At 40.6% G+C, this 71,246-nt stretch overlaps 4 protein-coding genes across 5 annotated transcripts; 3 read left to right on the top strand and 1 right to left on the bottom strand.

Annotated features, from left to right (window-relative positions):
- The first annotated feature begins 9,399 nt into the window (after positions 1-9,399).
- On the top strand, positions 9,400-21,406 carry ncaph (non-SMC condensin I complex, subunit H). 2 transcript variants are annotated; one of them, XM_074670403.1, is made up of 18 exons: positions 9,400-9,561; positions 10,574-10,796; positions 10,975-11,065; positions 11,305-11,397; positions 11,831-11,948; positions 13,449-13,597; positions 14,115-14,304; positions 14,422-14,504; positions 14,820-15,013; positions 15,101-15,246; positions 15,659-15,765; positions 16,028-16,147; positions 17,062-17,169; positions 18,780-18,923; positions 19,021-19,131; positions 19,304-19,383; positions 19,697-19,772; positions 21,101-21,406. In XM_074670403.1, exons 2-18 carry the CDS (start codon positions 10,579-10,581, stop codon positions 21,158-21,160), a joined length of 2,088 nt encoding a protein of 695 aa, XP_074526504.1. In that variant the 5' UTR covers positions 9,400-9,561; positions 10,574-10,578; the 3' UTR covers positions 21,161-21,406. The 2 variants fall into 2 exon arrangements, with proteins under 2 accessions (XP_074526504.1, XP_074526505.1); XM_074670404.1 differs by having other exon boundaries at positions 19,307-19,383; positions 21,101-21,405.
- A 2,980-nt stretch (positions 21,407-24,386) lies between these two features.
- Positions 24,387-33,170, top strand: vamp8 (vesicle-associated membrane protein 8 (endobrevin)). The gene is made up of 3 exons (XM_074669312.1): positions 24,387-24,594; positions 27,669-27,836; positions 31,071-33,170. The coding sequence occupies exons 1-3, from the start codon at positions 24,580-24,582 to the stop codon at positions 31,254-31,256; spliced, it is 369 nt and encodes a 122-aa protein (XP_074525413.1). The 5' UTR covers positions 24,387-24,579; the 3' UTR covers positions 31,257-33,170.
- A 2,001-nt stretch (positions 33,171-35,171) lies between these two features.
- Positions 35,172-54,433, bottom strand: top3b (DNA topoisomerase III beta). The gene is made up of 18 exons (XM_074670152.1): positions 54,158-54,433; positions 49,427-49,558; positions 49,090-49,196; positions 48,920-48,994; positions 47,476-47,672; positions 47,105-47,261; positions 46,911-47,024; positions 46,248-46,338; positions 45,060-45,214; positions 44,827-44,932; positions 43,211-43,357; positions 41,390-41,563; positions 40,704-40,832; positions 40,356-40,505; positions 39,481-39,581; positions 37,232-37,433; positions 35,667-35,854; positions 35,172-35,493 (listed from the first exon to the last, which is right to left on the bottom strand). Exons 1-18 carry the CDS (start codon positions 54,225-54,227, stop codon positions 35,215-35,217), a joined length of 2,574 nt encoding a protein of 857 aa, XP_074526253.1. The 5' UTR covers positions 54,228-54,433; the 3' UTR covers positions 35,172-35,214.
- LOC141790879 (interleukin-25) lies at positions 50,365-53,464 on the top strand. The gene is made up of 3 exons (XM_074671025.1): positions 50,365-50,414; positions 51,958-52,133; positions 53,024-53,464. The coding sequence occupies exons 1-3, from the start codon at positions 50,400-50,402 to the stop codon at positions 53,250-53,252; spliced, it is 420 nt and encodes a 139-aa protein (XP_074527126.1). The 5' UTR covers positions 50,365-50,399; the 3' UTR covers positions 53,253-53,464.
- Positions 54,434-71,246: the final 16,813 nt, after the last annotated feature.

Raw genomic sequence — 71,246 nt, 5'->3', positions numbered from 1 at the left:
AAACAGGAAAAGAAGCACAAATTACGTCATTAACGCCTCCCAGGCAGCACTTGGCAGAAGATTTCCCATGCAGAGAAGTGACACCAGTTTAAACTTCCTGCCTGGTTATCACAAATACCTCAGGGTGCTTCAGTCCCGCGTGTTATCTTTCATGAAGCATTCAGAGATTTTATGGAGCAGAATTCCAAACTAGACCCTAGATAAGCTAACATAAGTCGCGCTAATGGCATTTCACCTCACGATCAAGTAACTGCATCAATATTTAGACAGCCGCCACCTGCTATCTTGTCATGCACCATCAGTATTCATGGCTTCACTCAAAGGTTATTGAGGTGTAGATGGTGCCATTACACAATGTGGACAATTTATCTTCAACTTTCCATTTGGTGTACAGCAAATATTTGATATTTCAGTGCAATGAAAGTCTGCTATTGGTTTTATAGTTCAGGGCTGTAGACATCATTTGGAAACACACACATCAGACGCTTTATTTTCAGACCCACCTGTTCAACTGATTGTTAATGGAAATAACTCATCAGCCAATCACATGACAGCAGCTCAATGTATTTACTCATGTAGACAAACACAGAGGCAAACGGAGCACCAGAATGAGGAAGAAATGTGATTTTAGGGACTTTGAACATGTCGTGGTTGTTGGTCTGAGTAATTGTCAAACTGCTGAGCTACTCTAGACTCACTCTAGGGTTTACAGAGAATGGGCCCAAACAGAGAAAATATCCAGTGAGCAGCAGTTCTGTGGGACAAAATGTCTTGTTGATGCCAGAGGTCAGAGGAGAATGGACAGACTGGTTGGAGCTGATAGAAAGACAACAGTAACTCAAATAACCACTGGTTACAACCGAGGTCTGCAGAAGAGCATCTCTGAACACACAACACGTCCAACCTTGAGGCAGATGGGCTACAGCAGCAGAAGACCACACCGGGTGACCCTCCTGTCAGCTAAGAACAGGAAACTGAGGCTACAATTCACACAGCAACACCAAAACTGGACAATAGAAGATTGGAAAAATGTTGCCTGGTCTGATGAGTCTGGATTTCTGCTCCACATTCAGATGGTAGGGTCAGAATTTGACGTCAGCAACATGAAAGCATGGATCCATCCTGCCTTGTATCAACAGTTCAGGCTGCTGCTGCTGGTGTAATGGTGTGGGGGATATTTTCTTGGCTCACTTTGGGCCCCTTAGTACCAACTGAGCATGGTTTAAAGTCCACAGCCTACCTGAGTATTGTTGCTGACCATGTCCATCCCTTTATGAGCACAGTTTACCCATCTTCTGATGGCTACTTCCAGCAGGATAACGCTCCGTGACATAAAGCTTGAATCATCTCAGACTGGTTTCTTCAACATGACAATGAGTTCCCTGTACTCAAATGTCCTCCACAGTCCCCAGATCTCAATCCAATAGAGCACCTTTGGGATGTGGTGGAACGGGAGATTCTCATCATGGATGTTCAGCCCACAAATCTGCAGCAACTGTGTGATGCTATCATGTTAATATGGACCAAACTCTCTGAGGAATGTTTCCAGTACCTTGTTGAATCTATGCCACCAAGGATTAAAGTGATACTCCGAGATGGAACAAGTTGGGTCCTATCACAAGGTTTAGGGCAGAAATTACCCCTACAGCAGTGTTTTTGTGCAGCAGAAGCCCAGAGCTCTCGCACCAAACACCCCCTCCCTGCTCCTCTGCCGGTTTCCTCTGCACTCAGACGGGGCCATATTTTACTTGACTAAAAACACAAATAAACGGACTCCCACCGAAAAAATCTGATATCGGTCTACATTCACGCTTTATTTAGAGAATTTTCAGCGTGTTACTTTCACACAAAACACAGCTAAATAAGGCTCTGATGATTTACATCTCAGACAAAGGTCTGGAATAGGGTCGTTTGTCACTCCCCAGCTACTGTCATTACGAGCACAACCAGGGTCCTGTTCCTGTTTTGTCTTCATGTTTCAGGTTTTAATTTCTGTCAAAGCCAGAATATTATTAAATGTTAAGAATAATTAGCCCGTAGTTTATCTGATATTTACAGTAATCTGTCATTTTGGGAGAATAGTTTTGACACCTGAGTGTGTGCTCCCATCTGTCCCTTATATGTTTATGCTCATGTCCGTGTTTTTGGGATAGGCAGACATGCTGACACAGACTGTCTAAAAAATGAATTATCTCTACCGTATGTTTCCATTTCTGTAAGTCAACAAACCTCTCACCCAGCTGTTCAACAATCCGGGGCATGTTTTCAATAAAAAGTGGACTAAATGTAAAACGTAGACTCAGCGGTGACCAGGAAATGACTGTAGCATCTCTCTGACAAAGAGCCTCCGGTGCCTCCTGGGAATTGGCAGAATCAGGCAAGTTAAATACACTGCAAGGCTCACCTCAGAAGGGGTGTACCTTTAAATATACTACCTGAAATATCTCTGTATGTCAACTGTTTAAGATGCACAGATTTCGTGTGACAACCTGTATCTGAAATTGATCTTTTTCTTGTGTCGATACATGTCGTGCATAGCAAATGTTTTACTTCATTCAGATTCTACGAGCTGCAGAGGAATGTGTCACCCTTCAGCCCATAATCCTACTAGGGATGAGCTTTCAAGCCAGAATACTGCTGGACAGTCACTGGCTTCTATTTGCGGATTATTCATGGCTGGACCCTCCACTCGCCTCCAATCGAGTGTCCTCTGTGCTGTCTGGAGCTGAGCAGTTAGGTGCCAGCGACTGCAAAAATGTCCAAACTGCCCAGGGAGTGGGTAAATTGTTGTATTTATTACAGCCCATTGTGGTTTGAATGTTGGTCCTGGCAGAGCTGACTATCACTGTTTACTTCCTTGGTGGGATAATCAGCATCACTCATAAAACTGAAATGATCTCAATCAGCCGGTGCTCAGCTCAGTAAAGGGAATTACTCCTCTATAAAACAATGCCAGATGAACCACCTGTTGATCCTGCAGAAAAAAAACACAGTTAGATGGAACGAGCACGTTTTATTTACAATTAAAAGGCATAATCAAAGCTGAGGCCCACAAAGGGCAGTTAACCCTGACTGATAAGCCCTGTTCCCACCAAGTGGTTCGGTTCGTTTTGTCTTGGAACAGCACGCATGTTGGGGTGTTTCCACTTACTAATCCTGGGACAGAGGGAGAAACTGTGGTAAGTGCAACAAAGTGCTTTAAGTTTGATTGGCTGAAGGTGCTGCCATCTAGTGCCAGAGTAAGTGCCATTTCTTTCCTTTAAAACACTGTAGCCACAGCAAACCTCAACTAATAATTCAGTGTCAACAAAATCATCAGCAATATTGTTCAACATTCAACAGCATTCACTATCCAGCTTTGTCAATGCTAAACAATCACTAAGATCTGGGTGTAAGACCTTCTGATTAAGGACAAAGAGGAGGTGGGTCAGTTTAAAGGCCTTAAAGGGATAGTTCAGTTTTTTGAAGTGGGGTTGGATGAGCTCTATGTGACCACTAAGGACATTAGATAAAGTAGAAAGTTGTCTCCTCTCCCTCAGTAAGACACAGACTGTAATCGATGGTGACCAGGAAATAGACGCTAACAGGGACAGACGGTACCAAATCCAAAGGCTATTTTCTCTGCCTACAAGAACTAAAATCAAAAAGTAATACCACAGTTTAAGAGTACGCTACATAAAATATTTTTTAAGTGCATTAAATCTTCGGAAATATAAACATTTAGCCGGACCTAACTAACTGGTCATGCATCCTTACGCTACGCTAGTGCGCTCCGTCCCCCCTCCTCCTTTCAGCTGTAGGGAATGTAAACAAGCTATGCTTCGGGGGCTGGTTTTAGCCTCGTGTAAGTTTGATCAAGTATCGTAATTCTTTTGTTTGTACTCTAAGGATTGTGAGGCAGCGTAGGAAATTCAAAATGAGTGACTATGACAGTGACGGTGAAGTTCCGTTCTCTTTGGAACCAAAAGGATACCTGCATGAACCGGAGCACACAGAAGAGGAGCTGCTACAGATGGCGACTGAAAGGAATACAGAGGAGACATCCACGAACACTGGACATCAAGACAGAGTCGGAAATACTCTGTGGTGTAAATGCTTGAGCTGTGACTCAATGCTGAGTGTTACTGCTGTCACGAGTGGAACTTTGTTGCTGACACTCTTCAGGATTTGTCTGAGGACACTGCTGACTCTCAAGCCGTCTGTATAACTCATCACACAGATTTCCCTGCTCTTCTGAATTCTGGAGTGTCCTGTAACAGCAACAACAACAACAGGCGTGGCAGCAGTAACACTCAGCATCTTGATGTCCAGTGACCGTGGATGTTTCCTCTGTATTCCTTTCGGTCTCCATCTGTTGAAGCTCTGTGTGCTCTTGACGGCTTGAGAGCCAGCAGTGTCCTCTAACTCAGACAAATCCTGAAGAGAGTCTGAGTGTCTACGCTGCCTCACAATCCTTAGAGTACAAACAAAAGAATTACGATACTTGATCAAACTTACACGAGGCTACAACTGGCGCCCGAAGCATAGCTTGTTTACATTCCCTACAGCTGAAAGGAGGATGGGGACGGAGCGCACTAGTGCTGCGTGGAAGGACGCATGACCAGTTAGTTAGGTCCGGATAAATGTTTATTTTTCCGAAGACTTAATGCTCTTAAAAAATATTTTATGTAGCATACTCTTAAACTGTGGTATTGCTTTTTGATTTTAGTTCTTGTAGGCAGAGAAAATAGCCTTTGAATTTGGTACCGTCTGTCCCTGTTGGCGCCTATTTCCTCGTCACCATCGATTACAGTCTGTGTCTTACTGAGGGAGAGGAGACAACTTTCTACTGTATCTAATGTCCTTAGTGGTCACATAGAGCTCATACAACCCCACTTCAAAAAAACTGAACTATCCCTTTAAGCTGTTTCCACCAAGTTTAGTTTGGTTCGTCATGGCACAGCACTTATTTTATGGTGTTTTCATTGACTAATCCCGGGACAGATCCCCAGATAACCGAGACGAGCTGTCCCACTTTTTAGGATCCTTACGTAGAGGTACCAGACTAAACTGATCTGATCCCAGAAGGTGGAGCTCCAACACTGCAGTCTGTTGATTGGTTGAAAGAATCGTCACTTGCAGTGCAACAGTGGCTGCATTTCTCCTTGGGGCACACAGCCGTCTCTGAAACAAAGCTTGATTGCACTTTGTATCAAAGAGCTACATGTCAAACAAGAAGAAGACAAACTGCTGGATGTCTCCCACTGCTGCTGGAAACACAAACAGGATCTGTCTTAACCAAAGAGTGGATGAAACATGGACGAAGCCCAGACGACGTCACCCATTTGTTCCCGACACTTGAAATGAAGCCAATCCACGAACACATTTTCATTTTGAACTGCTACAGGGCACTCGTCAGTCACATGACCTGAGCTGTGTCTCCGATTGGACAATCCAATGATCCAAATAACTTCTAAACTGCTGAGTTAGAAAAAAAATACAGTACAGTTGGTGCCGATAGTTAATCAGTGTTTTAGACCCAAGACGATTTTGAACCAGGCTGTAAAAGTCTGTTTTTATGGCTGGATGTGTATGTGACTTCCAGTCTTTCTGCAGCCAGCCTCAAGCGGGTTCTTGATGAATAGCAACATTTGGCACTTCCACATAGGCTTCATTTTAACTAACCAGATGTTGCCCCTTGATCTAAACCGGACTGCATGGTGGAAACAGGGCGTTGGAGTCATTTGAAACTTGAGCAAACTGCTATCGACTCAAAGAGTAGAGCTACAAAAATAAAAAGAAAGAAGGAGTATAACACAAATAACTTGAGAAAAGGGTCGTGAACACAGAAAGGTTTTATGAAAAAGGAGAGAGCGGAGAAAGAGTGAGTCTCTGAATCCTCCTCATCATCGGCCATCAATGATCAGACGAGAAGCATCAATCAAACAGCTGATTAAAAACATTCAGAGCTCTCTGCTCCAGAGATGGATGCTTTCCATTTGTTAGGCACTGCTGCATTTTTATATTAATGTCTGTGTGTGTGTGTGTGTGTGTGTGTGTGTGTGTGTGTGTGTGTGTGTGTGTGTGTGTGTGTGTGTGTGTGTGTGTGCGCCTTATATGTTTATGTGGTTACATAAGGTTTAATATAGTGCATTCACATGTTACTTACACAGTGAGTCATTTTAGTTTTAATGCCACAATCATAAATCACACAAAGAGCTTTTTCTGAGATGTATAAGAGATTCCCTCTCTCTGACACACACACACACACACACACACACACACACACACACACACACACACACACACACACACACACACACACACACACACACACACACACTGTGTTCAACCGGCGGCAAAAGAGAAGAATCCTAGTTGAGTCTGATTTCAGGGCTCATTATTATGATTATTTACAACAAAGGGAGAAATTTCTGCTCCAAACTACTGAGTATGAACCTGGAACATGTAGCAAACCCCTGGTCTAAAAATATGAAGCCTTTGTGGAAGTACTAGATCTGCCGTTCTTCAATGTTCCACTTGAGGCTGATTGCAGAAACATGGGGAACCAAACACACACCAAGCAATAAAAGCAGATTTTTTTCCAGTAAAAACATTTTTACGACCCTTTACAACTATTGCTGTGTGGAAAACACATTTCTTGTATCAACAATACACTGTAACAAGAGGTTTTGCATGTCTGGAGATTTGAGTTTTGAATGAATTCACAGCCCAGTGTGTTGTGCATTAACAATGTATTCCTCTTAATGCTGAGATGCACTCATCAATTCTGCTACGCACGGATCATTGAAGGTGTCAAATAAACTCAAAAATACCTGCTGCTCGGCAGCTACTAATCTGAATTTAAACCAAAGAACTAAGACCCAGTGCTTAAAAAGGTTTATGCTAATCTCACCAGTGTGTGAATGCTCTCTGAATTGTGTGATAAAGCAGCCACAAATATCCACTCTTGGACTAACAACAAAGAAACCACGGGATCTTGCACATAGCATGCTAAAATACAGACATAAAGCATACAGGTGCAGTGTTAGTTAGCAAGCTAAACCACAGAAAACAATAGCAAACACAAGGTTTTAGTGAACTCAAAGTGCTTCTCAACAAATCGATGTCAATAGCTCAGAAAAATGTGTCTATTAATTAACCATGATAGACAGACTTCTTTACATGTTTCAGCAGAGCTTATCACAAGGCTATCTGAAAAGAAGCCAGGTAGAGCAGATGGCATTTGTGTACAGGGTATTACCCGCAAGTATGCAGGGCTTCAACAGAGGGCACTATAATGCCATTCATACATCACACTCAATACAAAACTTATTCCAAGAAAAAGAAAAACATGGCGAAATTTCTCCATAAAATATCAAAATCCAAATCAGAAACAACATGTGAAAATACAAAGAACATTTTTTTACACATAAATCATGGTTAGCCTGCAAACATCTGAACTTTTCACTTTCTGGACTAAGTCTTCTGGTGAGATGTCTGTTTAGGCTTGAGTTTGGCTCCATCTTTGCACCGATGCTCATTTTACATTATCCAGCATGTTGCTCTGCTAATCAATGTAAAAGTTTGTATCCTCCACTTCCAAGTTCTAATACAGTCAATGTTTCATTCTGAGTACAACTTTGAGTCAAGGGTTATCCAGATCCTGAACTCTGGTTGTACATAACTGCTACCAAACACAGAGGGGGGTTGTTGATTTGTTGCAGATGACCCAAAACAAAAGAGTGTATTTGGAAATGTAATGAACAGTGTTTCAGTCACACAGGTCATGTAGCAAATGTAGACCTTGAGTTTGCATGAAGTAGACCTTTATATTTTACTGCCATCTAGTGACCCCCTTAACTTTTCTGTTTCATCCCTGAGACATTTTCCACTTGCCTTGGCAGTTACTCTAAAATGTCTAAAAGATCCTCATTGTTCTGTAGACCACATTTTCACTTATCTTTTTTCTCACATGAGCAAACACTTTAGGGCCTACCACTGGTATTTTGCAGTGGTAATCATAATCATAGAAATCGAATTATAATGATGGTGCTTGTTGTTATGTGTGTGCTGTGTTTGGTGGTGGGTGACAATGACTTTAAGTTGACTCATGTAATACAATAGTAGCTTTTTCCAGTTTATACTGTTATTTAACTTCCTTTACTTATACAATAAAAGTGGCCTTCAGAATCCAAGGAATTGACATCTACATTACAAAGTAAATGGTGGAGTATCAGTGTATATAGGAGGACTGACAGCAGAACGGTGAGTTGAATTACCAAACCACACAGTAAAATAAAAACCATTATCAAGTACACAATAAGGGAAAAGTGGAATAAGATGTGACAAGAGGAAAGACTTTGATACACAAGATTAAATTATTGCTTAATCAAAATAAGGAAACATTCTGAGATAAGATCAACAAATCAGTAAGCCCACTTTTATTTATACAGCACCTATTGAACAAAGAAGATGCAGTTCAATATGCTTCACGGTGATTTAAAAAAAAATAAAAAAGATATACTGCAAAATAGTGGTAGGGCATACTGGAAAAAAAGTATTCAATTAGAGACTAATGCATATGATGAAAGAGTTTGATTAAAACAGCTTGATAGTTTAAAACAAAAAAACAAACAAACAAAAAAACCAAGACTGAAATTCCAATTAGGTTTTAAGTAGTTAAATAGATTAAATTTATAAATAAATATGTCAGGACAAAAGTAAAATATTGATGAGGGCACTAGAATATAATATAACATAACATAACATAACATAACAGAATAGAATAGAATAGAATAGAAAAGAATGGAAAACTCTTTATTGTTCCCCCAATTTTATTTTATTATTATTATTATTATTATTATTATTATTATTATTATTATTATTATTATTATTAATTTTATTCTTTTATTATTGTGGTCACTGCAGCTCACAGACAAAGTGCAATAAGAAATTGAAAGTAGATATTTGAATAAATATAGAAACATAGAAAATATGACTATTTACATAAGAAGTTATTATTTATACAAGAAATTACTGTTTGCACAGGAACAAAATAGTACAGGAAAAAAAAATCAGCAATGAACTGTAAACAATGAGTACTGAGATGCCAATGAGCACTGAAGTGCTAACATAGCCTAAAATACCAAAGATGTGTACATTATTCATTGTGCAAGATATATGGCTGGAAGATGGAGAAAACAGACCACGATACTGAGAGATAAATAAAATGTCTTTCTTTCTTTCTTTCTTTCTTTCTTTCTTTCTTTCTTTCTTTCTTTCTTTCTTTCTTTCTTTCTTTCTTTCTTTCTTTCTTTCTTTCACCAACGACATGGAGTCACACTCCATACCGTCAGGTGGCAGTAATGCTCCTCCCTCCTCCTTATCCGCACACCACCAAAAACACCAACGATTATCATGCAACGTCATGACGTAGGTTGTGCTACGTAAACCGTCCGGCGCTAAATTCAAACGCAGCACAGGAGTAAAGCTTACGGCTGCCAGTGTTTATACGACACATTACAGGTTATAACGAGAAGAACGATATTTTGAACGGCACATCGGATTTTTTACGGCAAGGTATGTTTTTCTCAACACACTTGCTCTTTGTTTGTCTCATTTGGGCCATTGAGTAAGACAGTGGAACAATGAAAACACAGGCTGATGCTAACAGTGGTGTTATGCTAACATGAAGTTTAATGTAATGCCAACGACGGCAACCACTATTTTTAAGGAGGGTGGCATGTCTTCGGTTGTTTGCTTGAGACATTTTTATAATGACGCCACGTTTTAACTATTCCAAAACGTTTTTTTTCCGCGACCTTAACCACTCTCTGACGTTCTTAAACTTTCACAAAGTGTGTAAGCTGAACCGTCAATGCAAATAATGCTTGAAAGAACAGATGCTACATCAAAACGCACATTGTTTACTGTGTAAAAAGACAATGTTCTTTTGAGGTTTTTCACAATACTTTGCAATTCCTGCGGTCTGACGTTAGGTGCATACATATTAATACACAGTTAACCGTGTGCAGCAGAGAAAAGAAACAATCATGTAATTAGCACAGAATATATTTTTGAAGTATTATGTATATATTATATTTTGGGAGGGGGTCTAAGCCACTCCTTGAGTTATTCCTACTTTACCGTTGGGAGCAAGTTGCTCAGTCTACTTAGCAACCTTGCCTAAGTCCCAGTATTGGAGGTCTGGAAGCTGGAGCATTGCCGAGGTGCCCTTAAGCGAGGCATTGCGCCCCTAACCACTCAGGAGCTTGATACCAGTCTAGCTTCCTCACTCGGCACACTCCATCAGCCATGTTTTTGCATATGTAGCAGAAGTCAGAGTGGAAAAATTTAAACTTTCACATTTCTGATTGGGCTTTTGTATCCCAAATCTATATCATTGTCATATGTGTGAGGAGTAAATCTCCAACAGTAACAGCAGTGGATTAGTACAAAATTAAACTTGCACATTTATAAGTTACTCCTAACAGGTGGTTGGTGAAACAAGTGTGAAATACTCTCAAACTGCCTGAAAAAAAAACACAACATGACATGAAGCCTCTCTGGTTGTACGTTTGTCCGTCTACAGCAAAGATGAGTGCAGCATCAACACCCGTCTCCCGAATACAAGCTGGATGGAGTTCATCAGCTTTTAAAAACAAGGGCCTCTCCCCTGCATCCTGCAGCACCCCACTGCTGGCAGCCTTCCCTGGTAATGATGACGAGCAGGAGCGACGTCAGCGCAGAAGGTCAAGGGTCATTGACCTCCAAGCTGCAACTGACTCCTCCTTCAATGACTCTGCAACACACAGGTAAACTTAAGAGCCTAATATGTGGAAAACATCTTTAGTGAAAGCCTGTCAAGCTAATTTACATATCAGCTGGTTTAGATGTATGAGCACATTTTAAATCACAGCGTCAACAGGAGGTTCTGTGTGTTTCAAAACAAACATCCTGTAGAATTGAAGTTTCTCTCTTTGTCGTATGCAGTGCTGCAGGGACTCCTGCGGCTGTGCCCAAGTTGTCAAATGCTCAGATCTCAGAGCATTACTCCACCTGCATTAAACTATCTACAGAAAATGTAAGTCTGTGTGTGTGTGTGTGCAGTGTGTGTCTATGCATTTATTGTGCCTGCTTCACTGAAGAATCACTTGGTTTCTCCCTCTGAATGTATAATGCTAAAGAAAACACGTTTTTGTCCGTATCTAACATTTTCATTTGTTGTAGATTTTCGAAGGTTTATGTTCGTTGCTCTCCTAACTATAAGTTTTGCTCTGATGCTTGGAGATGAATCGCTGAAACTATTTTTCCCTTTTGCAGAAAATCACGACTAAAAATGCCTTTGGTCTGCATCTGATTGATTACATGGCTGATATTCTCAAACAGAAGGACTCTGAACTCACAAATTTCAAGGTCTGAGCTTTTTCTTGAGTTGACTGAAGACAAATCATACCCTGTGATATTTCTCTGCTCTAGCTCTGTCTCGTATTAGGGTTAAGGAATACCTTGAACTCACACATATTAGCATCTGTGTGTGTGTGTGTGTGTGTTGTTTGCATTTGTTTTTCTGTTCAAGTCATATGAGTTCTGATTATCAGGTTAAATTACACTGATCAAAAGAATTACACAGGTCATTGGCAGGTTTGGTGTCAAATCCTGAAGATGTTTGACATTCAGATTTAAAATCCCCTAAGGTTTCATGTAAATCTTTTTCCAGTTCTGTTGATACATTAACAAAAAAAGACATCAGGAGTTTAGGATTTGTTTAGTAATCCCAGATCATTCCTCATGTTTTTCAAATAAGCAGTTTGCATGATTGATGTGTTTCTTGTCTGCCTTACTTAAGGTGGCAGCCGGGACTTTGGATGCCAGTACAAAGATCTACGCTGTGAGGGTGGATGCTGTTCATGCTGATGCTTACAGGGTGCTGGGAGGCCTTGGAGCTGAGACCAAACCTGGGGAAGGTTATTGCCTCATGTTTTTTTAATATAGACATATTTTCCTGTTTGGCTGTTTAACATGATTATAAAGAGATGTGTATCATAATGAGTTGTTTCTGTATCAGTTCCCTTTATTGATAGTGTGCTGATATTGTTAGATATTACTCTCCACCATTGGTTTTACAAATAATTGTTCTAAAGTATTAGAGGACATCAGTGATTAAACTTGTTTGTTAATTTATTGAACAAAACAACTGCACAGTCTCTGGATACAAAATGCTACATCCTGCATGCAACAAACATTTCAAGGAGGGAGTATTGAGCTTTTTTTAAGATTCATACTAAGGCTGTCCAATTTGGGGCCACTGGGCCAAATTTGGCCCACCAGGGATTTTTTTCGGCCCGCTGCCCATGTTAGAATTGTTATTTTATATATTATATTTCAAATAACATTATTATTTACCACTATCAGCAGCCTGAATTTCGTATTCATTGTTCATTTATTGTTGCACTTCCTCTCATGACCACATATTAACACCGTGTTACATTGGGAGTAGGGTGCCACTAGTCCTGTCAGTCCATGATGCAGAGAGTGGAAAGATGCAGGGTCATGGCTGGGATGGAGTGTATGAAACAGTGGCACTTTTACAAGATAAAATTTAAAAATAGTTGAGAACATGAGTTTTTTTTTTTACAGAAATTGATTCCACAGTGGTATGCCTAATATGTGAGCAGAAAGTTGATGTTTTAAAATCATCTAATCTTCCTACATTAATGCAGCACAGTAGTCATTTATAGGGAAAAAAATTCTAAAGCAGGAGTACAGTTTTATAACTATTCCATATTTTAAAGGGATTGAAAATGCACAATTTTGGTTTCATAGGAGCATGCTGTGTCCCATGTTGTTTAGATTATACTGCACTAAATGTCTTTGAAGACAGAGGCCTATTATTTGTGCTATATGGATATTCAGTAATCTCATGCTGTGAAATGCAGTAAAGAAAAGTGTAATGTCATGAACTGCAGCATAAATGTTTAGTTTTGGCCTGCGACCCCCACCCTGATCTGTTTTTGGCCCTTCAATGAAAATGATTTGAGCACCCCTGGTTTATATTGTACCTCTGTTACCCCTTGAGTATCTTTACATGGTTTACAGCTCAAAAAAAATTCCTATTTTTCTCACCCTGCTGTTTTAGAAAACCCCCATTTCAGTCTCTGCCTTAAAAACTTCTTTTCTGAAAATCTGCATACCTTTAGTATGAACATTCAGCATCGTTACTCTATATCTATGTAAAAAATGACAAAGCAGAAAACTCCTGAAACTGTAGTTTTGATACTGACTAAACGAAAGAAATGTCAGTTCACGGCACCTAACCCCAGCAATCTACTGAGTTACACCAGAAAGGAATGTAGCGCCTTATTCCATAAGTAAATCTTGACCCATCCATGATTTAATGATGGCTTGTTCTTTTTACAACAGGTTCACTGCTTTATGTTTCCCTGACATTTGTTGTGATTTTATAGATCCTGGACCTCAGGAAGAGGATGGAGGTGAAGGAGTTTCAGGAAGTGAAGCAACTGCCAAGCAGCCAAAGAAAAAGAGGCCTCCTAAGAAGACGGTGGAGCAGAACCTGAGCAACATCAACAGTGCGGAGTCTGAGAGGAGGTGTGAGGTACAGTACCCGTTCAGGAGAACGACGGTTTAAAGGCTTGATCAGATGAAACTACTGTTCACTATTGGTGCCATTGAGTCAGTGGTTCTATGAAACAGATGTAGGCCTTCAAAAGATGCTTTAATCACTGAAACAATTTGGACCAAGAAATAGATTTAATTCCTGTACATTACACTGAAGGAGTACCAGTCGGGACAGGGTGACATTGTCTGTTGATCAGTTTTACGTTACATATCTTGCTTGATGAGAAAAAATCTTGAGAAAACATCACCTTAGCTTAGCTGATAAGTGCTGCATGCATTTAGATACAATGCCAATTAAGTTGTTGGTTGCTCTGGCTTGACTGAAACCTCCCAGCATGCTTCAGTGAATTTACGTCCACCCAAACACCTCCTAATGGGCCATTTCAAATGAATGATGAAAAGTTACCACTTCATACTGAATCATAAATTTTTATTTTTTATTGCTGTGTCCAAATACTTGTCAACACGATCACCTGCCTTTCCTACCTGTCCAGGTGGACCCAATGTTTCACAGAATGGCGGCATCATTTGATGAGAGCAGCACAGCGGGCGTCTTCCTGTCAGTCCTCTTCAGTGAGAACAACCGCTGCGAACTTCTGTTTCCCTCCTACATGACCCTCCTGCAGTCCAAACCCACTTATTCTCCTCCGTCTCCTCAGGGAGTCTCTGCGTCTCCATTCACGGGTAAAACTTAAGAGCATTATCTCAGGGTTAGTTTTTAGAGCTGTTGTGTTCCTCATCTTGTGAGCTGCTCCTCAGAGGAAAAGTCAAACCACCATTTCTCTCCTGTGTTTATGAAAGCTGGACTCCAGCGTTCCCAGGAGAAAAGCTCCATCTGCCCGTCCCTGCAGGACTTCTCCTTCACAAGCTGGAACCCTGAGCAGGTCAGGAGTCCTTCGCATGTTATCAGCTCACAGTTCAGTCAGCTGTGTAAATGGTGCAGTGACCATAAAATAGTTAGCTACACACCTGGAAAGGCTGCTTTAATCCTGAACAATAGTTACCGGCCTAGGATCAACACATGCTGCCATGGTAGACTTTTCACATTTCAGCAAACATTTGGTGCATCATGACACAGAGAAGATGTCAAAATAGAATGGAGTGTTCCAACTAGTTTAGAACTTGAATTTATTGTTATTTACATATTGATTTGTGTGTGTTTGTTTGTGTGTAACGCCTGACTGTCCGTCTTCTTTCAGACCATGAATCAGCTCTTGGAGAAGATGAAACAGGGTGAACATGTGTTTGATGTGAACGCTGAGCCCGAGCCTGAGCCCGAAGAGGAAGACTGCCCAGATTTTGATGCAGACTATGAGGACGGACAAGGCGACTATGAGGAGGGATCTAAGGAGCACAAGGAGGGCTGTGAAGCCTCTGGCTCCGGCAAAGGACGGTAAGACTGGTTGGTTGAGTAAATATCTGTTTCCAGCAGCTGAGTCACTCGGTCATCAGAACAAACTGAATTATTCAAACTCTACAGGGATGTGATTCCCATCGGAGAGGGGGACATCGCCACCATGTGTCTGCAGCTGTCCTCAGAGCCCAGGGAGTATTCATACTTCAGCCCCAGGACCATGGCCACATGGGCTGGACCAGGCTACTGGCAGTTCAAGCCAAAGCACAAGTGTAAGACAAATCTTGGTTAATTCATGAACAGAAAAATGTTTATTGTCAGAGAGGGGATTGGAGCTATAAAGTTCCTTCTGGGGGATTGATTTTTCCATTTGTTACTGTGGCTCCAGGCTCTGTTTCACATTTTCATGCGCTCCTTGTTTGGAGTTAGCCTGGGAGTTTCAAGCTCTGGTCGATAGTCAGATCATCAAATGGATAGCCATTAGGGTTTTTAAGCTCACTACTTTTTTGATGTTTTTATACCATCACATTATTCACAGACTTTCATATTTAGAGGGATGTTGTGAGAAATGAGCCCTGACATTTTCTCTATCAGCACAGCACAGTTTGATTTATTGATGTTCTGGACCACTCTGCTTAATGTGTGCAGACAAACAATCACACATTGGAAATTTTTTTTCCACAGTGGACCATTTACCTGACAAGGAGCCGCGTAAACGAAAGCCCAAGAAGATCTTTGAAATAGACTTTAATGATGACGTCAACTTTGATACTTACTTCCGTACCACCAGAGTAAGAACTGCATCCTTTTTTTCTTCCACATTGTATTAAACTCAGCCTGTTTTAATGTCTGTGGGTTTGTTTAACCTTGTTTCCATTTATCTCTCTTTTTGAAAGTTTTAAGATAATATCCTCAGTTGTCACTATAACTATTTTACGTCATCCATCTCTAACACTATCAAAGTAACAGGTTTTTTACAGGGTCTTAATGAGAACATAAAAACATAGTAATAACGATGTGAACTGAGTCAGATTGTCTTCTTGTTCTTCACAGGCTGCCACTACCAACAGCAAGTCTGCCCTCAGTGCCAGCAACAAGAAAACAACTCTACCTGCTGACTTCCAGTTTCCCCCAGAAACACTTTCACAGCTCAACTTCAAACCTTCTAGCTCGGTTAGTTTTCCCTTCTCCTTCAAACAGCCCTGCCGGTTAAAGAAGTGTAAGGCAGAGACCCACAAACACCAGCATACTTAAAGAGAGGGTGTTATGCTTTCCTAAATTTAAATCTGGATGTAAAGCAGCAGTGCCAGATGTTCGAACCTCTGCATATTCATATGTCATTAAAATCCCTGGATCTATTTGTAAACTGATTCAAATGCTCTATTCTAAAAGTAGCCAAGTCGTCTCAATAATGAAATTAAAAACAAAACAAAACACGAAATACCGTTCAAAACTTAGACTTCATGAAACTGAAACTATCCCCAAACAACCCTCTAAAGAAAACCACACTTTCCCAGAAGACTGTCTGTGTTAAAGAGTCCTTTTTATTTTTAACAAATGAGAAGTCCCCCTTCGCCTCCCCGCACTTCCTGCCCCTACAGTTTGGGCTCTCAAAAATCCACAAAAATAAAGAAAAAATAGTCCACAATAAAAAAATATCGATCAAATTTAAAACACTGGTATACCAGGAAAAAACTAGGTGGGAACAAAAAAAATAAAGACCGATCTCACCCAGGTCCTGGAAGGAATATCCACAGCCACGCTGCTCCTTTGTCCCCTCCCCCACTTGTACATCCACAAATTGGTCAGAGGAGAGGAAACAGCCTCCACAGGAATAGCCACAGCTTGACTTACATGAATACCAATGAGAACCAAGCCTAACCATAATTTTTGTCACTCAGTTCTTTTATTTTTTCTCATTATTTCCTTTTCATTTCCCCTGATTTTTTTTTTTTTTTAGCAAGGTGACCCTGTCACAGCCTTTCCCCTTAAAACAGATCTGAGCTGGTCTACAGCCATAATGTCATGTGCCATAAACAAAGGTAAAGTGTGTTAAAATGAGATGTTTCTGTTTGATTTTCTTCCAGCTGAGTAAAGAAGGCCAGAAGAGGCTATCTGCAGAGCTCGGGGAAGGAATTGGAGACTACGACTACAACAACCCCAATGACACGGCCAACTTCTGTCCAGGTCTTCAGGTCTGAACTCCTTTCTTTTGTTTGTATTTCATTTGACCATGAAACATAATTTTATTTAATCTGAATCACTTTTGTTATCTCTGTTTTTCTATGCACAAGAATGCAGTCATTAGTTTTTCTCAGTTATAAGGTGCGTTCAAACTCCATAAAATCCTCAAAAACTGCCTAAAGAACTGGCTGGTCTGTTTATGCGCTACCTAAATCGTTCTCATTACTCCGCGCGACACATAAGCTTCTGGTCACGCACTCTGTATTTCAGGCGGTAGGGCTTAGAATAAACAAATTTAATTAGTGAGCAAACTTTTCATGCTGTCATTTTGCTTTAAACGCTTTAAAAATAAATGGTGACCACTCATTATTTATTTCAACTCATTGATTTAGATTTAATGAGAGGCCGGCTGTTGTAAACTTTCTGTGGCTCCAGAGAAACAAATTTTAATTTACATTTAACTTTATGTCTCTGCACTTTGAATGGGTGAAAAGCTAGCGGGGTATCCAAAGATTGTTATAGTAGAGAGAGACTGATACTTTGGAAGTTATTTTTCCCATTGATGGCTTTGAAGCAGAAAGAACTCACTGTACTTCTTTCCTGTCGCTTTGGTGTTAAAATTGTCTGCTCTCAAAGACACTTCTTTAAGAGAACTTTAGATGAAGACATTGTGTGTAGAGACTGCTGTTATGTGCTGATTGTGGAGACAGGAAGGCCTATCATGAAATCATTTCATCCTGGCTGATCAGAATGATTGGTCTGACTTTTTCTTTGGCAGCCGATGAATCAGACAGTTTTACGCTTCATGTCAACAAGGTTACAATCGAGCACTGTTCTCCTGTCTAAAAATATAAAGCCTGTGCAGAAGTGTTAAACACTGCAGATTTCACTTGAGGCTAGCTGCAGAGACACCACAAACCACCAAGCCAGAAAAACTGTTTTACAGCAACAGAAAAATGTTTACTGCCTCGTTCAAAAACGCAGTTTGGGTCTGAATGAAAGCACACACTGTACAGGCCTTGATGTTTTTTTTTCCTCTTTATTTTTCCAAGTTATTAAGCTTACGAGATTTGTTTTTTTCAAGGGCATAGTTGACTGAACTGACAGGTGGGCACCATGTAGCTGTCTGTAAAGAGACTAAAGGCCCATCTCTGTACCTCCTAGAGCAGAGCTAGTTTGAGTTCAGCGTTTCTAATATGGCCCCTGTGGATGATAGGCTGTCATATTTAATGGATGACGTCATGGGCATCACATCAATGTAATGTTCAGCCTGTGAGACCCTAATGTAGCAAACATAGTAAACTGCCTTCCCAAACTTTCATGCCACTAAATAAAGGTAGTCAATTGTTTTTAAATGCCTCTGAAACAGGCAGAGATCCTAAGAATCTAAATTTTGGCAAACAATCAAGATACCTTTTCTGTTTTTTGTTTTTTTTTCTGAAATACATTTAATCAGCTTCTCTTTTCACAGAGACAATAAATGTGCCCATAAATGGATGTGAAATTATAAGCTTTGTCTTTTTCAGTAGTTTTTCCAGCTTTAATTGGGTTTGTCGAGTTAACACTCAGGGATCAAAGATATGAATCCTTTTGACAGCTGTCTGTGACTCCTCTTCTTTAGGGTGGTGACAGTGATGACGATGTTGAAGGGTTTCCCAGTTCAGATGATACACAGGCTTCAGGTGACCCTGGACTCCCACCTTCACAAGAGCTCGAAGGTATTTCTACCTATGGGGAGGATGACCTGGTACCTGAACCATTCAGGGTGAGTTTTGAGAGATTTGGATGATACTAGTTTATAATGTCTGAAACTTACAAGTTCATCCTATTAATGAAATGCTGATGCCTGACTGTTTGTGAAGGTCAACAAGATTGAGATCAACTACGCTAAGACAGCAAAGAAAATGGACATGAAGAAACTGAAGAACAGCATGTGGACTCTTCTGACTGAAAGTCCAGAGAAACCCACAGAGGTGAAACAGACTGATGGATCATAAACATATCTGCCTCGTGACTGCAGTTTGTTACGATAATAATCTAATAAGTTTTACATTGAACTCTTGTTTGCCACATAGATGCTCACAGAATTAAATATGTTCATGTTTGTATTTCTGCTTTTAATGATTCATTATCAAATGTGCCCAGCAGGAGGCGCCAACCGCTGAGAAGCCAGACGTGTGTGGGGAGAAAGTGTTCAGTCAGACCACAAAGACATTGCTACAGAGGTACCAGCAGACCTCCTACCAGCCCCGCTAATGGCTGCAGCGTTATGAGGAATAATAATGACTGAATTCTACCCACTGCAGTGTTCTTCTTTATATCTTTATTAAATCTTTGGCTGTGAGCTTATGTAACAACTCTGTGATCCATGTGATCTCTGAACCAAAGGGAATGTGTGGGTAGGCATATTTTTGCCAGTTAGCCAGGCTCAAAGGAGTCATTTTAAAACATGTTCAACACTGGAAATGGCAGGATGGTGGGAGTTAAAGAAAAATTTCAAGTCTTTGATCCTCTCTTTGTGTTTTCATGGTGTTTCAGGTTGCCCAACACGATGGCTCAGAACCTCTCAGTGCCCCTGGCTTTTGTTGCTCTGCTTCATCTTGCCAATGAAAAGGTGAGCTGAGGTTTTTGAAGCATTATGATCTTGAAAGGGTTGAGTGAAAAATTACATAGAAACGCAGAGGGTTAAAAACATTAACCAAGAGCTTTAAATTTTTGAGGATGGCTACTTCTTCAGTCTGTTATTGCCTCTTGCCTTCCATGAATGTTTGAAAAAAAAATGGTCTGGGTTAGTTTTTTTCCTGTACATTGACATATTTTTTCTTTCAACATGTAAAATCCTATTTAAAAAACAAATGAGTAAAGTACATCAAACCTTATGGAGCCTGGCGTAGTACCAGCGCTATGATTTGCATATCAAGTTTCAATTGGCAGTAGATTTGAAACCAGAAAGGAAAGATTGCTCAATCTTTTTTCATGTAAATGTGGGAAGTTAACTTTCTTATTGTATTTTCAATGTGTCCCAGAGCCATTGACTCTATATAGAGTGGACAGCGTGGCACCGCCATTTACCATTGCACAATTTTGAAGCCAAAATACCCGTCGTAGGCACCACCATTGGCAGCTGTTGAGCAGCCAGAGTCTGCGCAGTAGAGGTTATGAGAGACTCAGAGAGAATCTGAGTGGAGCCCAGTGACAAAAATAATATATTTTTTTTCTTTCCAGAGTCTAATCACTTCTTGGCTCTCCCTCCCAATATATTTTACAATCCCTGAAAAAAATACACAAGAACAGCAGCTGTCAATCATCATTAAATGTGCTGTAAAGCCCCATTTTTAACCTCTCAAAACTAATAAAAGCTGAAGAGCACTTGAATACAAGGCAGACAAATAATATCTCCAAATCACCACAAGTAGATGTGAGAAACATTACTACGAGGTGTGTTAATTTTTTAAAGTTTGACTACAGCCCATCTGGAGTGACTGGGGAGCTGGATTTTTTTTACTTATGCTGCAGCCAGCCACCAGGGGGAGCAGTTTTTGTGGAGACCTCACTTAAAGCCGAGCAAGATGACGTCCATGTTTTTTTTTTTTCTTTGCCTCGAGCTCTGTTTCCATTCGATCATTTGTGTTTGTAGATATCAAGTGTAAAGTGTAAACAACAAAAACATTAATATCAACATCCATATTTACATTTTTTAAGGATACAGTCTTGCCACAAGAGTTGTTTTGATGTAGAGCAAATGTTTTATGCACAAAATGACACCAGAGCATCTAAAAATGTAAAGATATGAGTTGGCAGACTTTTTATGGTAGGTCTTAAAGGGTTAAACTGGAAAATGTCCTCATATGTTTAACTACAGATACATAAAGCAGTTAAAACGTTTGTTTTTTCCATTCCTGTTCATTGTCTGTATTTGTAATTATGTTTTGTGCTCAACAGAACCTGGAGCTGGTGAAGGTTGACGACATGTCAGACATCATCATCAAACAGGGCCACTGAGGGGAAGCAGAGCTGTTTTATGGAGAGTCACTCATTTCCCTCTCTTTGTACAATATTTGATTTTTGTCTCTGCAACCAGCTTTTTTATTCTGTTATCTTTTCTTTGTAAATGCATACTCAAGAACTGTTTTAAAGACCTTTACCTTTTGAATATAGGCAGAAGATGTGTCCTTTTAATATCCTCTTCTAGCTTGTCTTGCTTACTTTGTATGTATGTGTGTGTGTGTGTGTGGGTACGCGCGTTGATAATTTAACCGTTCTGCTGCTGAAAAGAAAAGTTGTACATTGTCAAATTGTTGAGACAAATAAAAGCCTTTTTTCTAAAACATGCTGAACAGGTTATTTAAGGATTAGGACGTTTTTCTGTCACTTTCTGGACTGAACTATTTAAACACACTTAATGGCTTCAGTTACATCTTGTACCTCATGAATCATAGCTGCCTGCAGCAGCAGTAATCTGACTTGACGGGAAGTAAAGATCAGCATTGAGGTTTCATCGCCCTCACACCAAACAGAGGTGGAACCGGTTGGTCAGGGCTAAAGGTGCTGGCTGTCTGGGTGGGACCAAAGTGACATCAGACCTTAAGGAGCAGGGAGGAGTCACACTGAGCTTAGACACCACAGCTTTTAGCAGGCTCACATTTCTTAATCATTATTCACTCCTCAACTGCGACAACGTCACACCATGACCAGCCCCTAGTTTTATGTTTTTGTGACCTGGAGGACATTTCTGTCCTAACAAGGGGCTTCTCTGTGATGAGGATCATTGTTATCAATGGAAAAATACTTAGTAAACTAAGTGACACATGTGGCCACATGACTTTTTCGACAGCTGTAATGAATAAAGTTTACTGTCATGTGCTCATTATGTCATACATAGCATACTGTTCTGAAGTCTGGGGTAAACAAACATAGATCATATGTTCAAACTCCATATAAATAAACTACTGGAATAACAAATCTTATTTTTAGAAATTAAATCCATAATTTGTCAGATCATTTACTTTGAAAGTTTTAGACCAAGTGTCTAACAATAGAAAAACTTTGACTTGCTAGAAACAACCGAGTCCCTGTCCGTCTTAAAAGTTAAACTTGATTAACAAAAGGATATTATTGAAAGAAACGTGTTTTTAACATGTAAAGCTGAGAAAAATTAAACACAGATTGTTTTTACTTTAAGGATCTAAGTGACAGCTTCAGTGATGAGCTGAACCTATGCTGGTCTTTCCAGAGTTTCATGAATTACAACATGTAAAATAATTAATGAATGCAACATCAAATAATTAAAAACCAGGGCATGTAATACACTGAAAATCTGATTTTGTTTTTATCTTTCTTTTTCTGTACAGTTTATGTTCTGGGTAATCTAACATGGCCTGTACATGATAGAAATAACATTGTTCCTTTTTCATCTTAATTTTTTAATTTTTTAAAATTCTTTTTAGTGTGAAAAGAACCTTTTTGAATGTGTTAGATGTATTGCGCAAGGTTTAGTTTAAAAAACTTGAAAGTCCTTGAAGAGGTAATGTGTGGTTCAGCACAGCAGTCAAACATTAGAAGCTCATCAGACACACACAACAAAGATTCAAATGATATTTTGTAGCTGTTATCAGTATTGCCTCACAACCAAATGGACAGAAATGATAATTAACACAGTAAACCATGCCAGCTTTTGTCTGTGTACGGTTATATATCAAGAAAAATATACCTACCACCAAAGTATCAATAAATAAACAAAACTTAGTGTACTGAATATAACCTCATGCCCATAGTTTGCAGCCTCAGTCCATGTATTTCCCTAACTCCATACAGCTGATGCACCTAATTGAATTGGGTTTTCACAATGAGGAATAGATGAGTTCATTGTGATTTGTTCTGGTCTCAGGACACATGAACCTCCGACCAGAGGTGACTGAAACTCTTCTGAATGTGGATGAGATTGGTCCATTCTGACTTTTTCTGCCCTCACACTGAGCCAGCTGGTACAGCTCCACTTCCTGCTGCCCTACAATGTTCACAAACGTCTTCACAAATCTTCCCAATTTTTTTCTCATAATAATGAGTTTTCAGCGTGACCATACCAGCTCACAAAACAATATAACTATACTTTAAATACATGATTTATAAAACAAATTTAGAATGTTCTACTTAAACATCAAAAAGTTCACTGTCTTGTGTAAGAAACGCTGCAGACCTCTGTTCTTTTTAAATTAATGAACAAAATAAAATTAAATTATTCAACGCCTGACATCTATGTGGAGCTGAAATAAGCTGGACAAGAAAACAGTGAAGCTGGTTAAGGAGCCGAAATAGGGCATTTCAGGGCAGACACACTCAGGCAAGAAAAAAATCAAGCTGTCTTTGAGAAAATACTGGATTAAAACAGATACACAATGCTGTATGTGTGTGTTGTTTTCCTTGCTGTCGTGCATCAGGCCTCCCGAACCTTTGCCGTTTAGTCTAAAACTTTATGCTTAGAAAAATCTGACTCCGAGCTCCAGACTCAGGAGTGAAACAACATGATACAAAACTGTAGTTTTTATCTTTGAGGATCATTTTAAAACCTGAAGTCATATCGACATAGGATCGGAACACCTTGGTGTGACGTCATCGCTTGGGTGAACAGGTAGCGCTTATCATGTAGCTCTGAATTACATCACAAGATAAAAAAAAAACAGGAAACTGGCTTCAAAATAAAAGCAAACACTCAGAGAACATCAAAAAACTAGACAAAAAATTAATAATAATAATCAGCGACTAAAAAGTGTAAGTAAGACTTTCAGTTAGCACAGCGAAAAATTAAACAGCTTTAATAAAAAAGAAAAAGTAGTTTTTTTTTTACATTTCGTTATATATATATATATATATATATATATATATATATATATATATATATATATATATATATATATATATATATATATATATATATATACATTTTTTAATATCATAAAATTTTACCTGAGGCGTTTTGATATGACGGAGTGTGTTAAAAGTCCTGTTTTTTTTTTGTTGGGGCAAGTTTCCTTAAAAAAAAAAAAAAAGAAAGGACAAAGGAAAGGAAAAAACACGGGTTTCTATAAGTTTTTTTTTTTTTTTTTTTTTTTTTTTTTTTTTTACAATAGTTTTGTCTTTTCTTTGTATGCTTATCATGCCTACGTTTGTGTGTGTGTGTTTTGTTTGAAAGGGAGTTCAGGAAACTGCAGCAGTGTTGATGTCCACTTTACTCTCCATCTGACAGGAATTCCAATTCGAGGGAGAAAAAAACAACCAGGAAGTTTAAGAGAGGAGGAAACAGCCGCGTCGGTGGATTAACAAACTTTGAAGGTCTTAAAAAGACTTTTAAAGTATCGAAACATCAGAGATAACTTTCAGATTAGTCCATTTGTTTGCTGTCGAAGGGTCTTGACTCCAACAAGATGGACTTTGATGCGGTAGGTGATGTTTTTCTCCTTTTTTACAGCTTGTGTTTTTGTTGTTCAGAAATCCTCTCTTCCGTCATTTTGTGTAACGTCAGAGCAGCAGGTAGCAAGTGAACCAGAGCTAGAAATAGCTCCAGTACGAAACACTGGACTTAAAATTGTTGTTTTGAATAAGAAAGTGATGTTAGTGAGGTCGTAAACTTTGACAAGTCACACATTGTTTAAACAAAAAGGCCTAATAACTCTACAGCTCACTGTCCAAGGTGGGTGTGCGTTTAAAGATAACCAGAAACTCATTCAGTGTAAGCTTTCTCTATATCATCATGGCTTATAAGTCGTCCATTATCTGCAAATAATTGCACATAATGTGGGGTTAAAGCGACAGTAGTGACTTTATAAATGTGTCTTTTCATTCAGAATACAACCTAACCTGCCTCTGTGCTGAGCCTGGCGCCTTTAAGTAGGCCTAACCCCATATAACAATGCAGCGACTTCATGCTAACATGCCTTGCCTACCAATAGAGACAAAACAATGCCACTGACACATTCCCAAGATCCACATCTCTTATAATCAACCTGTCCTGAAAAACTCATGACATAAACATACTTTTCACACACTTTATTTATCTCTGGATTGAAACTTAAACTTATTTTGTGCTTTATTTTGAAAACCATGCATTCAAAGAGGCAAAAGTGGAACAGTGCAAAGTACAGAGGGACACTAAATTTGGCTGAATATTTTTTGGATTAGCTGTCAAACAGTGTTACTCTCTAGTCTGTGGACTTCTTGTGTTCTGTCATAAAAAAGACACAATTTGCATGTGGTGAATTCAATCTGTGCACCTACAGATAAGTCACATTTGACTAGATTAGGAGGTGAGCAGTGAGTAGTTTTATTAGCTTACCGGTAGATTTGACATCTGGGATCCAGAAACGATGACTTTTTTACTGTAAAGGCAGAACTTCCTTATGAAGGCTCATTCCACCACATACCTAAAGTGCCAGCTCTGTGTCTCAAACAGTCTCAAAGTTAAACTGGCAGTTTAAAGCCAGTTTAAATGACTGAAAACTTTTTAACTCATGTAAATGACTTGAAGTTTTATGGTTCTTGGTCGCTATGATAAAGCTGATATTTGATACATAAAAGCCATTTGGGGGCTATCGAAAGACCAACACAAATGTGAGTGCAGGAAAAAAAAAGGGAGGTTGAGATGCAGTAAAATTATTATATTTTGGCGCTAGAGTTAAAAAATTGTGGGAGTTTTCAAAGTTAGAAACGTTCCATGGAAATTTTGGGAAATTGATAAGAATTTTTTAATATTTTTGTGAATTTTTATTAACAGCATTTACCTGGTAATATACATGTATAAATATAAACATTTTGGTTTGTTATAAGTGGACATGCATGCAAATAATTCTAATGCAGTATTTCCAGTTGACATGATGAATGAATTTTCAGGAATTTTCCTAAGTCTAGCTGACATGAATATCTGGCACAAATATTTGTTTAAACAAGATCATTTATTATTTATTACATTTTTTTAAAACCTCATTCAAGTTGGTTCCACGGGAAAAAAAATCAAAATTGCCTCAAATTTTTTGAAAAAATTAATTCAAGTTGACAGCCAAAAAAAGCTAAAATTTTCCAATATTTCCAATCTAACATTCCCAATATTTTCCAGAAATTCAACCCTATTTAATACCTACAACAGACTTGGTAAGCTATACAAGAGAGAAATCCAGCCAACGTGAATAACTTAGACAGCATTTGAACCAAAGCAACACAAGTACCAAACAAGAACAGAGACAGAAGTGAAAACACGGTTTAAAAAAGAAAGAAAAGGTGAAATAAGCACCAGAGTGAAACAGAGTAGGTTAACTTGATAAAACAAGGAAAGACCAAAGAAGTATGAAGGGATATAAAACCATTGATACAGGTATAAGTAAAAAAAAAAAAAAGAAACTCAATAATGCGAGCAAGAAATTAAAGACTCTGAGAGCAAGTTAAATGAATACTGAGAAAAGAACACAAGAAGAAAATGACAACATCGCATGAATGCATGTAAACGCACATAAAAAAGTTTTAAGTGGAGTTTTAGAAGATGTAACTGAATCTGCCAGCCTTAGAAGAAAATATGTCAGAATGAATCTGAGGTTGCAGCACCTCTGTGGATCTGAATCAGGTATTACTAAATGATTTTCACTAAACCAACAACAATCAAGACAGAGGTGTGTCAAAAGAATAAAAACAAAGAGGAAAAAGGAGAAAGAGTGGGCACATGAGGAAAAAAAGAATGAAGGAGGCGGAGGCTGAGAGGGCAGGCGGAGCATGACGCAGCAAAGCCAGCTCTGTTTCCTAGAGACACTTTGTTTACAGTCTGCTGCTGGCTCTGGGGATATAGAGACCAGCACACGTCACACTGCTTGTTACACTTCTGCTTTGAAATGACTCCATCAGCCGTCCAAGATCTCACTTTATCCTCACAGTGAGCACAGACACTTTACACCAGAGGAGTAAGAACAGGTGTGTGACAGCCTCAGGTTGTGCTGTCATGTGCAGCAGCTCAGAGGACTCAGTGGACTCTCAGAGCCAGCAGCAGGTGTCATTTCCTTCCTCCCTATCCTGAGCTTTCCTTATTTCAGAGTTTGGAACCACAAATGGGATGAAGGGATGATTTACAGACTGTTATCAACTTTTATGGATTAAGTAGCTCTAATTAGATTTACCAGTACACAAAAAACAAAAGGCAAAGTTCTGTTATAAGTTTGAGTTTTTTGTAAATTGATTAAATCCTGAATTACTTGACCTAGATCACATCATCTTTTATGTAATGTTCAGTTTAATCTAATGCTCACATCGTTCAGATGCTGTACTTCCTGGTTATGAAACAGGCTGTGTCTTTTTTACAACTTGTGAAATATTTTCTACATAGTTATTTAAGAAGTATTCTGTATAAAACAGAAATGAAAAAAGTTTTTTGTAGTTGAAAGTACTTTTTGAGACTACAAAGAAAAGGTTTAAATGGGGAGATCAGTAGACATGTTTTCAAATCAGGTTCTTGTCTTTACTTTTTTCCTCCTCCCAGGAGCGTGGAGGTGTGACACCAGAACCAGAGCAGAAGGACAAGGTGCAGACCTTGAGGGACCAGGTAGATGGAGTTAAAAGCATCATGACACAGAATGTGGACCGGATCCTGGCCCGAGGAGAGAGACTGGATGATCTAATGGACAAGTCAGAGGACCTGCAAGCAGGGGTCAGTCATAACACAGCGCTTATCTTTGAGTATTTGTAAAAGTTGATGCAGTGTATCGAATCCTGAAGATGTATTCGGCCTGTGCAGCTTGTGGGTAAGATGCATTTCTTAATAATTAGTCAACAGGACTAACAGGTAAGGTGATTTTACATCCAAAGCATTTAGAAACACTTGAAAGTCAGTCTGACAGCCTGTGGGCAGCAAAACACTGAGTTCTAAGTTAAGTTCTGATCTGCTTTCAACATTTTTTTTTAGTACAAGAACTCAAAGGTGACTAAGGCCATGTCCATGTGAGTCGAGTACTTCATGCAAATATTTTTATACGTATAGGCCTGTCTTTCACACAAAACTGTGGTTTTACATCACTGAAAGTAATCTTTTCTGAAAACGTTGGCCAAAGTGAAGATTTTGTAAAACTCTGGTTTCATGGTTTCATGTATACACAGGAAACAGAGTTTTTAGTTCTCTAACTTTAAAGCTGAATGACGGGGGTTCATTCTGATTGGCTGGCATGGGTTTCACATCTGAAAAACACTGTCAAATGTTGATGTGCCAGTCTTTTAGCTGCACTCGTTGACAGACTTGCCCAGTTACAGGTGGATAAAAGTATATCTAAAAAAAATGATGCACCAATGCAAATAGTTGGTCTGATTTTCTACTAATCAGCTGAATTAAGTATCTCAGGCCTTTTTATTTGCTCTTCTTTCCCTTGTTTGGATTGGCTCGTTAGTGTATTTCCACAGCAGGGGTCACAGGCTGAAAAGTTTGGGAACACCTTCAGTTTTCAACTGGAAACACAGGGCTTCTACGTGGAGATCTTGATTAATGTGGTTTTAGAGATTAAACTATTCCCTCTCCTTGGAGAATTCGGCTTCATCCTACGCTATGGTGGTTCTGCTAATTTGCTTATTTATGTTAACCGCTAAGGGCCAAGCACAGCAGAAGACAGTAGAAATGGTGTTAAAATTTGAGCATGCCACTCGAAGACTTGCTGGGCTAACACTCAAATAACTACCACCTGCCATGTTTGTTGTGGTGTTTTTCCACCTCTGCATCCCCCTGCACCTGTCAGTTCAGCAGTCAGTTCATATATTAGCATGACATCCTTGCCCACTGTGTGGATAATGAGGTCAGAAAATCAGAAGGTGCTAATCTAAAGACTGAATAAGAGAAGTTTTATTGGATATTTTGTTTATAAAACATACAGAGCCTTAAATTCTACATCATGAACACAGAAGAGGGCAGTTATTGAACATTACAATCCTTAAGACTGAAGAAAAAACATGTTCTGCCTGAGTGTGCCCTCTCCTCTCGTGTGGTGGTTAAATCTGTGGCCCACAGAAAGTATCAGTATACACGTGATAAACTCCTGATAGTAATCAGCCACCCAGTAAACCTTCTTAACTACCAAATCAGAAAAAAATGGCTACGCTTTCGTGTTGACAGGGTTACAAAATCTGGGCTAAACCTTTACAGTCTTCAGAAAAATGCTGAAAAACTGCAGAATAAAACAAAACTGAAGAGCAGAGTTTTAGTTATATTCCACCTGTTGTCAATTTTTACTATCAGGCCTTTGTCTGCCTCACATGACATGCAGAGAGGAGAAACATGGTTTTAATCTCCCACTTGCTTATTAATTCATTGAGCTCTTTTCAGAAATTTCCTTTCATACAGTGAAATCCCAACGCAAGAAGCTTCTCAGCCCTAAAACAGGTTAAAAGTCAACAGGTCAGAAATTTGTAATGCAAAAAAGGAAAACCTACCAAGGACCTGTCAGTAGGCTTTGTAGCAGATCAGAGGACTGTTGATCGATTCCAAATCTTAAAGGTTACTTTTTTTTATTTATCAGTGAGAATAGTGCCCAAGAGGTGCTTTTCAACCACAGGAACTTTCATCAGGAACGAAGGACTTTTTGAGGAACTATAGGAGTTTTTGGACCACAGGAACTTTCATCAGAACTATGTGCTTTTCAGCCAGAGGAACTGAGTTCTAAATTTAGTTCTGGGTTAGTAAAACTACTCTTAATAGTTTTTTCCAGAGGTCCTGCACATACGGGGAATGGGGCCTGCAGGTTGAATGGTTCTGAATAGTGAAGCACCCACCCACCCATCCACAATAAGATGACCCAGCTGTGATGGACTTGGGGGTGGTTTACACGACAACAGTTTAGGGTGAAACGCAAAAGTTAAGTTGTTTTTGAGCCTCGGGTTTACATGGAAACAGCATTTCAGACGACCTACGACGCTTTTGAAAATGGCCTCCAGAGTGGGATTTTTCTGAAATGGTGCCAACACCGTTGCCTTGTAAACGGTAAGCCGGCGTTTTCCGAGGAAACGATGACGTCACACTCTGCTTTGCATGAGCGCATACAACAGCACAATAGTACTGTTGTTACAATCCTCGTGGACTGCCGTGTTGTGCTTGTGCTGCTCAATCTGCTGAATCTGCTGACTGTCTTTGTACAAACAAACATCAACTTTTGAACTTGGTTACACCAGATGATCAGGTCAACTCTACTCCAGTGGAGATCTCCCCAAAGCTGCTTCTGGACAAGACAGTTATAGCACCGACTAGAGGCCTGGCATGCTTACTACAGCGTTTTCAGTCCTTCAGCGTTTCTGTGTAAACGCAGATTTTTTTTTCACTGTGTTTTAGTGTTTTCAGATGAAACGTTGTTGTGAAAATGGGGCCTTGGTTTCGTTCCTCCTAACCAATGTTCTTCTTTGAGCCTGAAAGTGTGAATGTGTCTCTGTCAGCTCCTGGTGTTCCAGTTTAAAGAGTGACCCTGTAAACTGGAGACCTTCAGCTGTACATTTCCAGTTTACAGCAGCTGTTACATACATCCTAGTTTTGATTTTATGTGTACATGTCAGTGTATCCTCATCAGATGAGTATAATAATGATAATCAATAATAATCTGAAAGTTGTCAGTCACAGAGTTGCGCTTTAATCCGTGGCACTGGTCGACCCCTGTGGTCTTGATGCTCTAGAAGGCAGAGATCAGCCGGTATTTCACAAGTCGTAGCCGTTTCAAAAATGAAAAATATATCCCACTTGTGAACTTTTTTGAGCTTTTATCTGAAATGAAAGAGTTCAGGCTGTCAAATAAACCACAAAATAACATCCTCTCACAGGTAACTTTACACAGTGGCTTTACAAAGAACTGACCACCCTTACCAAGAAACCATGAAGTGTTTGTCTTGTTTAATTTGTCTCATCTCTTTTCTTGCTCAGGCTCAACACTTCAAGCAGACTTCTCAGAAAGTGGCTCGCACCTACTGGTGGAAGAACGTGAAGCTGATCGTGGTCATCGTGGTGGTCGTCCTCATAATCGTCCTCATCATCATTCTGCTAGCGACAGGAGTGATCCCCACCAGTTCTCCAGTGCCTCCTATAGTCAATCCAACCAAAAAACCTTAAAATCTCTCTCACCAATGATGAACAAATCAACATAATGAAATCACAAACGGTCTATGATCACATGAGAAATGCCTTTCATCAATTTTATTTTAGAAACAAAGAATCAGGCAAATCATTACTGTCTGGTGAAATCTTTATACCTCTAGAGTTGTTTCTACAGATTTCTGTCCTGCTCTCGTTGTGGTGTGTGTAACTTTGATGGCTTTTGACACAACAAATGTTCATCTGCGCCATTTTTGAATTGGAAAGAAATTAATTAATTGTTGCTGCTCTTAGAGGACTTCATCACACCTCAAGCAGTCCTTATTGAACTGTTACACCATCCACGGTTATTTCCTCCAAACAGATGAACTAACCGAAACTGACAAACTGGAGCAGGACACAATATTTATTTTGTGTGTTTCCTTTCATGTGCACGATTAGAAAAGAAAAGACAGTTTCTGTTTGAAAGACAAACTTGGAACTTTTTCCTCTAAAACTGAAAACATACTTTGATGTGAAGAAGTTAAGGTCACAGTTTGTGTTGAAATGGCTTGATTGTGTGTTGTATCTGTTTGTTTCAGTTTGTGGGCTTGTTACTTTAAAAAATTCTCCCTGTTTCTTTGTAGCAACGACAATGCAGTGGTTCTTATAACACATGAAAACTGCAAAAACTGAGATACAAGCAAGTGCTTATGTCTTAATTTAGAACAAAAATGTCTTTTTAGGCTAAATATGAGCCACATTCACCTGGCAAGTCCAGAGAAATGTCTTCAGTTAGATATTAAAGACAAAAATGATGCCTGAAATGCTCGTAAGGGGTGTAAAAGAGGAAAACAACACTGGCAGATATCATTCTTTATATTCAGAAGTCGTTCTCATTTTTTAATATCCTGAATTAAGACATTTTTTGAACTGTGCAGGTGAATAAGGCTCATTTTAAGTCTCATTTTTGTTTTAAGACATAACCACTTGCTCAGATTTCAGATTTGTTGTGTATTTCCATTTGAAGTTCATGCACTTAGCACTATGTTAGTCCACCTGCCTGAGGAGAGGTGTCTGTATGCTACAAACAAAACACAGAAACAACTGTTTTGCACATGTCTCTAAATGTACATCATAAAACTGTAGATCAGCCAGTGCTACAGTACCATCTGTGCATTTTACTGATCTTGTACAAATTTTCTACAATGTGTTTTAACTCTTGTACAATTTTAAATGTGTGACTTTTGATACTGGGTGAACAAACCAGCGTGTTTCAAGCGTACCAGCTGTGAAACACCTCCTACAGCCCCTCCGTGGCTCACCCTCTGATTGAATCATGTTGTAGTTGATCCCTAAAGTTACATTTTACCACGGCGCTGTTTATCTCTCAAACAGGGAGCGTGCATTCCCCAGAAGCTCAGACCAGAGCAAAGCTTTTGTATTTTCTTCTCCTCAACAGAAATCCCATCATGAACTGTAAATAGCCCAAATATCCCCCTGTAGATGTAACATTTAACCAGCTTGTTAATTAAATTATGCCTTCTGTCTATTTAATGCTTCATATCGTGGTGATTTCTGTATAAATAGGTATTATTATAGGATGATTAACCATGAAATGAAAGAGTTGTAGTGTTGATTCTGATCCAAATGAAGGCATTTATTAAGCTGCGTGGAAACGCGTAGTATGTTGTATTTTTAACACAGCTCTGGGGTGTACTAGTCCTTTATTCTGTCTCTGTTTCTGATCACATCCGGACCATTCACAGCTCACACACGCTCTCACTGCAGCAGGTTTTCATTGTATTAAAGGATCTCTAACTGGAGTTATTTTGAATTCTCAGAGCACGTCTGTTCTGCAGTTTGATGTAGCTGAATATTGGATTAGCGGGGTCTTATTCTGACGATCATTTGTTTTAAGAGTTTGTTGTTAAATAAAACATATTTACCTCTGCTCTCATGTTGTCGTTTCCTTTTTTTGAAGGAGACTTAAGCTCACTCTCTGAAACCCTTTGATATTTTGTCTGAGTAGCTCCAACAGAATTCTTTAAGTAACCCGCTGAAGAACCAGAATCATTTTATCAGTCAAATTAACTGTTGTATATGTACAGCCACACTGCTCCAATTCATGCATCATAAACTGAAAGTGTTTGTGTGTCTGTGAAGCAGCTGATATCTAGAGCAGAAGGAGGTATGGACTAAGGCTGTGACAAAACATGTCCAGCAAATAGCTTCTAAGGAGGAAAACTTTTATATCTTATACATCCTGAAACAATCATAAAAAAAAGAAAAAGTACTTCACTCTTCAGCCCCACCCCCCAGCTCTGTTGACTCAGCTCGTTCAGCTACATTAAGTGTTTACATTTAGAGTTCATTTACCTGGAGGGCTCGCCTGTTAAACAGAAATTTAGTTTCCTGTCACAGTCTCTTACAGTTCAAACGCTATAAGAGCCTCTACTTTAGTGGTCCAACTTGGACTGACGTCAAGTCCACTGTGGTCCAGATTTGGGATTTTTCAAGCTGGTTCCTCTTCCCACCCACAGTCAGGTCCAATGTGTCATATGTATAGACTGTGTAATAAATTACATGATACTAAGCATATCATGTGCAGCATGGTTGTATATCTTAAAAGATGCTGGGACTTTAATCATTTCTGATAATTAGTTGCAGAAAAATTTTTGGTTTAAAAAGTGAATTTTAAAAATGAAACATACCCCCACTCCAGACTAGACTCAGGGTTAAAGTGGCCAAGGCTGGATCATACCCCAGGTTCACTTGGGCCTAGTTTGAGTAGTAGCCAGTTTATACCCTCGGGTAAAGTTTGGACAGGGGTTAGTTAGGCCTGCTACACCTGACGGATAGTCTGTTCTCTTGGACACTAAACTACAAACTGATTTTGTTAAGTTTGATTGTTGTCACGTTTTAAATAAAAAGTAGAAATAAATACGTTATCTTGCTGCTTTGCATCCTGGGAAATGTTGTCTTGACCAAGGAAAAGAAGTGTTAAAGAGATCTGCTCTCATAAAATGGCATGTTACTATTTTTTTTTTTACCTGGTGATCAGAAATTAAAAGATATGTTCATATCCCAGAAAAATAAATAGTAGTAAGTAGATGAAATGTTTGCTACATTTTTTTTGTTGTTGTTGAGCCATTTAAGATTTCCACCAGTCCCATTTAAAAAAAAATCAAATAAATGTTGTCAAGAAGTCGGCAGACTTTGCTGTGGTTAATTAGTACTTACTAGAACTTGTACCTAATGTGCCTCGGATCTATTTTTCTTTTATGTTTACATCTTCTTTATGAAAAAGGAAAAAAAAATGAATAAGTAAAATAAACTGAGAATAAAAAAGCTATGATAGTATTGTGATGCAGGGGATTAAAATCATCATTAAGTAATATATACGATAAAAGTTGTAACATGAGGAAAAAACACTGTGAATAATGAGTACATACACATACCACAGACTATGGCTGACTGATGTGAAATATCTTGTGAGAGGATGTGAAACCACCAACATCAGCCGGCCTCCTTCTCTATACTCAGGCATGTTGATCATCTTGTGAAATAAAATTTATCAGGTAAGGATGAACAGAAGCCTGTAACCGTTACAGTTATTGCTCACCTCTCTCACCTCAGCCCTGTACCAGCCAAAAAACAGTGTGTGCTGCTTCTGAGGCACAGTTTCTCTGACACCAACACATAGAGAAAGCTAACATGTTGACATGAAATGAGTCTGGAGCGTCTAAATTTTGACTCTTAAATAACTGAGGAAAAAAACAAATATAAAGCAGGTGTAGAGAAGCAGTTTTAGAACTAGAATATAAGAAATTTTGAGGCAAATGTCAATGATTAATCTTTGTGTGAGGGTAAGGGTTGAATCATTACTCAAACAACCATAAACTTTCACAAAAAGCAGATTTTTTAGAAGCATCTTTACTTCATCAGCATTTAACACTCGTGTAAATCTTCATGCAAAGTAACAGGGCAAATTCTATCATACAAAGTAAGCAGCTAATGCAGCCATTTTGTCTTTAGGTTTCTTAGGGTTGCCGCGGCGTCCTCTGCCCCGTCCTCGCCCTCTTCGAGCTCCCCCGCCCCGATGCATGGCGTGCCTCATTGTGGCGTGTTTGAGCTCAACCAGATCTTGGAAGATGGGATCACAGAAAACACAACCGGTGTGTTGCGTCTCTCCAGCAGGGAGAGGAGTGCGAGTCTTGTTGAAGTCCACGGCAACTAGAGAGGCGTCGCAGGCGTCACAGCTCTCCTGGGCGACCTGAGGGATGAGAGGATGACGTCAGAGGGGATGAAAAAGGAACTGCAGTGAGAAAGAAACTTTGAGTTCACTCAAAGTAGGCTGAAAGTTTTTATCCTCCCTCTGTTCACCATGCCCTGCCTCTATCATCATGTTTATCTGAACACAGGAGGGGACGATGAGCTTCCTCTTACCTGCACTCTGTGAGCGTGCTCAAAGAAGTTCACCACCACATTGCATTTGTTACATGCCATCCTCCACTTTGGACCAGAGGTGAGGTCCAGCACCAGAACCCCGCTGTCACACTCCACACACTGACCGATACCCAGGGAGTTCAGAGAGTGCTGACAGGACGGGTGGGTGCATTCGTTACAGCCCATTCCTGAGAGAAGCAGACGGCAGAGACAGGTTTATTCAGGGAAATGAGGGAGCAGAAAAATACTCTGAAAGCTTCTGAGCTAAACTCAACATTTTAAAATAAAGCTCATAAGACACATTCACAAGTCCTGACTCCATGATCCCAAAAAATGAGCAAAGGTGGGTTTTTTTGTCTTTACGAAACAAGTCAGTGCAAGGAAAGAAATGAGAAATAACCTGCTAGGTGCCGCCATGTTGGCTATGGCTGCCTGTTGTTGCAGCTCTGTCTTCTTTGTCTGTTTTTTGTTATTTTTTTTGTCTCTTTTTCGTAATATTTGTATTTGGAGTGGATCATTACTTTGTATGGCTCATTTGTTGGTCATGGACACCAAACTAGTTTTGTCTTCAGTGATATTTTTACTACTTTTTCTCCTGTGTTTGTCTGGAGATCCTACATGTAACCATTGCTGTATTGTTTAAATGTGAACTCAGCTGTTAGCAGTCTGTAGCATGTCAATGCTAACCGGTGTAAAGCCTGATGTTTTCCCACAAGGTGAGGAGAAGGAGGTGAGGACGATGTGCTGGTTCTCAGGTGTGAGCTAAGAAGTGACGACATGGACCTGTCCTTCCATCCATCATTATTGGGTACGTAAGATCTATCTCCAATAAGATGGACAAGCTAGCTGTGCTAACCCAGCAACAGAGGGAATACCAAGGCAGAGTAGCATCATGCTATTCGGTGTGTCGGTGGCGCAGCTGGAGAATGCGCTTGGTCGGTAATCGGAAGGTTGCAGGTTCAAGCCCAGCTCTGGGCGACACATGGCGATATGTCCTTGGGCAAGACACTTAACCCCTAGTTGCTCCCACTGCTGCGTCAGTGGTGTGTGAATTGGTATGAAAGCGCGTGACTGTGTTAGATGTACTGATGGATAGCTATCATAGTAAAGATTGGATCCATCAGTGTGTGAATGTGAGAGCAAATGGGTGTGGATGGGTAAGTGTGACCTGTGGTGTACAGCAGCTTTGAGTGGTCCATGACTAGAAAAGCGCTATATAAGCTCAAGTCCATTTACCATTTACCATTTATTCACAGACATGGCTAATGGAGCTAACATCAGACACCAACACCACATTGGAAGAACTTCACCTGCTGTGAAGACTGGCTGACTGGACAATGATGGACACGCTGTCATCATCTATTTTCTTATGGACTTTCTATACACTTTCTTACTTTTGTTTTCTTGATTGCTGCTGTGACTCCTGGATTTCCCCTCAGGAACAAATGAAGTATTTTCTTTTCTATCCTATCCTATGAAATGACAGTATGATGAACTCTTTGTTCAGTTCTGCTCCAACCTGATCACACACCTCATATCAGGGAGAGTGTTTGGGGCTTTCGTACCTTTCTTCATGTCCCTGAAAGGTGGGTTACTGAAGCAGTATGGGCACAGCGGGTAGCTCTTCCCCCGAGCCCCAGAGGTCCACAGCACCAGCTCAAAGTCATCCAGCGGACAACGCAGCTCCTTGTACAGCTTTATGGCTCCGTTCTGAGGGAGACTGTAGGTCTCATCACAGTGGGAGCAGTGGAGCCGACTGGGCTTAGCCTGCAGAGACAGGGAGGGAGGGGGAGAGGTGTTTGGATGAGGCTAAGACTGGACGGACAATAAATGGACATCAACAGGGTTCCTGCACACTTTTCATTGTTTGCCCTGCCAACCATCCATTCAAGGGAATTACAGCCATAAACAAACATTTTGGCTGCAAGTATTTCATGTATTTAAAAAAAAATGACAGACATCCACCCCCAAACATCAGGTTGTAATGGGTTATGTTCTTTTTCCATTGAGAAAAAAAACAGATCAGCAACAGAGGTAACCTCACTGTGTTTGCTTTGACTTAGGTGTGCTTGAAAATGTAGCCTACGGTAAAGTCCATATTAAAGCTCTTGTAGTTTAACATAAAACATAGTTATGATTCAGAAAGACTGCTGCAAAAAAGGAAACAGGCACATTCTGGTACATGAGAACCTTGATGTCCTTAAAAAGTAAATAGACATTGAACAAAATGAATGAGTTTCAAACTGTTAGAGTAGAGGAGATAGGCATTTCAAATAATGAGCATTCTTACTGTTGATGATTTAAATTGTGTGAAATGCTCTTTGATTAAATTGTAGAATACTTAGTGCCACAGATAAAGACAATATGAGGAAATAAAAATACGGGCTTTGCCTCCAGAAATAATTCACAGAAGAGCTGTGAATATTATAAATAAGAATTTTGATTAAAAGCCTCTGTGATGATATGTTTTAGGCAGTATTGATTTTGGCAACCCCCTGTGGAAAAAAAGTAGCCTGTTGTCACATTGAAAGCCGGTAATCCAGATTTTGTAAATCCTTTTGATTTTCAGGATTATTTTGGGGCTTTTATGTCCATATTCAGGAGACAGGACAGTGTAGAGAGGAGTAACATGGGTATCGAGGTGGCACTCTTCAAAGTGACCACAGGTTGATCTCAAACCCGGGGACATGAGGCGAGAGATTCAACCACAACTGATGCTGACTTGTGGATCAGTCTCATCTGATCCAGATCTTCCTATGAAAAATCAGGAAAAAATAAACCCAACTCCTAGCCTTAACCCCTCTGCTCACCTCCTTTCTACCCTCTACATTTCTCTCTAGCTGTGGTGTTCATATTATCAGAAACCAAAGATGTTGTTGGTGTTTTAGCACTTTTTTACAGAGACAACCCTGATTGGAAAAGTTCCTTTAACCTGTGATGAGGCTGAATCCACAGGAAACGCCTCCTCACTGCAAACGGATCTGAACATGTGAGTCACACTGAGCGCCTGTACGATGGTTACCTTGTGGTAAAATCAGTATGACGCAAATCGCCACACATTCACAGAAATTCAAGGAAAGTGAGCACAAAATCTGCAGCCTCATGATTCATTCATGACTTTTGAAGTGGCTCTGTGTTCAGATGGAAATGGAAATGGAGGGGGCACGGTGACTTCAGCATTTAAAAGCTTGACTCTTTTGTTGTTTTTTTAACCTGAAAACTCTGAAGGCCAGAGCTCAGCAACCAGACGTCACACTGTCCAGAGAGAGGAACACAACGTGACGAGGGTTTGAGCTTACGTCTGTGTTAGCAGGACATTATTGTTTTTAATTCTTCGGACTTACTTTTTAACCCCCACAAGAGCAGACCGGCACATTTTTAAGGCGAACAGGCCATAATCTACAGCCAGGCCAGAGGAAACCATTTATTCACTGCTGTCACCAACTATGTCTCTTTTTATTCAACAAAAAAATATAATGACATTTTATTTCAAACTTTATCTAATGGGGTTGGTAGCTATCTGATGTTATTTAAGGGGTGTAACACTGTGATTGACAGCTGTCTTGACCAATGAGGCTCCTGAGGCTGTGTGTGCCAGATCATCTGAGTAGAAGAGGAACACTCAGAGGAAACACAACAAACAACATCACAGGAGTCTCTGAACTTTCCTTAACCATGAGCGTCTGCTTCAAACCCAAGGATTTATTGGTAATTTAAATATGCATGTGGAAATGTCTGAAACCTGTTTTTTAACTCTGTCTTCTTTATGGGGACCACTTTAGTTGTAGTGTCTGTGGTAAGTGTGTCTTCTGACCTGGATGTACTTCATGAAGCGGTGACACTTTCCACAGCGGGACAGGGGCTTCCCAGAGGCAGCAATGGGTGAGAAGGAGACCTCCATCAACTCATCCATACCTAAAAAAAAACACAGACACTTCAGTCATAATGGAATAAATCTGTGAAAGAGATCTTCATCTTTTCCCAGCTACACCGGAAATCACTTCAAAACTTCAACTCTCACTAAACTACATTTGGACTTTGCAAAGGCTACTTGTATGAAACTAAAGCTCTGTACATTCAGCAGAAACTCAACAACTCTTACAGCTGACGTCATTAAATGAATGGATTTATCATGATGTGAAAATGTGAAAGTTCAAAAACACATTAGAGGACACAAGATGAGATTAAAGTTATGAAAATGCAGCAGGAAAATAGCTCAGAGGGCAGGATGAGACATGTAAGGGTCAAACAATGGTGTTTGTTCGTCAAAATAGTCTCAGTACGAAAAAAAATTCTGATCAAATCCAGACCCCGATCCTGTCATATAAACATGCATTTCCCCTATATCGCCCCCTAATGGAGAACAGTTTCCTTGGTCAGAAGCAGAGTTTGCTGGTGTTTACTCAGCAGGTAACGCTATAGAAAACTGACCACTGATCATCTGTTGGCACGAGACTTTTGAGGGACACGTGAGGTTTGATTTCATCAGTCTGTGATGATGGAACAAGGAAGTTTGAGCTCACTGAGAGACTGATTTTTACTGAAATCACTAAAAGAAATGGCTAAAAAATAGAGCATTCAAATGTTGCTTTTATGGTTAATAAACACATCAAGAAGATCTGCTGGTCTTGGTCATTTTCACAATAGCAGTTCTGTGTTTCTGAAAGCTTCCTGTGTGTCTGAGCTTACTGGTGATGGAGTCGACAAAGTAGTGAAACTTCCTCTTGAAGATGTCGAGCGCGTGCTGCAGGACCTGCTGAAAGTTGGCCTTCCCCAGAGCGATGAGGTTCAGCTGCTTCTCCACAGCAGAGCGGATGGTGGGCAGCACCAGCTCTGCATCTACACACACACATACATATACACACACACACACAGATAGAGTTAGCATTGGAATTATAATGACCTTTTATGTAAGCCATTTCTCTTCTCGATGATAATGTGGTTCATGTTTTTTAATGAGCTGGTCTGCGCAGGCTGATCATCAGTGACTGATTCAGAAATGTTTTGGAAAAAGTCCAGTGTGATAAAGCACGTCACCTGTCTTGTAGTATCCATGCACCAGGACAATTCCCAGGTTAGTTGGCTTCAGCTTGCGCCCATTCTCCACCGTCACATAGTTCCTCTGGCAGATGTTGTTGATGTGGACCGGGATGCTGGCATCAGTTCCTGAAAGACAAAAGACATCAACTAAACTGTATGAAGAGAGGAGTTGGAAAATATACAGAGTGCACAAAAAGGTGCAATGCCAGTCAATATCTTAACTGCATTGACATAAAATAACAGTTACTTTTAAGTGTGACGACAGATTCATTTTTTGATGTCAGTTAAAACCTAATTTTATGCATTTAGAAAACAAACAATGTTAAAGTACAGATAAATCACTGCTCTTCAGAAAACTTTGAGCACAGAAATGCCCTAAATCTGGATTTATTACTCCCTACCGATGTATGTTCTTTCGACATCACTTTTGGATATTTATTCACTCTTTTGTGCTTTGTGTCATTTGTGTGTACATCCCAGATCCATAGAGGAGGCATTCTGGGAAAATGTTGACAAAAGGATTAATAGTTTGCTTATCATTGAAAGCCTTTAGGTAATTCAAATAAAGCAAAGACAACACATCAGGTGTTGAAACTGAAATTGTTATTGTTGAATGATTCCCTTTCAGTTAGAAGGTTTGAGCAGCCTTTATGATAAATCTAACAGGCGGTGCTTGGACGTACCGATGCCGTGCTTCTCCATGAGAGTGATGAGCTCAGCCTCCGTCAGGTAGTCAGGAGGGTTGGTCTGCTTCTCCACCAGCTTGATCTCATCCACTGTGAAAATGTCTCCACGCTCACAGGCTGGCATAGCCTCCTCCAAAGGGATGCCCTGCCACGGCATCAACGCAGTGTAACCTGAAAAAAAAAAAAAAAAACAAGACACTTGGGATCAGGCTGCAGAAGCTTTTCGTTCAATTTTAATAGAGTGTTTTTCACCTACGCTGCAAAACCCCAAACAAAGCAAGTTTTTCTGCCTTATTTCAGGGTTCCTACAGCTCAAGGCAAGTTAAATTTAAGACTTTTTAAGACTTTTTAATGACGTTGGAAAATCAAATTTAAATACAAGTCCACAACGAACCACAATTGAAACAAACAAAACTAACAAATAAAAACACCACATGAATTACCTGGGTTAGAGGCAATTTTGACCCAATGTTTATTTTACATACAATATCACTTTTTATCTTTTTTTAAGCCCAGTTTTACAACTTTGTGCCTATTTTGCCCCCATTCATCTCTTTTGGCCACTGTCACAACCATTTTTGAAATTTTTACATGGTTTATGAAATTTAATTTCAAATTTAATTCTCAATTTTGCTGCCATAATCAATTTCCCTAAGCCACTTTTGGATTTTTTTGTCAATTTTCCTCATTTTTTTCTCTCTCCAGGCACACTAGGTAGAACCAAGACATGCGTCCGTTTTAAAAGCTTCTGGTGCAACCAGATCACCGTTTTCTTAGTTCCGCTATTGTGATTACGCGATGTTGCCACGAGGGTAAATCAGGAAATTATTTAGGAAAATAGAAAAACGTTACTTAATATTTTTTTTACTTCAAACTAACATAAATCTTACCAATGTGTTCAATTTTTTAAGACTTTTGAAATTTGGATTTAAGACTTTTTAATGCCAATTCAGGCCTTATTTTTAGAATTATGAATTCAATGCCTTTTAAGACTTTTCAAGGATCCGCGGGAACCCTGTATTTATTAAAATATAAAACCCATATTCACCTCATTTTATCATCTCATTTCATCTTAAACTAAAGACATGGATAAAGAGTGAAGATTGTTTTTTGCTGAGCTGGTTGACGGTAAATAAAATGTTCCACTGATTTTATTTACAAGTCATTCTATCACTTTTATCCTATAAAGGATCTAGAAAGGAATGAAACTGGTAACATCTGATTCATGTGAAACATCAAGTATTATAAATCTGCTAAGTGCTAAGCTCTCTTATAGTAAGGGAGTCAAAGCTCTGCTATGTCCCTTAAGAATATATTGGATTAGATCCTGAAGTGTGCCTTTGAGTTATTTATGAAGGGGAATTGTAGTTTTCATTGTTGACCCATGCATCCACACCTCCATAAAGAGAAACCTTTACTGAGTTTGAGTTTTTTAGCCACAGATCTGCAAAAACTGAAAAAAAACCCCTGAAATCTTATCAAGTGTTTTTGCCTTATTTTTGGTAGAAATTGTCTTATTACTCAATATGAGCCACATTCAACTTATTGGTCCAGAAAAATGTCTTGTTTGAAGTTATTTAAAGACAAAACTGGGGTGAACTGAATTTCTTATAACAAGTTAAAATGATGTCTTTAAATAACTTAAAACAAGACATTTTTGGGCCTGGTCAGATGAATATGGCTCATATCAAGTCAAAAGACATTTTCTTCTGACAAAATAAGACAAAGTCGCTTGATAAGATTTTAATTTTTTGCAGTGTGTTGATCGGGCGCTGTGCTCTCGCTCAGTGATCTGACTGTTAAATTAGCTCTATGTACCTGCAGATATCAGCGTTTTGCCACTGCATGAGAAGGCCTCGGTGCCGATGCTGAAGTCGATGGTGGTCTGGAGGTATTTGCAGTCCTGACTGACTGTGGCAATGAAATGTCGTGTGATGTACTCAAACAGACGCCAGCCATCGCTTCCTGTAGAAGAGATGAGAAGGAACCTGAGTCAGAGAAGGCGTAACATGACGTCACGTTTTTTCATCACAGGATGCTTTTATAGAGAGAGGACACATTCAATTATAGAAAAATGAGCAGTTTAGCTTCTAAACTGCAGTAGGAATTTGGTGACAAAATAAATAAAATTTGCAGTTTTTAACTTCCCACTTGATAGGCAGATTTGATGAACAAGAAACCTTACAGCCATCAGTCATCATCCAAACATTGTAAGGTAGCAGTTAACAGCTAAATCACTTATTATTAAAAAAAATCTGCAGTTATTTAATGACCAGTAACCCTCTCTGAGGGTCTCACCAAAGCTTTCATCAGATTGGATAAAAAGATGTTAGCAGAATAAATACACCAGCTGTCTTTTAAATGACACATCCCTCTTCTCTTTTCCTTTTTTGCGTCTTTTCTTTAGTTAGTCCATTGGAAAAGATTGTGTTTCCCATGAGCACCATCACCCATTGTTGTAAGGACATGACTCTTTTCAAGGCATGCACAGTCCAGTGCTGTAAAGGTCTTTGCACACTGAGTTTGTTCTTTTCAGATGCGTTTTTTTGAACTGTAATCTGAAAAAAATGTCACTACGTGTCTGTAATGCGTAACGTTAGTGATAGTGATACACTTATAATGATCCAGGTATCGGTTAATCGCTGCCCCTCAAAGCTGGATCGGTATCAGTGGGAAGGTGTTGATCCATGGTGCTGATCCAGACGACCAGCTTTCTCCCTTTTCTTTTTTTATCAGTGCTCTTGGATACTTGATTTGGAATTTTGCTTCTGATGCACTTTTCTTTTGTTTTTCCAGACTACAGTGTAAAAAAATCTTACGATTGAATATCAATTTCTGCACATCCTGAAGCATAGTTTTTACCAAACTGCTGGTAAACATTTAAATATGTTATAGTTAGAATAAATATTAACTTCAGTAACCTTATATACTCATTTTTTGCCTTTTACCTAAAACATTACCAGACTTATTCCACAGTAGGTTATCATTAATCGCTGGTATCGGATCAGTATTGGTATTGATCGATACCCTAAGCCCAGGTATTGGTATTGGAACCAGAAAAGTTGGATCAGTGCATCCCTAGTTCGTAAATCCTGGTTAGCCTTGTCCTGCCAGTCATCTACCAATCAGAGCTAACGTAACCTCACTCTTCATTTATTGATAGACTCTCAAGTTTGAACAGACCACTGCAGAATAACTGATGACTGTGAACAAAATAAAGTTAATGAGCTCTGACGATATGATTTATGTTTCATTAGTCTGACATGTTAGAGTAGCAGGATGTTTGTTTTATTTTGCCGCTCTGTTTTTATTCATTCATAATGTAATAGTTTGTATACTCCATACTGCATTCATTTTACACAGATGTCTCATGTCTTGTTTTGACTGTGGTTCTTTAATTTCTATCATCTGGTAATTATTAACATGAGTCTCACCCAGCTCTGCCTCTGATGCTGCACGCATGGGAGTGATGGGAGGATGATCTCCAGCGTCGTTTCCTTTCCTGGGTCGGTTTAACCCGGCCGAGAGCAGAGCCTTCACCTGAGGGAAAGTCAAATGTACTTCAATCAGAGAGATCACATTCCTATTATCTGCTGGTCTTTGGGAACAAATTAAAACATGATGTTGTGTTTTCTGTTGTTTTTTCTGGTCCCATGGTGACCCTCACCTCCTCTGCCCACATGGGATTGTTGCTCTGCTGCTTCAGCGCCCCCTTCAGGTCAAAGTTCTCTGGGTAATGAGTGGTCTCAGTTCGAGGGTAACTGATGTAGCCCTGTGTGTATAGGCGCTCTGCGACCTGCATGGTGTGCTGAGGTCCCATTCCTGAGATACAGACAAGACAGAGACTGATTTCACTTCGCTCTCTGAGAAGTTGGACGGTCAGGTCGTTTCCACAGAAAGTGGAAAAAATATGCAACCTGAAACATGTAACACCAGATTTAACTTCAGCTAGTTTAAAATATGCAGTTGAGAGTTTTTGGCATAGACTGAAAAAAAATGGACGTCATCTCGCTCAGCTCGAAGTGAGGTCACCACAAAAACTGCTCCCCCTGGTGACTGGCTACAGTATAGGTCAAAAAATCAGACTCCCCAGTCATTCCAGATGAGCTGCGGTCAAACTCAAAAAAAGTAATACACTTCGTAGAAATGGTTCTCATATCCGATTGTTGTGGTGATTTAAAGGTATCATTTGGTTGCCTTGTATTCAAGTCCTTTTTTTCTGAAAAGTTTTGTTTTCATTAGTTATAAATGGTTAATAACAAGGTTTTATGTCATGTTTAATAATGATTGACAGCTGCTGTTCTTGTGTACTTTTTTCAGGGATTGTAAAATATGTCAGGAGGTAGAGTCAGGAAGTGATTAGACTCTCCAAAGAAAAAAAAATATGTATATATATTATTTTTGTCACTCAGCTCCACTCAGATTCTCCCAGAATCCTTCACAGTCTTTACTGCGCAGACTCTGGCTGTACAATTGCTGCCAATGGCTGCGCCTGTGACAGGGGAATTTTGGCTTCAAAACCGTACAATGATAAATGACGGAGCCACACTGTCCACTCTATATATACAGTTTGTGGTTTTTGGTGGAGAATCTTCCACTAAGGACAGAATAGTTTTTGGAAGGAGTGGGGAAAAAATTGGAAAAATGATAGATTCTGTAGACGTACAGAGGCCTGCTCTGATCCAAAAATATTAAATCACATCACTGCATGTTTCTCCTTTACTGTGAACTCACACATTTAAGTATGATTTCGTTCTTAAATGCTAACTCTCATTTCATCATCAGGAGGAACACAAAGTTTTAGCTGACTTAGAAATGCCACTAACATGAATGTTGCTGTTAACAGTGGGCGTACCTAAAGCAGAGCTGGCCACTCTCAGCATCTCCACCGTGTTCAGAGCCTGAGGTCTCTGCTTCGCCTTCTCCTTCTTACTCACAGACTCCACCTGCAACAACAGAGGGGTGAACAGCTGAGGTCAGGGGTGAACTGGAGGTCTGGACGATCCTTGTCGACTATGACTCTGATTCCGTGATTAACCAACAGAGAAACAGGGAGGATCCTGAGGAATCTGTAGAGTTTCTCCTGAGATGGAGACTACATTTCCCATGAGCAATACATCACATACTGTGTTAAATATATGACTCATTTTTAGGAAGCAAATGAATGAATACAGAGCTTCTTTTTAATTGTACTTCTATTGATCAGATGATATTTATCAGGATGCAGAGTGGTGAGGTCGTAAACGTGTAAATATGCTAAATTACTGACTGTAACATGATGAAAAAACGTTGTAAACTCTGTTTTATAACCACTGGTTCTTATTACAAAGGTTGTACAAGCTTCCTGTCACCAGAAACATTACCGTCTTCTGGCAAAGATTATATTTACTTGTGTATTTCGTAAAGATTTTCATATATTAATAAACTTGCAATTTATGAAAGCAGTTTCAGAAAACATAATTTCAATAATCTTCAAATAAACATGTTAAATGTTCAGAAATTGAGATGTTTAAAGTACCTTAGCCTCTTTGGAAGTCTTGGCCAGGTTGACGAACATCTGACCCACATCCCTGTCAAAGACCCTCACCCTGCTCCAGTCCAGAGTCAGAGGCGTCTCCTTCCCTTTGAACACCTGAGAAAAACACAGCATGTCTGTGGATAAGTCAAAGGCCTCTTACACTGTATCTGGAAGAGTGAACACGAGGAGCTTACCTTAACCTGGAGGACCCAGAAAGTCTCTGGTTTGAAGGACTGGATCTTGTCGTGACGCTCCACACAGAAGCCAAGCGTCGGGGTCTGACAGGGTCCAAATGAGATCAAGGAGGAATCAAGGTTGCCGTATTTGCCCTGGAAATATTTGGTCTGGAACCTGCAGTTGATAAATCAACAGAAAGTCTTCAGGAGCCTGAACATGTTTTTAAAGCTCAACATTATCTACAGGAGTAAACAAGACCATCAGAGATTTGATGGAGTAATTATTTATAGCTTTTTAAATTCAACCATGGTGGGGATTAAGTATCAGAGCAAACTCAGTGGATCACTGCATCAGACACAGCAGCAGACTCAGGTGTTGAAGTGGTTACCTGGTGAAGGCACAGCCGATGCGCAGATCCAGCTCCTGGCGTGCGTCCACTGACAGGGCTTCATTGCGGTTGGGCTCCCCGAGGCGGTTCATGGCGTTCCAGATGTCCGTGTCTGTGATGGAGCTGAATTTTGCGCGGTACACACTCTGCTCTCTCCCACTGCCCTTGTTCATCACGGGCTGGATCGCATCCAGCACCTGGGAGGTAAGAGAAGAAGAAGAAGTGAAAACACAGCAGAAAGACAAAATGTAAACAACAGTTTGCAGCTCTGTACTAAGGATATTTCTATTATCACAGCAAACACAACACTGAAGAGGATCTGAAGACTCTGTCACACCACTTAGTTAAAGACCCCCAGGTAGAAAACAAACTTTCCCTTCCTACACTTCCCTAAACAATGTGTCTAAGGGGAAAAGAGAAAGCAGAGTCTAAATAAAAGCCACTGTAGATAAATTCCAAATTTATGTTTGCAAAAGCTCAGCTCTTGGTCCTTCATGAGGTTTTGAGTCTGCAAAGTAGTAGAAAAAACTTAATCTCCAACCTAAACAGCCCTCTTCTCACCCTCTTTTCACTGGTTGTATTGATCTTCTTGAAAAAAAAAATGGTAAACACCAAATTAATTCATAAAATATTGACTCTGATAGTCTGTGAATCCTGAAGTCAGGGTTTGGTGGTGCCCATTCAGGCTGAATAACCAACGTCTGATATTCAAATGGCTTATTTCAACTGACATCTCAGACTGAAAATGCTGATGTGCACCAGGCCACAACACCCTGACTGGCTGACTGCAGCCAATAACTGCATAACTGTGCCTCTAGTTATGCAAATTGTTATAAACTCCTGAAAAAACTCTTAAGATCACAGGAAAAAGGACAAGAATTTGCATTTCGCACTGGTGGATCAAAAGCAGGTACAGCTTCAAAATGACAAAAGAAGAAACAGGAGCAAAGAGACAAAAAAAGAAAGAGTTGGTAATTTATTGACAACTTTATTTTAACTTAAACATGCTGTTTATCAGCCGATCAAAAGTTAAAGACCAGAGCTCTGAAAAGTCTATTTCAGTGTAGAAATCTGTATTTCGTGTCATTTCTATTCTGTTTTTCCCACTGTCCCTTCCTCCTGATGTAAGCGTCAAAAAAGCTTTCTCTCTTTGAATCAGATCGAACTGTTGAGTTGCATGAGCAAGATCTCTCTCAACGCGCCATTGCATCTGAGATTAGACAGTCATTTTAAATTTCTTTAAAGATCCTGAGGGTTATGGGTCAAAAAAGTCAAGAGGTAGGCTCAAAAAATTCATCTGTGCTGAGCCAGAAGATCCAACCATAAAGCCTTAAACTTTTGATCAGCTGATGAACAGCCTGTCAGAGCTTAAACACAGTTTTCAATAAATTACCAGACAACACCCAGTGGACACTCCAGGAAATGCAGTTTTTAGCAGACTTACCTCAAAACAGATGTTCTCGCCTTCTTTATCGCAATCCAACCAGAGAACCACATAGTCACATCCTCTGGCTTCAACCTGACACAGCAGCAGAAATTTAGGACGAGCATCAGAGACACAAAGCATGACACCCCATTGATGATACAGAGAACTGAAGCACAAACAGCACAAACCTGGAGAAACTTGACCATGTTGAGTTTGGGGTTTGCCTCCTTCTTCTCTGTGGGAGCTTTACTGAAGAGCTCTGCAGGGTCCACCTTGTCCCAGTTGTTGTACTTTCCTGGAAGAAGAGACAAGTTTTAAGAATTAAGAAGAGTTTCTGAAAAAGGTGCCTGGACCAAACCCCAAAGTAAAACCTTTGTCTTGAATGTATAATAAAGGTCCCAACAGACTGGAGCTTCAAAATTACTAATTAGTTGGAAATTTTAAACTCTCAGAAAAAAGCCCCTCTCAGCCATGTGCTGATGCAGCTTTTTTTCAGAGACAGATGGCATTCAAGAGTGGACTCACCGATGAAATCCAGACTCATCACGTGTCCACAAACTGAAGTCATTTTAAAGCGCACACTTTGGCCCTGGAAGCTGCCGGTGTACTCGTGCACTGAGCATGCTCCGTTGAGTCCTTTTCGGCTTGTGCAGCTTCCTTAAAGACAAGCAGAGGAGAGGAGGCAGCAGCCAGTCAGTACAGTTGTTAAATGATCAGGAAGTTTGTGCCAAAGCTGACACACAAACAAAAGATTCTATGTAAAACTTGAATTACTTTTACAGGAAAGACCTTACATATTTTAACCACACAGTGTCAAGTCACATTCTGCTGGTTTAACAACAGTATGGCTCTGTAGTAGAAGAGTCCAGGTGCTGAATTGTCCTGCCTACTTGTCACCCTCTGAAAACATTTGGAGCATCATGGAATGAAAACTTGGACAAAAGAGACACTGAACTGCTGAGCAGCTGAAATCCTCAATCAGGCAAGAATGGGACAACATTTAACTTTCAAACTCACTGGTCTCCTGGTTCACAAACTTTTCTCTGTGGTCAAAAGAAGAGCTGATGACACAATATGGGAAAGACTGTTTAAACAAACTATTCATTTCTTCAAATACAACATATGGTTTGTTTTCTTTAAACTGATTTCAGTTAGACAAAGAGACAAAATGAATTACAAAAGTTGGTGTTGAACTTTGATCGAGAGAATCAACTTTTCATCTGATGGAGGAGAAATCTATTTCCTAACTTCTGAAACCAGAGAGTACACTTGCGGTGAGTCAGATGTGGAATAAATTCTGATTAAAATGACCACTCAAGGTTGAACGTTAATGACATGTAGATGGATGAATACACACACACACACACACACACACACATACACATACACACACACACACACAGTCACATGAGAGCGTACTCAGGGGTTATAAAATGGCAGAGCAGAAGCAGCAGAGGAACAACCAAAGACCGAACCTTGTCTCTCTTAAATATCCAGCATGGAACAGCTCCAGGTAAGACACCTGCCTCTTTGTTGTTGATGATGATGATGGTTTTTCAGTTGTTTTGATGTTCACGGCACAGATTCATGATTTTTAGAGCTTTAAAGCATACAGCTTATTGAACGCTGAAAGTATTCCTTTGGATAATTGTCTTCCAAAGGCTGTCAAGTTATTGTGACCTTAAATTTTGTTTAAACTAGGGATGGGTGAGTACTGGTATAAGTATCGGGTATCGGGCCGGTACTGACCTTTTTAAGGTATTGGTACTAACAAAGGCTGCCAACACCAGCAGCAGATACTCAAGGCAAAAAAAAAAAAAAAAAATAGCATCAAGTAAGTATCCATTGCCAGTAGTTTGGCACTTCATCGCTGCGGTTTGACACCATGGCAACCAGCGTCTGGTCTTGTTCAGACAACATGAATGAACCAAGGAGAGTTAACAGTTCAACTGTTTAATTTTGCACTTAAGTTTTTTTTTTTTTTTTTAAATCACTAAAGCTCTGATAGATGTTAGTTTTATTTTGAACTTTTATTAATTTATCAAAAACATGTCGTAAATAGGTGTGCACTGATCACAATCTTCTGGCCGATCACTGATCTTTAAAAAGCCTGATCTGCGATACCGATTTGGGCCGATACCGATTTTTATATTTTATAACTGACAGCATATACCTTCAATGTTCCGATCTTATTTTATTGAAAATCATTGAACAATACCTGTGAAACAATAAAATCTTTGTGTTTTAAATTAAAAAAATAAAATAAAATAAAGTGTTCTGAGTTTGAGGTCTCGGAGCAAAAAGCAACAATGGCTGGCTGTCAGACCTTTCTGGAGGTATACAATATCAGTTTTATTTTTAAGGATAGGAGGATCACAGATCCCCCAAAAATTTAAGAAATCGGCACCGATCAATGGGACTAGACATGCACCAATCGATCGATTGACTGATGACTGGTATGACTGGTATTGGTGCTTGGTATCAGTGAGTGCTCAAAAGGAAGTAGTCGTACTGGTAACAGTCTAACAAAGTTGGTGTCAAACATCCCTAGTTTAAACACAAGCAGCTGTGCAACAGCTTTCATATAAGATGCTTTTAAATGAGTAGAATCAGAATCTGCTCTTTTTCAGCTTCAGTAAAAACAATCTTTGAGTTGGGTTAAAAAAACATTGAACTCAAACCAAATACAAACTTCATTTTGTTCAAATAAATGTTCAAGAGGACTTTTACTTTGTTTGCCTGGTGTCTTGACTACTTATACTCATTTGTTTGGTTTTGTCATGTTTTATCTACAGTGATTAAAATATGTTTGGATATGTTGGAAAAAAGATGTCAGAGACACCAGGTGACACTAGGTGAGATCTCAGAAGTCATTAATTAATCAATCCAGATGTAAAGTCAACATCAGCAGTGAGCAGCAAGTCTTGACCTCTAACAGATCTGTAAGGTTGTGATTTTTCATTCTGCGTGGGCCGCGGTGAAAGTATTAAAGCTGAGTATCCCTGTAAAGGCACACAAACATCTCCTCTACCTCATCTGTTCTGATCTGCCTCCAGCTGCTGCGTGTCTTTCTACTGGTCCTGCTGGCCCTGCACCAGTGTCTGTCCATGCCGCTGAGCAGTCAGTGTGTGGACGAGTCCTTCTGCACGTACAGTCTGCAGGACTACTACAGCCAGCTGGTCAACCTGCCCAGCCGCATCAACGAGCGCAGCATCGCCACCTGGACCTACGTGTGAGTACACAACTCTTGTCACCCGCTTTTAAATCCGACCACAGTTTTCTTCCTCAGGCGATTAATGTATCCATCATTAGTGGGCTTAAAGTTCTGGATAACATCAGCTTCTTAAAACTACAGTTTGAATTCTTCAGAGATTAAACTGATGATAACGCAAAAGTTTATAAATGTAGAAGGTTGAAATTGAAACTGCCCTTTTGGATTTAGTTTTGAGGTCACAGTAAGTTCAGTTTTGTTGTCTTCCGACTACTTCTATCTTTATAAATCATAAACTTGCAAGGATTTACTCATAAATGTATGAATATAAAGCTGAAATACAACAAAAATTCTGTCTTAATGTATAAAAAAGAACAATAATAGAAAACCTTTTATGTCTCAAGAAAAAATGTCAAAAATAAAGGTGAATGAAGATGTATTTTTCAAGGACTTATCCTTTAAAGGAAAAATGTCTTGAATTTACAAAAATAAAGCTTATTATAAGAAGGAAACAAATGTTTATTAATTAACACAGTGAAAAGTCAGAGTTAAGTTAGAATCCACCAGATATTAACCTGTAGGTTTTAAATGATAATGCTACTTTATTACTAGGATAGAGATGCAATATCTGTGGAACAAAACTGTAATAAACAACAACAACAAAAATCTGAACTTTTTATGAACAAAGTCATAAACTTCAAAAACAATAGTATCAGAGAGAGTCTTTCTTTCTCTTTCTTGGGGGATCACACTCTGCCAGCAGCCTTTTTTTTTTAGCTCAATTTTAGTTAATCACTTCTATTTTCCTCCTATTTAACTGAACCAATTCATTTGTGACAAAGACTTCTACATGTTTAAATGCCACTTTTTCTAATCCAAGGATTCAAAGTCTGTCTCTGATCCCTCCTCAGAGAGAACATCGATCTGAACCGTGTCCCTCAGGTCATACATGAGGCCAGCTGCCACACCAGCCACTCCTGCAGGGGACTGGACACCGCCTTTGGTCTGGAGTCCATCCCTGTGTCCCTGAGAATGCCAGTCCTGAGGAAGAACCCCAGCTGCTTCCCTTCGGCCAGCTACTCTCTGGAGTTTGAGCTCATCACCATAGCTTGTATATGTGCTATCTCCAGGCACAGCTAAACAGGACTAATCCATCGCTCTGATGCTGACAGAGGATCAGGGTGAAGACGGAGAGTTTGTTCAGACAGAAGGAGAGAACGGTGGTGTCATGGCATAATCAACTTCACTCATCATAACTGTTTTCACTTGTCCAGTAATCCAGATTAGAAGTGTTATCATCACCACATGCCTGTTAACTGATCCTATCAGCAAATAAAGACATTTTACATCCCCTGGTGTCATTTCTGTACTGGTGTGGATCATTTCATCAGCATGAATGAACTCCAAAAAGTCCGGTTTATTCTAAATATAGAATGTAACAATGACTCGAACAATAAAATATCATTTCTTAAACGGGCAGGCTACTATTCAAACGGAACACAAATTAAAACACAGTTTTGAAACAGCAGAGGGATTTATCTGCTTTTAACAACCGGCTATGTTCAGGACAGTCTCACCAAAAGAGCCAAAGACAACCTGATGAGACCTCACATCACATCACTCCCTGGAAAAGAGATCGTCACATTATCCCTCCACCATTAAATTGTGATTTTAAATAGAAAGTGGTGATACTGACAGAAAAGAGCAAAATAATGTGACTTTAAACTGTAGATCAAAATGCTATGTTGCCATTTAAAAAACGAAGAGTTTGGCAGCCTCAGAAAAGTGTAATATGGATAACAGTCAAAAACAGTGATAGAATATTCATATTAAGTCATAACCTGGTTTTCAATTGATCTTATACCAGATAAATCTTGCAAAAAATGTTTTCAGATTTCTATGAAATTGTGAGTTGAATATCCAGCCTCTCTGACACAAGTACAGCGAAAGGGGGAAATCGACTGTACATAATATGAACAAAACATGGCAACATCATTTGATGTAAAGCTCATTTTATGATTACACATCTTCCTATCTGAACCTACCTTTGGAGAGGATTTTGGCGATGGACTGAGCCAGGGACGGTTTCTCGGCTACCATGAGAACAGTCCTCATTCTGAGAGAAATATCAGCTCCTCTGACGATCAAAAAACTCCGCTCAGTCTACTACAAACTACGCAAACTATCTGAAGTTATACCAGGTTCATTACCTGTGAAAACTGTACAGCTACAGATTAGAAAATAACCATTTATATTCTAACTGAAATGAGCTGTTTGAAACCATGAAAGCGGACATGACAGATTATTTACTACCGGCCGGAGTCTTCTTCTTCGCTTTAAAAGATGCTATACATCACGCAGCGGTCGAAATACCGCCATCTTCTGGATAAGAAATGAGCTACATTCTTCAAACTTTTGAGTGCAAATATACATTATTCCTTAAAGGTAGGGTCTGTAGGATTTTCCCAAAAAATGTAATGTCATTTTTTTACAGGTAATAATCTTGCGCAAATGTCTTTTGTGGACCTCTATACATGGGTATAATAGCTGTTTGCCAAACCACCATATGCACTACCAGTGCATACTAATTTGGCTGATTGGCAGGACGCAACTTGCAAAATCTCCAGTATGCCTAAATCTACCCGATGTCAAACTGATCTAGGAAAAAAAAAATCAGTATGAAACTAAGCAGAAAACCCTTTGGTCTAAATTCTATGAGACAGTGCAGAAGTGCTAAAATCTGCTGTTTCCTCCGGGGGCCACCATAGACTGCATAAAACAGAAGTTCCTTTCTTTCTTTCTTTCTTTCTTTCTTTCTTTCTTTCTGTTTCTTCTCTTGTTCAAAAAGATGTTCAAATAAAAGTTATTAAAGATGCTGTGAGGAGGACCTGTTTTGACTGCGCTCCCTCGCCACCTTATGGCCTGGATTCTCCACACAGTATTTAAGTTGTCACTTAAGCGCTTTGAAAACCTGAATCACTGGAATAGAAAAACTTAGCCTAACTGTCTGTCATAAGTGAGAGAAATTAGTCTTTGAAAGGCTCATTTAAAAGACAACATTAAAAACAGATTTAAAAAAAGCATACACTCTTTTCAGACAGTCTTCAACAAAGGAGGGGGGATGTTAACTGCAGCATGGGTCTATTTATGCGGGGTAGTTATTGTAGGGGGGATGAAGGGTTTTATGTGGTTTTATGCAGATATGCAGAGGCTGTCAGCCAATCTGCACCTGATTAGTCTCCCTTAAAGGCACAAAATGACACAATGGTCGAGCCGCTCTGAATTGAAATTGAATCGGAAACTGAATCTGCCTTTTGTGAATTAAAATTATATACTGTGTTTTTGAATTTAAAGTGTAAAAAAAGTTGAGTTTTTCTGTGTTTTTTTAATTTAAAGGATAAATAGAGTTGAATTTTCATAGGTTAAATACAATTTCAAATTGAATTTAAAAAAAAATCAATGAAAAAAAATTCCACTTCAAAACATATAATTCCATTCACATAATAATGATAATAATAATAATAATAATAATAATAATAATAATAATAATAATAATAATAATAATAATAATAATAATAATAATAATAATAATTATTATTATTATTATTATTATATAATTAAAAAAATGTGAAAACAAGAAATCATAGAAATTATCTTCTAATGAGGTCTAAGGAATAAAATGCATGCACATATTTTGCAGGGGAACATTTTGGATTAAAGGAGTCACAATTAGTTTCCTTAAAGTCCGTGATTTCGCGTAGTTTTTTTTTTTTTTTTTTTTTTTTTGTATTACCCTCGAGATCACGCACTGTATCCATTGCAACCAAAGGCGTGACCTTTGAGCCAGGTCTCCTTAAGGCTCTGAACTTGCATTATTTCATTTTGTAAACAAATTGGACTGCTGTAGGACCTGTCGCAAACTGCTCGGCTGAAAAGCAAAAATCTCAGAAAAACCGCAATCTTCATCAGAAATTGCACACCTGGACACCTAAGAAGAGGAACACCTGTGGAGAACTTGGTATTGATAGATTTCGTCGGGAGAAATGGCGTCTAACGGACACCGTGCTGACCACCAGCCTCTGCTGACCACGGTCACTCGACCACCAACTATGTGGACTAGTGAGACATCCTTAAGTTTCCACAATAAAGTGACTCATTTATCTGAACTTAACTCATTTAATACTTTTTACTGAAGGTTTTGCTCATTTATGTCCAAGTGTTGAGTTTAAAGACAGTAAATCAGAGTTTTAATGTAGGCTAATGCTAAGGGATTTGGAGGTTTTGGTTTCAAACGTTTTCTTGATATAAAAGATTTTTTGCTCGTTAGAAACTTTGTGATTTAACAGAAACAAACCGTGAAATTAAATCCTCAAGGTGTACTGCTGAGGAAATGACTTTATTTCAGCCCAAAATTATTGAATGTCTTCAATTAGCCGTCAAAATGAAGCTAATGATCAAAGATGGCGACTTGGCCTATTGTTGTTGTTATTTTAAATAATGCTAAAATTATGTTTTGGTTTTCACTTGAAGACAATGGAGGGCAGAATAAAAACGAGGAGAAGAGTGTCTGAAAACAGCCGCTACTTTACACACATGATTTACCTCTCATATTTTTGTTATTAAATCAGATAAGAAACGATTTGGTTTCAAGAGGCAGATACTTTTATCCAGCTGTCATATTAAACTTAACTTAACTAGTTTGAATGAAACACTCATTGTAGATGTGCGTACTGAGCTTTGTCCCACATCTGTGGACCATATGATCACAGCCCAGTTTTACATACAGATAACTGCAGACCACAGTGATTGATACCTGCTTCTAAAACACAGTTTGCACCTAGTTATGAAAAACCTCTCTTCTTTAAATTTAATCAAATACCATCATGTCTTCTCTGTGTTTCTGATGTGCTAGGGTTTATGTCAAATTTGATACAGCGTACTGAAGTTTGCTCTATTGTTAACTTTATATTCTGTCATTTTAAGAAGGATGGAGATGTTTTAAAAATAAAGAAACAGATCAGGAACAGGGTCATGAAGAGAAAGTGTTGATGAAAGACTCCTTATTGACAGACTGATGTTTTTGATGCAACATCAGCAACAAAATCCAGAAATCTGTTTAAAAACATTAAACTTTACCTTTTTAATGTTCTACTCAAAAGAAGTGTAACCTTCTTCTGTTCTTTTTAAATGATTAATTTTATTTTAAAAGCTTTCTGTAAATTAATCAAATGATATTCATTCATCTCTGCCTTATAGAGCAAAAAATGATAAACCCTGTGATTCTGTTCTGACCGTTATTGATGAATCTTTCCTGGTTGAAGGTGTTTATGTGAGTTAGACTCATTTGGTCCAATTTCTCATTGAATCTTCTGTCTGAGGCTCTGATCTACAGCTGGTACTTGGTGGTTTTCATGGCTCACAGTCAGAGCTGCTGATCTTCAGTCTGAGTCTAAAGTGGACTTGTGTTTGAAAGCAGTGAGGCTGTTTCAGAGTCCCTGTTCTCTGCAGCTGTTTGCTGTTCTTTAGAAGCTCTAACACACAGGTCTGCAGCAGTGGCTGTGAATATGTGATTATTGAAGGAACAAACAAAGATCAGCTCTGTCTGCCAGCTTTGTGTCTCACTCTGTTTGATGGACGCTCACATCTCAACTTTGTGCTGTTTTCTTTGTTTTTCAGACTTTCAACTTCCTGCTCTGACTGCTGCTGCTCCTCGTCCTGCTCCTTCTGCTCCTGCTCTGACTGCTGCTGCTCCTCTTCCTGCTCCTGCTCTGACTGCTGCTGCTCCTCTTCCTGCTCCTTCTGCTCCTGCTCTGACTGCTGCTGCTCCTCTTCCTGCTCCTTCTGCTCCTGCTCTGACTGCTGCTGCTCCTCTTCCTGCTCCTGCTCTGACTGCTGCTGCTCCTCTTCCTGCTCCTGCTCTGACTGCTGCTCCTCTTCCTGCTCCTGCTCTGACTGCTGCTCCTCTTCCTGCTCCTTCTGTTCCTACTCTGACTGCTGCTCCTCTTCCTGCTCCTGCTCTGACTGCTGCTGCTCCTCTTCCTGCTCCTTCTGCTCCTGCTCTGACTGCTGCTCCTCTTCCTGCTCCTTCTGCTCCTGCTCTGACTGCTGCTGCTCCTCTTCCTGCTCCTTCTGCTCCTGCTCTGACTGCTGCTGCTCCTCTTCCTGCTCCTTCTGCTCCTGCTCTGACTGCTGCTCCTCTTCCTGCTCCTTCTGTTCCTACTCTGACTGCTGCTCCTCTTCCTGCTCCTGCTGCTCCTCTTCCTGCTCCTTCTGCTCCTGCTCTGACTGCTGCTCCTCTTCCTGCTCCTTCTGTTCCTACTCTGACTGCTGCTCCTCTTCCTGCTCCTTCTGTTCCTACTCTGACTGCTGCTGCTCCTCTTCCTGCTCCTTCTGCTCCTGCTCTGACTGCTGCTCCTCTTCCTGCTCCTGCTCTGACTGCTGCTGCTCCTCTTCCTGCTCCTTCTGCTCCTGCTCTGACTGCTGCTGCTCCTCTTCCTGCTCCTTCTGCTCCTGCTCTGACTGCTGCTGCTCCTCTTCCTGCTTCTTTTTCTGTGGCTGCTCCTTCTGCTCCCTCTTCTGCTGCTCCCTCTCAGGACGACGTCGAGGAAATGGAGGTTGAGTATTACCAACCAGATCTCTCTGACGTGGAGGACATGGAGGTGGACTACAGTGGACCGGATGAGTCAGTGTCCGTGAAGAAGTCAGTGGGCAAGGATGGTGGTTCTGAGCCCACAGGCTCTGGATCTGCTTCAGGCTCTGATTCTAAGTCCACAGACTCTGGGTCCGACTCTGGGTCCACAGACTCTGAGTCCACAGACTCTGGGTCCACAGACTCTGGGTCCGACTCTGGGGACAGTGACGATGAATCTGAGTCCACAGACTCAGGTTCTGACTCTGGCTCTGAGTCTGGAGACAAGGGTTGTGGACTAGATGACTCTGAGTCCAACTCTGACTCTGGGGTGGAGACTGGTGAGGAGGACGAGGGCAACGAGGACGAGAGCGAAGAAGACAAGAAGGGGGACAAGGAGGAAGAGGAGGAAGAGGAGGAAGATGATGAGGAGCGTCCTGTGGAGAAGAGGAGTTGGGCTAAGGAGAGGTCTGCAGACTGATTCTGTGGACCTCCAGGAACCATCAGTCCACTTTGGTAGGACTGGTGTAGCCCCAGCTGTCCTCCACGTCTGCAGGGACAGAGATCCAGAAGAAGTCCTGACATCTGACAGAACCTTCTGGAGTAGCATCTGGCACCGGGACCTGTAGTTTCCAGGGCAGGGATAACGGATCCTTTTTGTCCCTGAGGACCGGCCTCTGCATCTGGCGGGGCTTGGGACAACCTGAGTAGCGTCTGGCACCAGGACCCTTTCTTTCTTTCTTTCTTTCTTTGAAGGGAGATGGACCCTTTTCAAGTCTCACCTTTGCGTCTGGCTGGGTGAGCTCACCTGAAGCAGTCTCTGCGTCTTGTGGGGCTGTTTCAGTCCCAGGTAGCGTCTGGCACCGGGACTCTTGCAGTTTTCTTTCCCAACACGATGGAAGCTTGGCTTTTCTTGGATCCTGAGAGCCGGTCTTTGCGTCTGGCTGGACTGGCCATGCCTCAGGTAGCTCTTGCGTCTGGCAGAGCTGTCGAACTCCTCGTGTTTAAAACAGGAACCTTCAGCGTGACCGTGTGGATGGACCAAATGCAGCGAGGAGAACCTGGAGGAGAACCAACCAAGCAGGATTTACAGAGGACGTCTCAGGAAGGCTCCTCCCACTCATGAAACATGGACGAAAAAAAGTAAGTAGGAGCTTCTGATTCTGATCAAACATCACTTCTTTTATTAAAGCAAAGACTTTCTGACTAACCACTCTCTGTCTCTCCCCGGCTCCTGAGGACGAAGAAGGTAAGGACCAACTTTTCAGCTGAAATTTAAATATGATCATTTAAAGAGTTTCTGTCTGTCTTACTAACCCTTGGATATCTCTCTGTCTCTTCCTCCTGAGCGGCGGGGATTCGCCGCAGATGAAGAAGGTAAGTACCAGCTAGAACCTTGTTGGATGAGATGAAACTTGTTTTTTGTCTGGTCTCAGTCTGACACACTGACCACAGCATCCTCAGACTGTGATGTAAAGTTAAAGACCTAGCTGTGTGTTACAGTCTGTTTGTCCTGATCATAGGACTCATTAACAGTCTTATTAACCTTTCTTTATCTCACTCTGCTCTAAAGTCACCTGAGTGAACAAACAAAAAACAGCTTTTAGTTTGTGTAGTCTCACCTGTGTAGTCCTGTAAAGATGACCTTTAAGTCTGACTCACCTTAATGTTTCTTTCATACTTGTTTCTGTGAATGAAAAGAGTTCAATAGTTGTTGGTTTTAGTCTGTGTTACATTAACATAGACTGACCCTCTGACCCTTTTTGAAAGGACTTTTGATTTACTCGTTGATGTTTGAAGCCTGCCCTCAGTAAGATCACTATGAATACAAACAAAAAAAAGAGAAGACTGAAAAAGATAGAGTTTAATTTGAATGGACGGATTCATTTTCCTTCACAGCCAGGGATGCTGCTGAGCTGTGTGCGTTCCTGATGATGCTCTGCAGCTTTTAGCACATCAGCTGCTCACTTATTGAAGTCAGCTCCCTCAGATGCTGGACCTGCAACAGAGAGCCTTGACCAACATGACGATGACCCACTCTTTCTGGGAGCCAGGATCTTTGTCTTGTTTTTTTTTTTTGTTTGTTTGTTTTTTTTATTTATTATCATTTGTCTCTTTCTGTTGATGTAGGTTGTAAACAAAGTATTAAAATGTTGTGGTTACAAATGCTCATGTTCTACTGTCACTTCTTGTAATGTTGAAAAGATTCTTTTAAAAAATCTTTAAAGGAAAAACAAAAATAAAAAAACAAAAAATATAAAAAAAACAAAAAACAAACAAAAACAAACAAAAACAAATAAAAAAAAAAACAAACAAACAAACAAAAAAAACAGTAACTCCGCCATGGTGTCTCTTCTGGGTCACTTTTGCCGGTCCCAAGCCCGGGTAAAGGAGGAGGGCTGTTATTTTCACATTTCAAACACAAGTAGGCCGAGGCCTGAGAGTGCAACTAGAAACTTCATTTGAATTATTTTATTGATTTGAAAATCATCATCATCATCATCATCATCATCATCATCTGCCACTTATCAGGAGTTGGGTCACCGGGGCAGCAGCCTAAGCAGGGAAGCCCAGACTTCCCTCTCCCTAGCTACTTCGTCGAGCTCTTGTTGGAGGATCCCGAGACGTTCCTAGGCCAGCCGGGGAATGTAGTCTCTCCGGTGTGTCCTGGGTCTGCCCTGGGGTCTTCTCCTGGTGGAACATGACCTGAACTGTCAGGAGGATTCAGTCTTGCGAGTCTGGTGAGGTGATCATTAGAGAGCAGGGCCAGCTGTGTGTGTGTGTGTGTGTGTGTGTGTGTGTGTGTGTGTGTGTGTGTGTGTGTGTGTGTGTGTGTGTGTGTGTGTGTGTGTGTGGGTGTGTGTGTGTGTGTGATTGCTCTGATTCAGAGCAGGTGAGGCAAGCTTATATATACTCCTGAGCTCAAGCTCCCAGTGCTGACTCATTAGCTCATTAGCACATAAAAGCCGCCACCACCAACCTGTGGTAGTCTCTGGGTCGTCTTTTGTGCCCAGCTCTTTGTGTTTGGTCCTCTTTGCATTTTCCTTATCAGGAGGTTTGGTTTCTGTCAGCTGCTTGGCAGTGGTGGTTTTGTTTCTCCTTGTTTCGAGCTGCATTTTCATTTTAGAAGCCTGTATTACCTTGCTCAGTATTCTTTCTCCGTACTCCCCTATTCCTGTGATCGCTTGCAATTTTAGTGGTTATCCTGTTGGATAACTTGAGGAACCCCCCCTTCTTTATTAGTCTGCAATTGTGTCCTACTGCATCCCTTTCGACACTGAACACCTCACCTGGGAGGCGTCTGGGAGGCATCCTCATCAGATGCCCAAACCACCTCATCTGGCTCCTCTCAACACAGAGGAGTAGCAGCTCTACTCATAGCCCCTACCGGATAGCCGAGCTTCTCACCCTATCTCTAAGGGAGAGCCCGGCCACCCTACGGAGGAAGCTCATTTCAGCCGCTTGTTCCCGCCATCTTGTTCTTTCGGTCACTACCCAAAGCTCATGACCATAGGTGAGGGTGGGAACAAAGATCAACTGGTAAACAGAGAGCTTTGCCTTCCGGCTCAGCTCCCTCTTCACCACGACAGACCTCTGCATTACTGCAGACTCTGCACCGATCCGCCTGTCATTCTCTTGCGTCATCCTTCCATCACCCCGTGAACAAGACCCCGGGATACTTAAACTCCTCCACTTGGGGCAGGATCTCATCCCCAATACAGAGAGGGCCCTCCACCCTTTTCTGGCTGAGGACCATGGACTCGGATTTGGAGGTGCTGATTCTCATCCCAGCCGCTTCAGGTCATGACTTGATGAAGCCAACAGGACCACATCATCTGCAAAAAGCAGTGATCCAGTCCTGAGGTCTCCAAACCAGACCCCCTTGACACCCTCACTGGGCCTAGAAATTCTGTCCATAAACGTTATGAACAGAATCAGTGACAAAGGGCAGCCCTGGCGGAGTCCAACCCTCACTGCAAACGAGTTGGACTTACTGTCATCAATGCGGACCAAGCTCCGGCACCGGTCGTACGGGGAACAGACGGCTCACAACCAGAGAGAGAGCCCCCCACAGGACTCCCCGAGGGACACGGTCCAATGCCTTCTCCAAGTCCACAAAACACATGTGGACAGGTTGGGCAAACTCCCATGCACCCTCGAGGACCCTGCTGAGGGTATAGAGCTGGTCCACAGTTCCACGGCCAGGACGAAAACCACATTGCTCCTCCTGAATCTGGGGTTCGACTATCCTATGGACCCTCCTCTCCAGTACCCCCGAATAGACCTTACTAGGGAGGCTGAGGAGTGTGATCCCCCTGTAGTTGGAACACACCCTCCGGTCCCCCTTCTTAAAAAGAGGGACCACCATCCTGGTCTGCCAATCCAGAGGCACTGTCCTCGATGTCCACGCGATGTTGCAAAATCGTGTCAGCCACGACAGACCCACAACATCCCGGGCCTTGAGGAACTCTGGCAAATCTCATTCACACCCCTGGCCCTGCCACTGAGGAGCTTTTTAACCACCTCGGTGATCTCAACCCCAGCCCCAGACAGAGGCAATGCATCAGTTGTCATTTTCTGTGCGCATGCAGCATGAGACTGTGAGGAACGAACCAGTGTCTCACTCAGAGTCAGTTTCTGGCTCTGATGGCTCAAACAGGTAGAGCTGGATCCGTCCCATGAGGCTGCTAGCGCTAGCTTCCATTGTTACTGTAGCTGTTAACATCACAGTTAAACAGAGGCGGCTCCCTCCCGCATGTGGGCGTGGTTTCAGAGCTGCTAACTGACACGCCCCCAGCGTCTCACAGCAGAGAGAAGTGCTCGTTTTCCATGATTTTGAGACCTACTTTTATAAACTTAACTATTTTTTTAATCTCTCAAATTTGGCTCAGTGGACGATGACACATGTTTCTTTGCTGTGACAAACTAATGACACAAATTTATTTCTGCTGTACACTGACTTTAAATGAAATATCAACTTTTATAGGAACAAACCTGCTGAACTGCCACCTATGGGCCTCTATTTATGTGTGTTAGTGTCTGTGTCTGCTCTTCTGATAGCCTAGCTTAAGGCTAAAATAACAAGTTAATTCCCATAAAATGATAATAAAAATATTTGACTTTTTTCTCATAAATTTATGAGATTATACTTGTAAATTTGTGACTTTGCTCTTGTTACTTTGTAAATGTATTCTTATAAATTTATTAATCAAATAGATAAACATTCATTCATTTTTTTTTATCTTCCTAAAATCATTGTTTTAAATGATTGTTCTCATTCAAATTTGAAAAACAACAACACAGACTGTCCCTCTTTCTTAGAACATTGTGATGTCACAGAGAGGTGATGTCACAGAGTGCTTTGTATGAACCAACCTCAGAACCTCAGATTAGAATCTTCATTTCACTCACACTCGAGCAAGAGACAGAGCCACATTTGCAAATCAGAGCATCCAAAATCATTTCCACGATGGAAACAACTGTTCAAGCAACAAAAAGGAACGCCAGAAAAGGCAGAAACAAGAAACAAAACAACATCGTCTCCTACCCAACGACTCAGACAACTTACACTGAGCTCAGACCCATCGACCTGGTTGAGGAGGAGTTAGACGAATATTACTTTGAGAGCAGGATCTCAAAGAAAAAGAAGAACAAAAGGCAAGGAGAGGTCAACTTGGCTTCGTCCTTTCCATTCCTGCTCAGGGATTATACTCAGGAGGAACTGGAAGCAGAGGGGTGCCGAAAATGGACAGCAAACTCTGCGGCCCAACCAACACCAACGCCTGCAGACTCTAACCCACTGCCTGAAAGCAAGCCTGGACCCCAACCTGGACCCCAGCCAGGACCCAAGCCAGCACCACAGCCTGTACCACAGCCTGGTCAAAACCCAGAACAACCACAGCCAGCAGAAACGCTCAAACAAACAGTTTCTCCTGTAAAAATGTCATTCAGTGCAGTGGTTTCTGGGAAAAACAAGGTAAATGAAAAGAAACCTTTGACCAAGCCGGACATCAAACATCAGGAGTCCAAACAGGCTGTGGTACAGATCCCTGAGCTGGACTCTCACAGCCTCATCAGCAAAAAGGACCAGGTCTCAAAACTTGAGGAGGAAAAGTTGGTTCTGCTTCATGAGGTAGAGCAGCTTAAACAACAGCTCAAAAACCATGAAACCTCAACCAGAGAAGCAAGCACCGAGATGGAAAAACTCAGAGGAAACCTTGAAGCTGAGAAGCAGAGGTGCAGAGAAACAGAAGACAGCCTGGCCCTGCAAACAGAGGAGACCAACAAGCTGAAAGCTCATCTGTCCCAGGTCGTCGGAAACATTCAAAACAATGCACAGCTGTGGGCACAAGAGAGGTTTTTCCTCTGTGGAGAGATCAATCGGCTTCATGCTTTTCTGCAGCAGACAAAGTTAGCTGAGTCCAGCTCCAATCTTCCTGAGGAGGTTCAGACTGAAACTGTCTCAGAGCAAGCACAGATCACAGCTCCAGAGGATCAGTCAACAGACCAGGAGAGGTCCCATCATGAGACAGAGAGGGAGGAAACCTGTGAACTGAAGGCTGCACTGCACCAGGCCCAAGAAGACCTGGAAAATCAGAAAAAGCAGCTGGAGGATGAAAGATCACACCGTCGATCAGAACAAGAGGAAACCTCCAAGCTTAAAGCCTCTTTGTGCCAGGCCCAAGAGCATCTGGAAAATCAGAAAAAGCAGCTGGAGGAAGAAAGATCACACCACCGATCAGAACTAAAGGAAACCTCCAAGCTTAAAGCCTCTTTGTGCCAGGCCCTAGAGCATCTGGAATCTCAGAGGCAGCTGGTTGAAAAGGAAAGATCCCATCGGCGGTCAGAGCAGGAGGAGACCAGTGGGTTGAAGGCTGCCCTGCATCAGGCCCAAGAGGAGCTGAAGAATCAGAGGCAGCGGTGGGAGGAGGAAAGATCTGGTCTCCTGAAACATCAGAGGGAGACCACCTCCAGAATGACTGCTGCTTTGAAACAAGCCCATGAGGAAACAAACAGGCAGAGGTTGCAGTGGGAGAAAGAAAGATTTCAACTCCTGGAAAAACAGATTGAGGAGATGAAGAAGATCCACACCACACAGAACCAGGCACAAGAGAACATGGACAGACTCCAGGGTCTATGGGATCAACAAAGATCACATCTCCTGTCTGCACAAGAAACAGAAGCAGACAGGATGAAGAGCGCCCTCTGCCAGGCCAGAGAGGACCTGGAGACCTACAGACACCAGTGGGAAGAGGAAAGATCAAACCTCATTGCAAAGCACAGAGAGGACACTCACAGGATGTCAGAAGAGCTCAGACAGGTCAAGGTGGAGCTGACGACCCAGAAGTCCCAGTGGGAAATTGTCAGGTCACAGCTCCTGGTAGAGCAGAGAGAAACCTGCAGGTTGAAGGCCTCTCTTCAACAAGTGCAAGAAGATCTGGCACTACAGCAGGACCAGTGGCAGCAGGAGAAGGCCACTCTGCTGGAGTCTATTAACAACCCCCAGCAGACTCCTGTGGGGGAGGAGGAAGACGAGGAGGAAGAGGTGAGACCAGCGACCTCTGTGATGGACACTCCTGCAGTCCTTGATGGTCAAATAGAGGAGGTGGCCCAAAGAAGACCAAAGAAATCTTTGAGGAAAAGGTTCCTGGGCCTCTTTAGAAGAAACAGAGGAACCTCTAGTGATGGCCAGTGACCTCCTCACACAAGACCAGTCAGCCCTCCTGAACCCCCTTAAAAACCCCTTTGAAACCCCCTTTGAAACCCCCTATGTTCCCCCATTGTTGCTCCTTTTAACTGTGTTTATTGTAATGCCTGTGTTTCATTGAGTGTGTAAACACTTGATCAGTCACAGAGAACATTACAATAATTCCCATTCCCTTTAAATGTTTGAAATGTTTTAAATGTGTGTTCTGCAAAAAAAAAAAAAAAAAAAAAATCAATTAAAAACAAAACAATATTTCTGCTTCAAAATACGATTTTTAACTTTACAGATTGTGTAATGTAACAAATGCTGTTAAAGCATTGTTGATCTTTTAACTGTTTATGTTGTATTTCCTATTTTTGCTCATCTTGATGTGATTGTTTTGTATTAAGGTTTGTGTGTGTGTGTGTGTGTGTGTGTGTTTGTGTGTGTGTGTGTGTGTGTGTGTGTGGTTGAGGATGCTTTAAAAAAGCCATGTCCACATCAATATGACTTTAGATCAGAATAACAACATTACCAGAATGATCTGCTCGGTTTAGAAATGTATCGATGAAGAAACTGAATATCACTTTTTCTAAACAAGGTGCACCAGAAATGACTCATTCATTCATCCATTTAAACCTTTATTTATTCTCCAACTAAGACACTGAGGTTTTACTTGTTTTCAGTGGTGTTGAAAGTATTGATTTGACGTGTAGGAAACATTTCAGAAGATCATTTTTTAAGAGTAGCTAAAGGTGATGTGACATTTCGACAGCAGTGTTAACAGTCCTTGTTTACTCAATCCCAACCATAAAGGTAAAATATTACAGTCTTTTTTTTCTCTTGGCCTCCATACAGCTGCTAAATATGAAGACAGAGATTTATTTTTAATGAACTATTTAACTTTTGGTGTGAGATCAGAAATAAAATACGATGATTTCTACTGTAATATAAATCCACGTCTTTTTTTATCGTTTTTCCAGTCAGATCCTGAAGTCTCTGCCTGAATTTGTTGTTTTTTGTTGTGTCCATAGTTATGTTTATGATCTACTGGGTCTCTCCTTTCAGGCTGTTTTCTTCTCACATTTATCACATGTAATTCATGATCATGATTCCATTATTCCACTGGTGTTATAAATATTCGTGTATGAAATGTTTTCAAATGCTAAAAAAAAACTTTATCATGAGCGGTTAGATTTGTCTCCACTGTTTGCACAACAGATTTGTTTGTACAAAATAAGACCATGATTACATGTAGGATCCCCTAACACACATTAGAGCAAAAATAGTAAAAAAACTAAGGACGTCGCCACAAAAGATAAAAAAAGAGTCGAAAAAGAACAAAGAAAAGGGAGATGTCTCTTGTTCAAGACATCTTTATACTGGACACGACGCGCAGAGGTAAAGTATTTATCAGTACAGTTACAGAGTACTGGGGTTTGAAATGTGACATTAAGCACACGTTGTAGCAGCCGGCTACATGTTAGCCCGGTGCTCCGACGTATGTGAAGGCTAATGCGACAAGTTAACGCTGTCAGTTTTTAAGTAGTTTAGTAGTCGTTCAAACTTAGCGCAGCTGGCAGCCTGGCCTGGGGGGTTTTCCACGAAGCTGGCTAAAATAGGCCGCCCGGCCTATTTTAGCCAGCTTTGTTGGTAAGCCTGGCTTGAATAAGCAGCCACTTTAATCTTAGCTGCAACTCGTTCCACTAACGAGGCTCAGCTGATTTTCAGAGACGCTTTTTCAAGCCAGGCTGATCCAAGCTGCAGCTAAGAGCTGTGGAAAATAAAAAGCCCCGATAGTCAAAATGACGAAATCATGTCAAAACCAAGAGCAGAGACGTTTCCCTCAGTGGAGAAAACACTCCCCTTGGAGTTGTTTGACGACTACAAGGTGAAAATCACATAAAAGGGTGACACAGTGGCATTTAATAAAGCCAGAGAAGCTGCTGGTTGAAGAATATCATGCTTATGTGTCAAATCAACACTGACTGTTTCTGCTGAGTTTGAAGACCTTTTTTTCTTCTCACTCTGAGCTCCTCACACTGCTGTGGCTCAGAGGAGATTGATCTTGATTTAATTAAAGCTGTTCAAATATATATGAATATATACTTCATGTGGCGATGTTTCATCAAACACTGAATAAAACAGTAGAAAAAAAAGTATAGATGAGATCTTTTTTTTTTTTTATCAGAGATGATAGTGTATGAGGTTAAATTCTGCAATCAGAAACTGAATTTGAATTACAATATTCAATTTGGAAAAGCAAAATGTATAATGGATTTTTTTGTTTTGAAATTGAATTGATTTTTTTAATTGAATTAAGTATTAATTGGAATTTGAAATTGTATTTTACCTATGAAGATTCAACTCTTTTTTTACTTTGGACTCAAAAACGGAAAAATTCAACCCTTTTTATTCTTTAAATTCAAAAACACAGAATTCAATTTCAATTTTGCCTGTCAATCTCTCGCTCCATCCTTCCCTAACTCGTGAACAAGACCCCGAGATACTTAAACTCCTCCACTTGGGGCAGGATCTCCTCCTTGACCCAGAGAGGGCACTCCACCCTTTTCCGGCTGAGGACCATGGACTCAGATTTGGAGGTGCTGATTCTCATCCCAGCTGCTTCACACTCGGCTGCAAACTGATCCAGAGAGAGTTGGAGGTCACGACTTGATGAAGTCAGCAGGACCACATCATCTGCAAAAAGCAGTGATCCAGTCCTGAGGTCACCAAACCGGACTCCCTTGACACCCTCACTGGGCCTAGAAATTCTGTCCATAAAAGTTATGAACAGAATCGGTGACAAAGGGCAGCCCTGGCGGAGTCCAACCCTCACTGAAAACGAGTCGGACTTACTGCCAGCGATGTGGACCGAGCCCTGGCACTGGTCGTACAGGGAACGGACGGCTCGTCACAAGTAGCCTGACACCCCATACTCCCGGAGAACCCCCCACAGGACTCCCCGAGGAGCAGACGTCTTTTTCAAATTTGCTGTAATTGAAAATAATGTAAAAATAAATAAATAGATAAATAAAAATTTAAAAATAAAACTTTAAATTAGGGATGCACAATATTATCGGCACAATATCGGTATTGGCTGATAAAAGCTTAAAAGCACGTTTATCGGTATCGGCAGATATGAAAATTTCTGCAGATATGCACAGCCGGTAAGGTGCTATCAGTTAGGATTATTATTATTTTCCATCTGAAAAATAAGCTCCTTAAATAAAATGTAGCACTTCATTTATTTGCACTGCAGAGCTCTGTGTCTGTCACCAGGTTGTTACAGTAGCTCTAAAATAATCAAATGCAACTTGGTTATGTTTAAAAATGCATTGTACATTTAAAGTTCATGTGATCTAAAGAAATTATTTTTCTCTATTTCAATACTGAATGTCTTGAGTTGGAAAAAATAATACATTTCTTATTTATGGTAAAATCAAATGTTTTTTGTCTTGTTTTGTGTGTTTCTTAAACAAATAAGACCGTCACAATAAGAATAACATATAAATTCCAGTACAGGATAGACTTAGCTTTCTTTACAGTGAAAAAAAACAAACAAACTTGTGATTATCGGTATCGGTATCGGCCAAAAGGGGTTTCAATATATCGGCATATCGGATATCGGCAAAACTCCAATATCGTGCATCCCTACTTTAAATGTAAAAATGGGGGCTGCACGGTGGCTCAACAGTTAGTGCTGCAGCCTCACAGCAAGAAGGTCACCAGTTCAAATCCCCACCTGGGCCGGTGGGCCTTTCTGTGTGGAGTTTGCATGTTCTCCCCATGCATGGGTGGGTTCTCTCCGAGTACTCTGGCTTCCTCCCACAGTCCAAAAAACATGCTCACCAGGTTAATTGGTCACTCGAAATTGTCTATAGGTGTGAGTGTGTGTGTGAATGGTTGTCTGTCTCTATGTGTCAGCCCTGTGATTGACTGGTGACCAGTCCAGGGTGTACCCTGCTTCTCACCCAATGACAGCTGGTATAGGCTCCAGCCACCAGCGACCCTGAATAGGATAAGCGGTATAGAAAACGGATGGATGGATGGATGTGAAAATGTGAACCAGTGCTGGATGCTAGTTCAAAGTGGTTAGCATGTTTTGTTCAGTTGCTAAAGCTGACATGCTAGCTGGTTTGTTGAGGTTTGTATTTTGGCTGTTGCTGGGATCACTGGTCTTAACTGTGTGTTGGACATTGTTGCTAGAGTTTAGTCGTGTACAGAAGGCCAAAGCCAGAAATGATCTTAACTCTGGTTCTTTTTCTTCCTCAGATCCATGTGATGAACTCCTTCAGAGACGACTTGTCTCCTCATGAAGGGCTGCAAACACGCAGCGCCATTCACAAGTCCATGAGCCACCCCAAGTCCAAGTCTGTTTCTGAAACGCAAAATGAAGCACATCCGCTATAGCGGCCATATTGGTAGTGGCAAGGGCTTTGCCTACAGCCATAGGGCGCCGACCATCACATGACCCTGAGCTCGCGATCTTAATATCCTCTGAACGGCCGCGTTAGAAAAAAATTCACCCCCGTACAGTGGGTGCCGGTAGTAAAATAAGCGACTCGGACAGGAGACGTTTTTTGAACCAGGCTGTAAATGGGTTAATTTCTGCTTTGAAAACAGCTTTTTTTGGCTTGGTGTGTATGTGACTTCAGGTACTTCTGGAGCCAGCCTCAAGCGAGCACTCCAGAAACAGCAGATTTGAGCACTTCCCCATTGTCTCATATTCTCAGACCGGAGGTTGCCGCTTGAAGTTCACAGACTGTTCCTTTCTTTCTTTCTTTCTTTCTTTCTTTCTTTCTTTTTGTTTCTTTTC

The sequence above is a fragment of the Halichoeres trimaculatus genome, unplaced genomic scaffold (genome assembly GCF_033239565.1).
Source record: "Halichoeres trimaculatus isolate MK-OKI-2021-1 unplaced genomic scaffold, fHalTri1.1 fHalTri1_scaffold_5, whole genome shotgun sequence".
NCBI lineage: Eukaryota > Metazoa > Chordata > Actinopteri > Labriformes > Labridae > Halichoeres > Halichoeres trimaculatus.
The sequence above is the reverse complement of the archived record's forward strand: the minus strand, read 5'-3'. Positions and strand labels throughout refer to the sequence as shown.

Bases quoted from the DNA above. Each gene is read 5' to 3' on its own strand.
- ncaph (XM_074670403.1), top strand. From the start codon at position 10,579: ATGAGTGCAGCATCAACACCCGTCTCCCGAATACAAGCTGGATGGAGT. The intron at 13,598-14,114 runs GTACAGTACCCG...CTACCTGTCCAG, and splicing joins AGTCTGAGAGGAGGTGTGAG to GTGGACCCAATGTTTCACAG. The intron at 14,305-14,421 runs GTAAAACTTAAG...TGTTTATGAAAG, and splicing joins CTCTGCGTCTCCATTCACGG to CTGGACTCCAGCGTTCCCAG.
- vamp8 (XM_074669312.1), top strand. The intron at 27,837-31,070 runs GTCAGTCATAAC...TTTCTTGCTCAG, and splicing joins CAGAGGACCTGCAAGCAGGG to GCTCAACACTTCAAGCAGAC.
- LOC141790879 (XM_074671025.1), top strand. The intron at 52,134-53,023 runs GTGAGTACACAA...ATCCCTCCTCAG, and splicing joins ATCGCCACCTGGACCTACGT to AGAGAACATCGATCTGAACC.
- top3b (XM_074670152.1), bottom strand. From the start codon at position 54,227: ATGAGGACTGTTCTCATGGTAGCCGAGAAACCGTCCCTGGCTCAGTCC. The intron at 47,262-47,475 runs GTAACCACTTCA...TATCAACTGCAG, and splicing joins ATCGGCTGTGCCTTCACCAG to GTTCCAGACCAAATATTTCC. The intron at 37,434-39,480 runs GTCAGAAGACAC...CTGTCTCTGCAG, and splicing joins GCTTCATGAAGTACATCCAG to GCTAAGCCCAGTCGGCTCCA.